Raw genomic sequence first — 68,707 nt, 5'->3', positions numbered from 1 at the left:
CAGATCAGTGGTGTTCAGGCACTGTACTGGTTCTTGCTGGGGCTGGTGTTTCAGGGTTTAGGGCAGTGCAGTGGTGTTCGGGCAGTGTAGGGGGTCGTGCTGGGACTGGTATTTAAGGGTTTAGGGCAGTGCAGTGGTGTTCAAGCAGTGTAGGGGGTCATGCTGGGGGTGGTGTTACAGAGTTTAGGCAGTGCAGTGGTGTTCATGCAGTGTAAGGGTTCATGCTGGGGCTGGTGTTTCAGGGTTTTGGGCAGAGCAGTGGTGTTCAGGCAGTGTAGTGGTTCACGCTGGGACTGGTGTTTAACGGTTTTGGGCTGTGCAGTGGTGTTCGGACAGTGTAGGGGGTCGTGCTGGGGCTGGTGTTTCAGGGAATTGGGCAGAGCAGTGGTGTTCGGGCAGTGTAGGGGGTCGTGCTGGGGCTGGTGTTTCAGGGTTTAGGGCAGTGCAGTGGTGTTCGGGAAGTGTAGGGGGTCGTGCCCAGGCTGGTGTTTCAGGGTTTAGGGCAGTGTAGTAGTGTTCAGGCATTGTAGAGGGTCATGCTGGGGCTGGTGTTTCAAGGTTCAGGGCAGTGCAGTGGGGTTCGGGCACTGAAGGGGGTCTTGCTGGGAGTGGTGTTTCATGATTAGGACAGTGGCGTTCGGGCAGTGTAGGGGGTCTTGCCGGGGTAGTCTTTCAGGGTTTAGGGCAGTGCAGTGGTGATAGGGCAGTGTAGGGGGTCGTACTGGGGGTGGTGTTTCAGGGTTTAGGGCAGTGCAGTGGTGTTCGGGCAGTGTAGGGGGCCTTGCTGGGGTAGTTTTCAGGGTTTAGGGCAGTGCAGTGGTGTTCGGGCAGTGTAGGGTGTCGTGCTGGAGCTGGTATTTCAGGGTTTAGGGCAGTGTAGTGGTGTTCGAGCAGTGTAGGGGGTCGTACTGGGGTGGTGTTTCAGGGTTTAGGGCAGTGCAGTGGTATTTGAGCAGTGTAGGGGGTCGTGCTGGGGTGGAGTTTTAGGGTTTAGGGCAGTGCAGTTGTGTTTGGGCAGTGTAGGGGGTCGTGCTGGGGGTGGTGTTCCAGGGTTTAGGGCAGTGCAGTGGAGTTACAGCAGTGTAGGGGTTCATGCTGGGGGTGGTGTTTCAGGGTTTAGGGCAGTGTTGTGTCGTTCGGGCAATGTAGGGTCGTGATGGGGTGGTGTTTCAGGGTTTAGGGCAGTTCAGTGGTGTTCGGGCAGTGTAGGGGGTCATGCTTGGGCTGGTGTTTCAGGGTTTAGGGCAGTGCAGTGGTGTTCGGACACTGTAGGGGGTCGTGCTGGGGCTGGTGTTTTAGGGTTTAGGGCAGAGCAGTGGTGTTCGGGCAGTGTAGGGTTTTGTGCTGGGGGTGGTGTTTCACGGTTTAGGGCAGTGCAGTGGAGTTACAGCAGTGTAGGGGTTCATGCTGGGGGTGGTGTTTCAGGGTTTAGGACAATGTTGAGGTGTCCGGGCAATGTAGGGATCGTGATGGGGTGGTGTTTCAGGGTTTAGGGCAGTGCAGTGGTGTTCGGGCAGTGTAGGGTTTCGTGCTGGGGGTGGTGTTTCACGGTTTAGGGCAGTGCAGTGGAGTTACAGCAGTGTAGGGGGTCGTGCTGGGGCTGCTGTTTCAGGGTGTTGGGAAGAGCAGTGGTGTTCGGGCAGTTCAGGGGGTCGTGCTGGGGCTGGTGTTTCAGGGATTAGGGCAGTGCAGTGGTGTTCGGGAAGTGTAGGGTTCGTGCCCAGGCTGGTGTTTCAGGGTTTAGGGCAGTGTAGTGGTGTTCGTGCAGTGTAGAGGGTCATGCTGGGGCTGGTGTTTCAAGGTTTAGGGCAGTGCAGTGGGGTTCGGGCACTGTAGGGGGTCTCGCTGGAAGTGGTGTTTCTGATTTTAGGGCAGTGGTCTTCGGGCAGTGTAGGGGTTCATGCTGGGTCTGGTGTTTCAGGGTTTAGGGCAGTGCAGTAGTGTTCGGGCAGTGTAGGGGATCTTGCTGGGGGTGGTGTTTCATGGTTAGGGCAGTGGTGTTCTGGCAGTGTAGGGGGTCCTGCTGGGATAGTCTTTCAGGGTTTAGGGCAGTGCAGTGGTGTTCGGGCAGAGTAGGGGGTCTTGCTGGGGTAGTTTTCAGGGTTTAGGGGAGTGCAGTGGTGTTCGGGCAGTGAAGGGGGTCGTGCTGGAGCTGGAGTTTCAGGGTTTAGGGCAGTGTAGTGGTGTTCGGGCAGTGTAGGGGGTCGTACTGGGGGTGGTTTTTCAGGGTTTAGGGCAGTGCAGTGGTATTTGGGCAGTGTAGGGGGTCGTGCTGGGGTGGAGTTTCAGGGTTTAGGGCAGTGCAGTTGTGTTTGGGCAGTGTAGGGGGTCGTGCTGGGGGTAGTGTTTCATGGTTTAGGGCAGGGCAGTGGAGTTACAGCAGTGTAGGGGTTCATGCTGGGGGTGGTGTTTCAGGGTTTAAGGCAGTGTTGAGGTGTCCGGGCAATGTAGGGGTCGTGATGGAGTGGTGTTTCAGGGTTTAGGGCAGTGCAGTGGTGTTCGGGCAGTGTAGCACTTCGTGCTGGGGCTGGTGTTTCAGGGTTTAGCGCAGTGCCGTGCTGGTCGGGCAGTGTAGGGGGTCATGCTTGGGCTGGTGTTTCAGGGTTTAGGGCAGTGCAGTGGTGTTCGGGCAGTGTAGGGGGTCGTGCTGGGGCTGGTGTTTCAGGGTTTAGGGCAGTGCAGTGGTGTTCGGGCAGTGTAGGGTTTCGTGCTGGGGCTGGTGTTTCAGGGTTTAGGGCAGTGCAGTGGTGTTCGGGCAGTGTATGGGTTCCTGCTGGGGCTGGTGTTTCAGGGTTTAGGGCAGTGCAGTGGTTTTCAGGCAGTGTAGGGGGTCGAGCTGGAGCTGGTGTTTCAGGGTTTTGGTCAGATCAGTGGTGTTCAGGCACTGTACTGGTTCTTGCTGGGGCTGGTGTTTCAGGGTTTAGGGCAGTGTAGTGGTGTTCGGGCAGTGTAGGGGGTCGTACTGGGGGTGGTGTTTCAGGGTTTAGGGCAGTGCAGTGGTATTTGGGCAGTGTAGGGGGTCGTGCTGGGGTGGAGTTTCAGGGTTTAGGGCAGTGCAGTTGTGTTTGGGCAGTGTAGGGTTTCGTGCTGGGGGTGGTGTTTCACGGTTTAGGGCAGTGCAGTGGTGTTCGGGCAGTGTATGGGTTCCTGCTGGGGCTGGTGTTTTAGGGTTTAGGGCAGTGCAGTGGTTTTCAGGCAGTGTAGGGGTCGAGCTGGAGCTGGTGTTTCAGGGTTTTGGGCAGATCAGTGGTGTTCAGGCACTGTACTGGTTCTTGCTGGGGCTGGTGTTTCAGGGTTTAGGGCAGTGTAGTGGTGTTCGGGCAGTGTAGGGGGTCGTACTGGGGTGGTGTTTCAGGGTTTAGGGCAGTGCAGTGGTATTTGGGCAGTGTAGGGGGTCGTGCTGGGGTGGAGTTTCAGGGTTTAGGGCAGTGCAGTTGTGTTTGGGCAGTGTAGGGGGTCGTGCTGGGGGTGGTGTTTCACGGTTTAGGGCAGTGCAGTGGAGTTACAGCAGTGTAGGGGTTCATGCTGGGGGTGGTGTTTCAGGGTTTAGGGCGGTGTTGAGGTGTCCGGGCAATGTAGGGGTCGTGATTGGGTGGTGTTTCAGGGTTTAGGGCAGTGCAGTGGTGTTCGGGCAGTGTGGCGCTTCGTGCTGGGGCTGGTGTTTCAGGGTTTAGCGCAGTGCAGTGCTGGTCTGGCAGTGTAGGGGGTCATGCTTGGGCTGGTGTTTCAGGGTTTAGGGCAGTGCAGTGGTGTTCGGGCAGTGTAGGGGGTCGTGCTGGGGCTGGTGTTTCAGGGTTTAGGGCAGTGCAGTGGTGTTCGGGCAGTGTAGGGTTTCGTGCTGGGGCTGGTGTTTCAGGGTTTAGGGCAGTGCAGTGGTGTTCGGGCAGTGTATGGGTTCCTGCTGGGGCTGGTGTTTCATGGTTTAGGGCAGTGCAGTGGTTTTCAGGCAGTGTAGGGGGTCGAGCTGGAGCTGGTGTTTCAGGGTTTTGGGCAGATCAGTGGTGTTCAGGCACTGTACGGGTTCTTGCTGGGTTAGTATTTCAGGGTTTAGGGCAGTGCAGTGGTGTTAGGGCAGTGTAAGGGGGTCATACTGGGGGTGGTGTTTCAGGGTTTAGGGCAGTGCAGTGGTTTTCGGGCAGTGTAGGGGGCCTTGCTGGGGTAGTTTTCAGGGTTTAGGGCAGTGCAGTGGTGTTTGGGCAGTGTAGCGCTTCGTGCTGGGGCTGGTGTTTCAAGGTTTAGCGCAGTGCAGTGCTGGTCGGGCAGTGTAGGGGGTCATGCTTGGGCTGGTGTTTCAGGGTTTAGGGCAGTGCAGTGGTGTTCGGACAGTGTAGGGGGTCGTGCTGGGGCTGGTGTTTCAGGGTTTAGGGCAGTGCAGTGGTGTTCGGGCAGTGTAGGGGGTCGTGCTGGGGCTGGTGTTTCAGGGATTAGGGCAGTGCAGTGGTGTTCGGGAAGTGTAGGGTTCGTGCCCAGGCTGGTGTTTCAGGGTTTAGGGCAGTGTAGTGGTGTTCGGGCAGTTTTGTGGTTCATGCTGGGGCGGGTGTTTCACGGTTTAGGGCAGTGCAGTGGTATTCAGGCAGTGTAGGGGGTTGTGCTGGGGCTGGTGTTTCAGGGTGTTGGGCAGAGCAGTGGTGTTCGGGCAGTGTAGGGGGTCGTGCTGGGGCTGGTGTTTCAGGGATTAGGGCAGTGCTGTGGTGTTCGGGAAGTGTAGGGTTCGTGCCCAGGCTGGTGTTTCAGGGTTTAGGGCAGTGTAGTGGTGTTCGGGCAGTGTAGAGGGTCATGCTGGGGCTGGTGTTTCAAGGTTTAGGGCAGTGCAGTGGGGTTCGGGCACTGTAGGGGGTCTCGCTGGAAGTGGTGTTTCTGATTTTAGGGCAGTGGTCTTCAGGCAGTGTAGGGGTTCATGCTGGGTCTGGTGTTTCAGGGTTTAGGGCAGTGCAGTAGTGTTCGGGCAGTGTAGGGGGTCCTGCTGGGGTAGTCTTTCAGGGTTTCGGGCAGTGCAGTGGTGTTCCGGCAGTGTAGGGGGTCTTGCTGGGGTAGTTTTCAGGGTTTAGGGCAGTGCAGTGGTGTTCGGGCAGTGTAGGGGGTCGTGCTGGAGCTGGTGTTTCAGGGTTTAGGGCAGTGTAGTGGTGTTCGAGCAGTGTAGGGGGTCGTACTGGGGTGGTGTTTCAGGGTTTAGGGCAGTGCAGTGGTATTTGAGCAGTGTAGGGGGTCGTGCTGGGGTGGAGTTTTAGGGTTTAGGGCAGTGCAGTTGTGTTTGGGCAGTGTAGGGGGTCGTGCTGGGGGTGGTGTTCCAGGGTTTAGGGCAGTGCAGTGGAGTTACAGCAGTGTAGGGGTTCATGCTGGGGGTGGTGTTTCAGGGTTTAGGGCAGTGTTGTGTCGTTCGGGCAATTTAGGGTCATGATGGGGTGGTGTTTCAGGGTTTAGGGCAGTGCAGTGGTGTTCGGGCAGTGTAGGGGGTCATGCTTGGGCTGGTGTTTCAGGGTTTAGGGCAGTGCAGTGGTGTTCGGACACTGTAGGGGGTCGTGCTGGGGCTGGTGTTTTAGGGTTTAGGGCAGTGCAGTGGTGTTCGGGCAGTGTAGGGTTTCGTGCTGGGGGTGGTGTTTCACGGTTTAGGGCAATGCAGTGGAGTTACAGCAGTGTAGGGGTTCATGCTGGGGGTGGTGTTTCAGGGTTTAGGACAGTGTTGAGGTGTCCGGGCAATGTAGGGGTCGTGATGGGGTGGTGTTTCAGGGTTTAGGGCAGTGCAGTGGTGTTCGGGCAGTGTAGGGTTTCGTGCTGGGGTGGTGTTTCACGGTTTAGGGCAGTGCAGTGGAGTTACAGCAGTGTAGGGGGTCGTGCTGGGGCTGCTGTTTCAGGGTGTTGGGAAGAGCAGTGGTGTTCGGGCAGTTCAGGGGGTCGTGCTGGGGCTGGTGTTTCGGGGATTAGGGCAGTGCAGTGGTGTTCGGGAAGTGTAGGGTTCGTGCCCAGGCTGGTGTTCCAGGGTTTAGGGCAGTGTAGTGGTGTTCGTGCAGTGTAGAGGGTCATGCTGGGGCTGGTGTTTCAAGGTTTAGGGCAGTGCAGTGGGGTTCGGGCACTGTAGGGAGTCTCGCTGGAAGTGGTGTTTCTGATTTTAGGGCAGTGGTCTTCGGGCAGTGTAGGGGTTCATGCTGGGTCTGGTGTTTCAGGGTTTAGGGCAGTGCAGTAGTGTTCGGGCAGTGTAGGGGATCTTGCTGGGGGTGGTGTTTCAGGGTTTAGGGCAGTGTAGTAGTGTTCAGGCATTGTAGAGGGTCATGCTGGGGCTGGTGTTTCAAGGTTCAGGGCAGTGCAGTGGGGTTCGGGCACTGTAGGGGTTCTTGCTGGGAGTGGTGTTTCATGGTTAGGGCAGTGGTGTTCGGGCAGTGTAGGGGGTCTTGCCGGGGTAGTCTTTCAGGGTTTAGGGCAGTGCAGTGGTGTTAGGGCAGTGTAGGGGGGTCGTACTGGGGGTGGTGTTTCAGGGTTTAGGGCAGTGCAGTGGTGTTCGGGCAGTGTAGGGGGCCTTGCTGGGGTAGTTTTCAGGGTTTAGGGCAGTGCAGTGGTGTTCGGGCAGTGTAGGGGGTCGTGCTGGAGCTGGTGTATCAGGGTTTAGGGCAGTGTAGTGGTGTTCGAGCAGTGTAGGGGGTCGTACTGGGGTGGTGTTTCAGGGTTTAGGGCAGTGCAGTGGTATTTGAGCAGTGTAGGGGGTCGTGCTGGGGTGGAGTTTTAGGGTTTAGGGCAGTGCAGTTGTGTTTGGGCAGTGTAGGGGGTCGTGCTGGGGGTGGTGTTCCAGGGTTTAGGGCAGTGCAGTGGAGTTACAGCAGTGTAGGGGTTCATGCTGGGGGTGGTGTTTCAGGGTTTAGGGCAGTGTTGTGTCGTTCGGGCAATTTAGGGTCATGATGGGGTGGTGTTTCAGGGTTTAGGGCAGTGCAGTGGTGTTCGGGCAGTGTAGGGGGTCATGCTTGGGCTGGTGTTTCAGGGTTTAGGGCAGTGCAGTGGTGTTCGGACACTGTAGGGGGTCGTGCTGGGGCTGGTGTTTTAGGGTTTAGGGCAGTGCAGTGGTGTTCGGGCAGTGTAGGGTTTCGTGCTGGGGGTGGTGTTTCACGGTTTAGGGCAATGCAGTGGAGTTACAGCAGTGTAGGGGTTCATGCTGGGGGTGGTGTTTCAGGGTTTAGGACAGTGTTGAGGTGTCCGGGCAATGTAGGGGTCGTGATGGGGTGGTGTTTCAGGGTTTAGGGCAGTGCAGTGGTGTTCGGGCAGTGTAGGGTTTCGTGCTGGGGGTGGTGTTTCACGGTTTAGGGCAGTGCAGTGGAGTTACAGCAGTGTAGGGGGTCGTGCTGGGGCTGCTGTTTCAGGGTGTTGGGAAGAGCAGTGGTGTTCGGGCAGTTCAGGGGGTCGTGCTGGGGCTGGTGTTTCGGGGATTAGGGCAGTGCAGTGGTGTTCGGGAAGTGTAGGGTTCGTGCCCAGGCTGGTGTTCCAGGGTTTAGGGCAGTGTAGTGGTGTTCGTGCAGTGTAGAGGGTCATGCTGGGGCTGGTGTTTCAAGGTTTAGGGCAGTGCAGTGGGGTTCGGGCACTGTAGGGAGTCTCGCTGGAAGTGGTGTTTCTGATTTTAGGGCAGTGGTCTTCGGGCAGTGTAGGGGTTCATGCTGGGTCTGGTGTTTCAGGGTTTAGGGCAGTGCAGTAGTGTTCGGGCAGTGTAGGGGATCTTGCTGGGGGTGGTGTTTCAGGGTTTAGGGCAGTGTAGTAGTGTTCAGGCATTGTAGAGGGTCATGCTGGGGCTGGTGTTTCAAGGTTCAGGGCAGTGCAGTGGGGTTCGGGCACTGTAGGGGGTCTTGCTGGGAGTGGTGTTTCATGGTTAGGGCAGTGGTGTTCGGGCAGTGTAGGGGGTCTTGCCGGGGTAGTCTTTCAGGGTTTAGGGCAGTGCCGAGGTGTTAGGGCAGTGTAGGGGGGTCGTACTGGGGGTGGTGTTTCAGGGTTTAGGGCAGTGCAGTCGTGTTCGGGCAGTGTAGGGGGCCTTGCTGGGGTAGTTTTCAGGGTTTAGGGCAGTGCAGTGGTGTTCGGGCAGTGTAGGGGGTCGTGCTGGAGCTGGTGTTTCAGGGTTTAGGGCAGTGTAGTGGTGTTCGAGCAGTGTAGGGGGTCGTACTGGGGTGGTGTTTCAGGGTTTAAGGCAGTGCAGGGGTATTTGAGCAGTGTAGGGGGTCGTGCTGGGGTGGAGTTTTAGGGTTTAGGGCAGTGCAGTTGTGTTTGGGCAGTGTAGGGGGTCGTGCTGGGGGTGGTGTTACAGGGTTTAGGGCAGTGCAGTGGAGTTACAGCAGTGTAGGGGTTCATGCTGGGGGTGGTGTTTCAGGGTTTAGGGCAGTGTTGTGTCGTTCGGGCATTGTAGGGTCGTGATGGGGTGGTGTTTCAGGGTTTAGGGCAGTGCAGTGGTGTTCGGGCAGTGTAGGGGGTCATGCTTGGGCTGGTGTTTCAGGGTTTAGGGCAGTGCAGTGGTGTTCGGACACTGTAGGGGGTCGTGCTGGGGCTGGTGTTTTAGGGTTTAGGGCAGTGCAGTGGTGTTCGGGCAGTGTAGGGTTTCGTGCTGGCGGTGGTGTTTCACGGTTTAGGGCAGTGCAGAGGAGTTACAGCAGTGTAGGGGTTCATGCTGGGGGTGGTGTTTCAGGGTTTAGGACAGTGTTGAGGTGTCCTGGCAATGTAGGGGTCGTGATGGGGTGGTGTTTCAGGGTTTAGGGCAGTGCAGTGGTGTTCGGGCAGTGTAGGATTTCGTGCTGGTGGTGGTGTTTCACGGTTTAGGGCAGTGCAGTGGAGTTGCAGCAGTGTAGGGGGTCGTGCTGGGGCTGCTGTTTCAGGGTGTTGGGAAGAGCAGTGGTGTTCGGGCAGTTCAGGGGGTCGTGCTGGGGCTGGTGTTTCAGGGATCAGGGCAGTGCAGTGGTGTTCGGGAAGTGTAGGGTTCGTGCCCAGGCTGGTGTTTCAGGGTTTAGGGCAGTGTAGTGGTGTTCGTGCAGTATAGAGGGTCATGCTGGGGCTGGTGTTTCAAGGTTTAGGGCAGTGCAGTGGGGTTCGGGCACTGTAGGGGGTCTCGCTGGAAGTGGTGTTTCTGATTTTAGGGCAGTGGTCTTCGGGCAGTGTAGGGGTTCATGCTGGGTCTGGTGTTTCAGGGTTTAGGGCAGTGCAGTAGTGTTCAGGCAGTGTAGTGGTTCACGCTGGGGCTGGTGTTTAACGGTTTAGGGCTGTGCAGTGGTGTTCGGGCAGTGTAGGGGGTCGTGCTGGGGCTGGTGTTTTAGGGAATTGGGCAGAGCAGTGGTGTTCGGGCAGTGTAGGGGGTCGTGCTGGGGCTGGTGTTTCAGGGTTTAGGGCAGTGCAGTGGTGTTCGGGAAGTGTAGGGGGTCGTGCCCAGGCTGGTGTTTCAGGGTTTAGGGCAGTGTAGTAGTGTTCAGGCAGTGTTGAGGGTCATGCTGGGGCTGGTGTTTCAAGGTTCAGGGCAGTGCAGTGGTGTTCGGGCACTGTAGGGGGTCTTGCTGGGAGTGGTGTTTCATGGTTAGGGCAGTTGTGTTCGGGCAGTGTAGGGGGTCTTGCTGGGGTAGTCTTTCAGGGTTTAGGGCAGTGCAGTGGTGTTAGGGCAGTGTAGGGGGTCGTACTGGGGGTGGTGTTTCAGGGTTTAGGGCAGTGCAGTGGTGTTTGGGCAGTGTAGGGGGCCTTGCTGGGGTAGTTTTCAGGGTTTAGGGCAGTGCAGTGGTGTTCGGGCAGTGTAGGGGGTCGTGCTGGAGCTGGTGTTTCAGGGTTTAGGGCAGTGTAGTGGTGTTCGGGCAGTGTAGGGGGTCTTGCTGGGGTAGTCTTTCAGGGTTTAGGGCAGTGCAGTGGTGTTCGGGCAGTGTAGGGGGTCTTGCTGGGGTAGTTTTCAGGATTTAGGGCAGTGCAGTGGTGTTCGGGCAGTGAAGGGGGTCGTGCTGGAGCTGGAGTTTCAGGGTTTAGGGCAGTGTTGTGGTGTTCGGGCAGTGTAGGGGGTCGTACTGGGGGTGGTTTTTCAGGGTTTAGGGCAGTGCAGTGGTATTTGGGCAGTGTAGGGGGTCGTGCTGGGGTGGAGTTTCAGGGTTTAGGGCAGTGCAGTTGTGTTTGGGGAGTGTAGGGGGTCGTGCTGGGGGTGGTGTTTCACGGTTTAGGGCAGTGCAGTGGAGTTACAGCAGTGTAGGGGTTCATGCTGGGGGTGGTGTTTCAGGGTTTAGGGCAGTGTTGAGGTGTCTGGGCAATGTAGGGGTCATGATGGAGTGGTGTTTCAGGGTTTAGGGCAGTGCAGTGGTGTTCGGGCAGTGTAGCACTTCGTGCTGGGGCTGGTGTTTCAGGGTTTAGCGCAGTGCAGTGCTGGTCGGGCAGTGTAGGGGGTCATGCTTGGGCTGGTGTTTCAGGGTTTAGGGCAGTGCAGTGGTGTTCGGGCAGTGTAGAGTTTCGTGCTGGGGCTGGTGTTTCAGGGTTTAGGGCAGTGCAGTGGTGTTCGGGCAATGTATGGGTTCCTGCTGGGGCTGGTGTTTCAGGGTTTAGGGCAGTGCAGTTGTTTTCAGGCAGTGTAGGGGCTCGAGCTGGAGCTGGGGTTCCAGGGTTTTGGGCAGATCAGTGGTGTTCAGGCACTGTACTGGTTCTTGCTGGGGCTGGTGTTTCAGGGTTTAGGGCAGGGCAGTGGTGTTCGGGCAGTGTAGGGGGTCGTGCTGGGACTGGTATTTAAGGGTTTAGGGCAGTGCAGTGGTGTTGAAGCAGTGTAGGGGGTCATGCTGGGGGTGGTGTTACAGAGTTTAGGCAGTGCAGTGGTGTTCATGCAGTGTAAGGGTTCATGCTGGGGCTGGTGTTTAAAGGTTTTGGGCAGAGCAGTGGTGTTCATGCAGTGTAGTGGTTCACGCTGGGGCTGGTGTTTAACGGTTTAGGGCTGTGCAGTTGTGTTCGGGCAGTGTAGGGGGTCGTGCTGGGGCTGGTGTTTCAGGGAATTGGGCAGAGCAGTGGTGTTCGGGCAGTGTAGGGGGTCGTGCTGGGGCTGGTGTTTCAGGGTTTAGGGCAGTGCAGTGGTGTTCGGGAGGTGTAGGGGGTCGTGCCCAGGCTGGTGTTTCAGGGTTTAGGGCAGTGTAGTAGTGTTCAGGCATTGTAGAGGGTCATGCTGGGGCTGGTGTTTCAAGGTTCAGGGCAGTGCAGTGGGGTTCGGGCACTGTAGGGGGTCTTGCTGGGAGTGGTGTTTCATGGTTAGGGCAGTGGTGTTCGGGCAGTGTAGGGGGTCTTGCCGGGGTAGTCTTTCAGGGTTTAGGGCAGTGCAGTGGTGTTAGGGCAGTGTAGGGGGGTCGTACTGGGGGTGGTGTTTCAGGGTTTAGGGCAGTGCAGTGGTGTTTGGGCAGTGTAGGGGGCCTTGCTGGGGTAGTTTTCAGGGTTTAGGGCAGTGCAGTGGTGTTCGGGCAGTGTAGGGGGTCGTGCTGGAGCTGGTGTTTCAGGGTTTAGGGCAGTGTAGTGGTGTTCGAGCAGTGTAGGGGGTCGTACTGGGGTGGTGTTTCAGGGTTTAGGGCAGTGCAGTGGAATTTGAGCAGTGTAGGGGGTCGTGCTGGGGTGGAGTTTTAGGGTTTAGGGCAGTGCAGTTGTGTTTGGGCCGTGTAGGGGGTCGTGCTGGGGGTGGTGTTCCAGGGTTTAGGGCAGTGCAGTGGAGTTACAGCAGTGTAGGGGTTCATGCTGGGGGTGGTGTTTCAGGGTTTAGGGCAGTGTTGTGTCGTTCGGGCAATGTAGGGTCGTGATGGGGTGGTGTTTCAGGGTTTAGGGCAGTGCAGTGGTGTTCGGGCAGTGTAGGGGGTCATGCTTGGGCTGGTGTTTTAGGGTTTAGGGCAGTGCAGTGGTTTTCGGACACTGTAGGGTTTTGTGCTGGGGGTGGTGTTTCAAGGTTTAGGGCAGTGCAGTGGAGTTACAGCAGTGTAGGGGTTCATGCTGGGGGTGGTGTTTCAGGGTTTAGGACAGTGTTGAGGTGTCCGGGCAATGTAGGGGTCGTGATGGGGTGGTGTTTCAGGGTTTAGGGCAGTGCAGTGGTGTTCGGGCAGTGTAGGGTTTCGTGCTGGGGGTGGTGTTTCACGGTTTAGGGCAGTGCAGTGGAGTTACAGCAGTGTAGGGGGTCGTGCTGGGGCTGCTGTTTCAGGGTGTTGGGAAGAGCAGTGGTGTTCGGGCAGTTCAGGGGGTCGTGCTGGGGCTGGTGATTCAGGGATTAGGGCAGTGCAGTGGTGTTCGGGAAGTGTAGGGTTCGTGCCCAGGCTGGTGTTTCAGGGTTTAGGGCAGTGTAGTGGTGTTCGTGCAGTGTAGAGGGTCATGCTGGGGCTGGTGTTTCAAGGTTTAGGGCAGTGCAGTGGGGTTCGGGCACTGTAGGGGGTCTCGCTGGAAGTGATGTTTCTGATTTTAGGGCAGTGGTCTTCGGGCAGTGTAGGGGTTCATGCTGGGTCTGGTGTTTCAGGGTTTAGGGCAGTGCAGTAGTGTTCGGGCAGTGTAGGGGATCTTGCTGGGGGTGGTGTTTCATGGTTAGGGCAGTGGTGTTCTGGCAGTGTAGTGGGTCCTGCTGGGATAGTCTTTCAGGGTTTAGGGCAGTGCAGTGGTGTTCGGGCAGTGTAGGGGGTCTTGCTGGGGTAGTTTTCAGGGTTTAGGGCAGTGCAGTGGTGTTCGGGCAGGGAAGGGGGTCGTGCTGGAGCTGGAGTTTCAGGGTTTAGGGCAGTGTAGTGGTGTTCGGGCAGTGTAGGGGGTCGTACTAGGGGTGGTTTTTCAGGGTTTAGGGCAGTGCAGTGGTATTTGGGCAGTGTAGGGGTCGTGCTGGGGTGGAGTTTCAGGGTTTAGGGCAGTGCAGTTATGTTTGGGCAGTGTAGGGGGTCGTGCTGGGGGTGGTGTTTCACGGTTTAGGGCAGTGCAGTGGAGTTACAGCAGTGTAGGGGTTCATGCTGGGGGTGGTGTTTCAGGGTTTAAGGCAGTGTTGAGGTGTCCGGGCAATGTAGGGGTCGTGATGGAGTGGTGTTTCAGGGTTTAGGGCAGTGCAGTGGTGTTCGGGCAGTGTAGCACTTCGTGCTGGGGCTGGTGTTTCAGGGTTTAGCGCAGTGCCGTGCTGGTCGGGCAGTGTAGGGGGTCATGCTTGGGCTGGTGTTTCAGGGTTTAGGGCAGTGCAGTGGTGTTCGGGCAGTGTAGGGGTCGTGCTGGGGCTGGTGTTTCAGGGTTTAGGGCAGTGCAGTGGTGTTCGGGCAGTGTAGGGTTTCGTGCTGGGGCTGGTGTTTCAGGGTTTAGGGCAGTGCAGTGGTGTTCGGGCAGTGTATGGGTTCCTGCTGGGGATGGTGTTTCAGGGTTTAGGGCAGTGCAGTGGTTTTCAGGCAGTGTAGGGGGTCGAGCTGGAGCCTTGTGTTTCAGGGTTTTGGGCAGATCAGTGGTGTTCAGGCACTGTACTGGTTCTTGCTGGGGCTGGTGTTTCAGGGTTTAGGGCAGTGCAGTGGTGTTCGGGCAGTGTAGGGGGTCGTGCTGGGACTGGTATTTAAGGGTTTAGGGCAGTGCAGTGGTGTTCAAGCAGTGTAGGGGGTCATGCTGGGGGTGGTGTTACAGAGTTTAGGCAGTGCAATGGTGTTCATGCAGTGTAAGGGTTCATGCTGGGGCTGGTGTTTCAGGGTTTTGGGCAGAGCAGTGGTGTTCAGGCAGTGTAGTGGTTCACCCTGGGGCTGGTGTTTAACGGTTTAGGGCTGTGCAGTGGTGTTCGGGCAGTGCAGGGGGTCGTGCTGGGGCTGGTGTTTCAGGAAATTGGGCAGAGCAGTGGTGTTCGGGCAGTGTAGGGGGTCGTGCTGGGGCTGGTGTTTCAGGGTTTAGGGCAGTGCAGTGGTGTTCTGGAAGTGTAGGGGGTCGTGCCCAGGCTGGTGTTTCAGGGTTTAGGGCAGTATAGTAGTGTTCAGGCATTGTAGAGGGTCATGCTGGGGCTGGTGTTTCAAGGTTCAGGGCAGTGCAGTGGGGTTCGGGCACTGTAGGGGGTCTTGCTGGGAGTGGTGTTTCATGGTTAGGGCAGTGGTGTTCGGGCAGTGTAGGGGGTCATGCTGGGGGTGGTGTTTCACGGTTTTGGGCAGTGCAGTGGAGTTACAGCAGTGTAGGGGTTCATGCTGGGGGTGGTGTTTCAGGGTTTAGGACAGTGTTGAGGTATCCGGGCAATGTAGCGCTTCGTGCTGGGGCTGGTGTTTCAAGGTTTAGCGCAGTGCAGTGCTGGTCGGGCAGTGTAGGGGGTCATGCTTGGGCTGGTGTTTCAGGGTTTAGGGCAGTGCAGTGGTGTTCGGGCAGTGTAGGGGGTCGTGCTGGGGGTGGTGTTTCACGGTTTTGGGCAGTGCAGTGGAGTTACAGCAGTGTAGGGGTTCATGCTGGGGGTGGTGTTTCAGGGTTTATGACAGTGTTGAGGTGTCCGGGCAATGTAGCGCTTCGTGCTGGGGCTGGTGTTTCAAGGTTTAGCGCAGTGCAGTGCTGGTCGGGCAGTGTAGTGCTTCGTGCTGGGGCTGGAGTTTCAGGGTTTAGCGCAGTGCAGTGCTGGTCGGGCAGTGTAGGGGGTCATGCTTTTGCTGGTATTTCAGGGTTTAGGACAGTGCAGTAGTGTTCAGGCAGTGTAGGGGGTCGTGCTGGGGCTGGTGTTTCAGGGTTTAGGGCAGTGCAGTGGTGTTCGGGCAGTGTAGGGTTTCGTGCTGGGGCTGGTGTTTCAGGGTTTAGGGCAGTGCAGTGGTGTTCGGGCAGTGTATGGATTCCTGCTGGGGCTGGTGTTTCAGGGTTTAGGGCAGTGCAGTGGTTTTCAGGCAGTGTAGGGGGTCGAGCTGGAGCTGGTGTTTCAGGGTTTTGGGCAGATCAGTGGTGTTCAGGCACTGTACAGGTTCTTGCTGGGGCTGGTGTTTCAGGGTTTAGGGCAGTGCAGTGGTGTTCGGGCAGTGTAGGGGGTCGTGCTGGGACTGGTGTTTAAGGGTTTAGGGCAGTGCAGTGGTGTTCAGGCAGTGTAGGGGGTCGTGCTGGGGGTGGTGTTACAGAGTTTAGGCAGTGCAGTGGTGTTCGTGCAGTGTAAGGGTTCATGCTGGGGCTGGTGTTTCAGGGTTTTGGGCAGAGCAGTGGTGTTCAGGCAGTGTAGTGGTTCATGCTGGGGCTGGTGTTTAACGGTTTAGGGCTGTGCAGTGGTGTTCGGGCAGTGTAGGGGGTCGTGCTGGGGCTGGTGTTTCAGGGAATTGGGCAGAGTAGTGGTGTTCGGGCAGTGTAGGGGGTCGTGCTGGGGCTGGTGTTTCAGGGTTTAGGGCAGTGCAGTGGTGTTCGGGAAGTGTAGGGGGTCGTGCCCAGGCTGGTGTTTCAGGGTTTAGGGCAGTGTAGTAGTGTTCAGGCAGTGTAGAGGGTCATGCTGGGGCTGGTGTTTCAAGGTTCAGGGCAGTGCAGTGGGGTTCGGGCATTGTAGGGGGTCTTGCTGGGAGTGGTGTTTCTGATTTTAGGGCAGTGGTCTTCGGGCAGTGAAGGGGGTCATGCTGTGTCTGGTGTTTCAGGGTTTAGGGCAATGCAGTGGTGTTCGGGCAGTGTAGGGGGTCTCGCTGGGGGTGGTGTTTCATGGTTAGGACAGTGGTGTTCGGGCAGTGTAGGGGGTCTTGCTGGGGTAGTCTTTCAAGGTTTAGGGCAGTGCAGTGGTGTTCGGGCAGTGTAGGGGGCCTTGCTGGGGTAGTTTTCAGGGTTTAGGGCAGTGCAGTGGTGTTCGGGCAGTGAAGAGGGTCGTGCTGGAGCTGGAGTTTCAGGGTTTAGGGCAGTGTAGTGGTGTTCGGGCAGTGTAGGGGGTCGTACTAGGGGTGGTTTTTCAGGGTTTAGGGCAGTGCAGTGGTATTTGGGCAGTGTAGGGGTCGTGCTGGGGTGGAGTTTCAGGGTTTAGGGCAGTGCAGTGGAGTTACAGCAGTGTAGGGGGTCGTGCTGGGGCTGCTGTTTCAGGGTGTTGGGAAGAGCAGTGGTGTTCGGGCAGTTCAGGGGGTCGTGCTGGGGCTGGTGATTCAGGGATTAGGGCAGTGCAGTGGTGTTCGGGAAGTGTAGGGTTCGTGCCCAGGCTGGTGTTTCAGGGTTTAGGGCAGTGTAGTGGTGTTCGTGCAGTGTAGAGGGTCATGCTGGGGCTGGTGTTTCAAGGTTTAGGGCAGTGCAGTGGGGTTCGGGCACTGTAGGGGATCTCGCTGGAAGTGATGTTTCTGATTTTAGGGCAGTGGTCTTCGGGCAGTGTAGGGGTTCATGCTGGGTCTGGTGTTTCAGGGTTTAGGGCAGTGCAGTAGTGTTCGGGCAGTGTAGGGGATCTTGCTGGGGGTGGTGTTTCATGGTTAGGGCAGTGGTGTTCTGGCAGTGTAGTGGGTCCTGCTGGGATAGTCTTTCAGGGTTTAGGGCAGTGCAGTGGTGTTCGGGCAGTGTAGGGGGTCTTGCTGGGGTAGTTTTCAGGGTTTAGGGCAGTGCAGTGGTGTTCGGGCAGTGAAGGGGGTCGTGCTGGAGCTGGAGTTTCAGGGTTTAGGGCAGTGTAGTGGTGTTCGGGCAGTGTAGGGGGTCGTACTAGGGGTGGTTTTTCAGGGTTTAGGGCAGTGCAGTGGTATTTGGGCAGTGTAGGGGTCGTGCTGGGGTGGAGTTTCAGGGTTTAGGGCAGTGCAGTTGTGTTTGGGCAGTGTAGGGGGTCGTGCTGGGGGTGGTGTTTCACGGTTTAGGGCAGTGCAGTGGAGTTACAGCAGTGTAGGGGTTCATGCTGGGGGTGGTGTTTCAGGGTTTAAGGCAGTGTTGAGGTGTCCGGGCAATGTAGGGGTCGTGATGGAGTGGTGTTTCAGGGTTTAGGGCAGTGCAGTGGTGTTCGGGCAGTGTAGCACCTCGTGCTGGGGCTGGTGTTTCAGGGTTTAGCGCAGTGCCGTGCTGGTCGGGCAGTGTAGGGGGTCATGCTTGGACTGGTGTTTCAGGGTTCAGGGCAGTGCAGTGGTGTTCGGGCAGTGTAGGGGTCGTGCTGGGGCTGGTGTTTCAGGGTTTAGGGCAGTGCGGTGGTGTTCGGGCAGTGTAGGGTTTCGTGCTGGGGCTGGTGATTCAGGGTTTAGGGCAGTGCAGTGGTGTTCGGGCAGTGTATGGGTTCCTGCTGGGGATGGTGTTTCAGGGTTTAGGGCAGTGCAGTGGTTTTCAGGCAGTGTAGGGGGTCAAGCTGGAGCTGGTGTTTCAGGGTTTTGGGCAGATCAGTGGTGTTCAGGCACTGTACTGGTTCTTGCTGGGGCTGGTGTTTCAGGGTTTAGGGCAGTGCAGTGGTGTTCGGGCAGTGTAGGGGGTCGTGCTGGGACTGGTATTTAAGGGTTTAGGGCAGTGCAGTGGTGTTCAAGCAGTGTAGTGGGGTCATGCTGGGGGTGGTGTTACAGAGTTTAGGCAGTGCAATGGTGTTCATGCAGTGTAAGGGTTCATGCTGGGGCTGGTGTTTCAGGGTTTTGGGCAGAGCAGTGGTGTTCAGGCAGTGTAGTGGTTCACGCTGGGGCTGGTGTTTAACGGTTTAGGGCTGTGCAGTGGTGTTCGGGCAGTGCAGGGGGTCGTGGTGGGGCTGGTGTTTCAGGAAATTGGGCAGAGCAGTGGTGTTTGGGCAGTGTAGGGGGTCGTGCTGGGGCTGGTGTTTCAGGGTTTAGGGCAGTGCAGTGGTGTTCTGGAAGTGTAGGGGGTCGTGCCCAGGCTGGTGTTTCAGGGTTTAGGGCAGTATAGTAGTGTTCAGGCATTGTAGAGGGTCATGCTGGGGCTGGTGTTTCAAGGTTCAGGGCAGTGCAGTGGGGTTCGGGCACTGTAGGGGGTCTTGCTGGGAGTGGTGTTTCATGGTTAGGGCAGTGGTGTTCGGGCAGTGTAGGGGGTCTTGCCGGGGTAGTCTTTCAGGGTTTAGGGCAGTGCAGTGGTGTTAGGGCAGTGTAGGGGGGTCGAACTGGGGGTGGTGTTTCAGGGTTTAGGGCAGTGCAGTGGTGTTCGGGCAGTGTAGGGGGCCTTGCTGGGGTAGTTTTCAGGGTTTAGGGCAGTGCAGTAGTGTTCAAGCAGTGTAGGGGATCTTGCTGGGGGTGGTGTTTCATGGTTAGGGCAGTGGTGTTCTGGCAGTGTAGTGGGTCCTGCTGGGATAGTCTTTCAGGGTTTAGGGCAGTGCAGTGGTGTTCGGGCAGTGTAGGGGGTCTTGCTGGGGTAGTTTTCAGGGTTTAGGGCAGTGCAGTGGTGTTCGGGCAGTGAAGGGCGTCGTGCTGGAGCTGGAGTTTCAGGGTTTAGGGCAGTGTAGTGGTGTTCGGGCAGTGTAGGGGGTCGTACTAGGGGTGGTTTTTCAGGGTTTTGGGCAGTGCAGTGGTATTTGGGCAGTGTAGGGGTCGTGCTGGGGTGGAGTTTCAGGGTTTAGGGCAGTGCAGTTGTGTTTGGGCAGTGTAGGGGGTCGTGCTGGGGGTGGTGTTTCACGGTTTAGGGCAGTGCAGTGGAGTTACAGCAGTGTAGGGGTTCATGCTGGGGGTGGTGTTTCAGGGTTTAAGGCAGTGTTGAGTTGTCCGGGCAATGTAGGGGTCGTGATGGAGTGGTGTTTCAGGGTTTAGGGCAGTGCAGTGGTGTTCGGGCAGTGTGGAACTTCGTGCTGGGGCTGGTGTTTCAGGGTTTAGCGCAGTGCCGTGCTGGTCGGGCAGAGTATGGGGGTCATGCTAAAGCTGGTGTTTCAGGGTTTAGGGCAGTGCTGTGGTGTTCGGGCAGTGTAGGGGTCGTGCTGGGGCTGGTGTTTCAGGGTTTAGGGCAGTGCAGTGGTGTTCGGGCAGTGTAGGGTTTCGTGCTGGGGCTGGTGTTTCAGGGTTTAGGGCAGTGCAGTGCAGTGGTGTTCGGGCAGTGTATGGGTTCCTGCTGGGGCTGGTGTTTCAGGGTTTAGGGCAGTGCAGTGGTTTTCAGGCAGTGTAGGGGGTCGAGCTGGAGCTGGTGTTTCAGGGTTTTGGGCAGATCAGTGGTGTTCAGGCACTGTACTGGTTCTTGCTGGGGCTGGTGTTTCAGGGTTTAGGGCAGTGCAGTGGTGTTCGGGCAGTGTAGGGGGTCGTGCTGGGACTGGTATTTAAGGGTTTAGGGCAGTGCAGTGGTGTTCAAGCAGTGTAGGGGGTCATGCTGGGGGTGGTGTTACAGAGTTTAGGCAGTGCAGTGGTGTCCATGCAGTGTAAGGGTTCATGCTGGGGCTGGTGTTTCAGGGTTTTGGGCAGAGCAGTGGTGTTCAGGCAGTGTAGTGGTTCACACTGGGGCTGGTGTTTAACGGTTTAGGGCTGTGCAGTGGTGTTCGGGCAGTGTAGGGGGTCGTGTTGGGGCTGGTGTTTCAGGAAATTGGGCAGAGCAGTGGTGTTCGGGCAGTGTAGGGGGTCGTGCTGGGGATGGTGTTTCAGGGATTAGGGCAGTGCAGTGGTATTTGAGCAGTGTAGGGGGACGTGCTGGGGTGGAGTTTTAGGGTTTAGGGCAGTGCAGTTGTGTTTGGGCAGTGTAGGGGGTCGTGCTGGGGGTGGTGTTCCAGGGTTTAGGGCAGTGCAGTGGAGTTACAGCAGTGTAGGGGTTCATGCTGGGGGTGGTTTTTCAGGGTTTAGGGCAGTGTTGTGTCGTTCGGGCAATGTAGGGTCGTGATGGGGTGGTGTTTCAGGGTTTAGGGCAGTGCATTGGTGTTCGGGCAGTGTAGGGGGTCATGCTTGGGCTGGTGTTTCAAGGTTTAGGGCAGTGCAGGGGTGTTCGAACACTGTAGGGGGTCGTGCTGGGGCTGGTGTTTTAGGGTTTAGGGCAGTGCAGTGGTGTTTGGGCAGTGTAGGGTTTCGTGCTGGGGGTGGTGTTTCACGGTTTAGGGCAGTGCAGTGGAGTTACAGCAGTGTAGGGGTTTATGCTGGGGGTGGTGTTTCAGGGTTTAGGACAGTGTTGAGGTGTCCGGGCAATGTAGGGGTCGTGATGGGGTGGTGTTTCAGGGTTTAGGGCAGTGCAGTGGTGTTCGGGCAGTGTAGGGTTTCGTGCTGGGGGTGGTGTTTCACGGTTTTGGGCAGTGCAGTGGAGTTACAGCAGTGTAGGGGTTCATGCTGGGGGTGGTGTTTTAGGGTTTAGGACAGTGTTGAGGTGTCCGGGCAATGTAGCGCTTCGTGCTGGGGCTGGTGTTTCAAGGTTTAGCGCAGTGCAGTGCTGGTCGGGCAGTGTAGGGGGTCATGCTTGGGCTGGTGTTTCAGGGTTTAGGGCAGTGCAGTGGTGTTCAGACACTGTAGGGGGTCGTGTTGGGGCTGGTGTTTTAGGGTTTAGGGCAGTGCAGTGGTGTTCGGGCAGTGTAGGGTTTCGTGCTGGGGTGGTGTTTCAGGGTTTAGGGCAGTGCAGTGGTGTTCGGGCAGTGTATGGGTTCCTGCTGGGGCTGGTGTTTCAGGGTTTAGGGCAGTGCAGTGGTTTTCAGGCAGTGTAGGGGGTCGAGCTGGAGCTGGTGTTTCAGGGTTTTGGGCAGATCAGTGGTGTTCAGGCACTGTACTGGTTCTTGCTGGGGCTGGTGTTTCAGGGTTTAGGGCAGTGCAGTGGTGTTCGGGCAGTGTAGGGGGTCGTGCTGGGGGTGGTGTTTCACGGTTTTGGGCAGTGCAGTGGAGTTACAGCAGTGTAGGGGTTCATGCTGGGGGTGGTGTTTCAGGGTATAGGACAGTGTTGAGGTGTCCGGGCAATGTAGCGCTTCGTGCTGGGACTGGTGTTTCAAGGTTTAGCGCAGTGCAGTGCTGGTCGGGCAGTGTAGGGGGTCATGCTTGGGCTGGTGTTTCAGGGTTTAGGGCAGTGCAGTGGTGTTCGGGCAGTGTAGGGGGTCGTGCTGGGGGTGGTGTTTCACGGTTTTGGGCAGTGCAGTGGAGTTACAGCAGTGTAGGGGTTCATGCTGGGGGTGGTGTTTCAGGGTTTAGGACAGTGTTGAGGTGTCCGGGCAATGTAGCGCTTCGTGCTGGGGCTGGTGTTTCAAGGTTTAGCGCAGTGCAGTGCTGGTCGGGCAGTGTAGTGCTTCGTGCTGGGGCTGGTGTTTCAGGGTTTAGCGCAGTGCAGTGCTGGTCGGGCAGTGTAGGGGGTCATGCTTTTGCTGGTGTTTCAGGGTTTAGGGCAGTGCAGTAGTGTTCAGGCAGTGTAGGGGGTCGTGCTGGGGCTGGTGTTTCAGGGTTTAGGGCAGTGCAGTGGTGTTCGGGCAGTGTAGGGTTTCGTGCTGGGGCTGGTGTTTTAGGGTTTAGGGCAGTGCAGTGGTGTTCGGGCAGTGTATGGATTCCTGCTGGGGCTGGTGTTTCAGGGTTTAGGGCAGTGCAGTGGTTTTCAGGCAGTGTAGGGGGTCGAGCTGGAGCTGGTGTTTCAGGGTTTTGGGCAGATCAGTGGTGTTCAGGCACTGTACAGGTTCTTGCTGGGGCTGGTGTTTCAGGGTTTAGGGCAGTGCAGTGGTGTTCGGGCAGTGTAGGGGGTCGTGCTGGGACTGGTGTTTAAGGGTTTAGGGCAGTGCAGTGGTGTTCAGGCAGTGTAGGGGGTCGTGCTGGGGGTGGTGTTACAGAGTTTAGGCAGTGCAGTGGTGTTCGTGCAGTGTAAGGGTTCATGCTGGGGCTGGTGTTTCAGGGTTTTGGGCAGAGCAGTGGTGTTCAGGCAGTGTAGTGGTTCATGCTGGGGCTGGTGTTTAACGGTTTAGGGCTGTGCAGTGGTGTTCGGGCAGTGTAGGGGGTCGTGCTGGGGCTGGTGTTTCAGGGAATTGGGCAGAGTAGTGGTGTTCGGGCAGTGTAGGGGGTCGTGCTGGGGCTGGTGTTTCAGGGTTTAGGGCAGTGCAGTGGTGTTCGGGAAGTGTAGGGGGTCGTGCCCAGGCTGGTGTTTTAGGGTTTAGGGCAGTGTAGTAGTGTTCAGGCAGTGTAGAGGGTCATGCTGGGGCTGGTGTTTCAAGGTTCAGGGCAGTGCAGTGGGGTTCGGGCATTGTAGGGGGTCTTGCTGGGAGTGGTGTTTCTGATTTTAGGGCAGTGGTCTTCGGGCAGTGAAGGGGGTCATGCTGTGTCTGGTGTTTCAGGGTTTAGGGCAATGCAGTGGTGTTCGGGCAGTGTAGGGGGTCTTGCTGGGGGTGGTGTTTCATGGTTAGGACAGTTGTGTTCGGGCAGTGTAGGGGGTCTTGCTGGGGTAGTCTTTCAAGGTTTAGGGCAGTGCAGTGGTGTTCGGGCAGTGTAGGGGGCCTTGCTGGGGTAGTTTTCAGAGTTTAGGGCAGTGCAGTGGTGTTCGGGCAGGGTAGGGGGTCGTGCTGGAGCTGGTGTTTCAGGGTTTAGGGCAGTGTAGTGGTGTTCGGGCAGTGTAGGGGGTCGTCCTGGGGGTGGTGTTTCAGGGTTTAGGGCAGTGTAGTGGTATTCGGGCAGTGTAGGGGGTCGTGCTGGGGTGGAGTTTTAGGGTTTAGAGCAGTGCAGTTGTGTTTGGGCAGTGTAGGGGGTCGTGCTGGGGGTGGTGTTCCATGGTTTAGGGCAGTGCAGTGGAGTTACAGCAGTGTAGGGGTTCATGCTGGGGGTGGAGTTTCAGGGTTTAGGGCAGTGTTGTGTCGTTCGGGCAATGTAGGGGCGTAATGGGGTGGTGTTTCAGGGTTTAGGGCAGTGCAGTGGTGTTCGGGCAGTGTAGGGTTTTGTGCTGGGGCTGGTGTTTCAGGGTTTAGGGCAGTGCAGTGGTGGTCGGGCAGTGTATGGGTTCCTGCTGGGGCTGGTGTTTCAGGGTTTAAGGCAGTGCAGTGGTTTTCAGGCAGTGTAGGGGTGGTGCTGGAGCTGGTGTTTCAGGGTTTTGGGCAGAGCAGTGGTGTTCAGGCACTGTACGGGTTCTTGCTGGGGCTGGTGTTTCAGGGTTTAGGGCAGTGTAGTGGTGTTCTGGCAGTGTAGGGGGTCATGCTGGGACTGGTGTTTCAGGGTTTAGGGCAGTGCAGTGGTGTTCAGGCAGTGTAGGGGGTCATGCTGGGGGTGGTGTTACAGAGTTTAGGGCAGTGTAGTGGTGTTCGGGCAGTGTAGGGGGTCTTGCTGGGGTAGTCTTTCAGGGTTTAGGGAAGTGCAGTGGTGCTCGGGTAGTGTAGGGGGTCTTGCTGGGGGTGGTGTTTCAGGATTTAGGGCACTGCAGTGGTGCTCGGGCAGTGTACGGTGTCTTGCTGGGGTAGTCTTTCAGGGTTTAGGGCAGTGAAGTGTTGTTCGGGCAGTGTAGCGGGTCGTACTTGGGCTGGTGTTTCAGGGATTAGGGCAGAGCAGTGGTGTTCTGGCAGTGAAGGGGTTCATACTGGGGCTGGTGTTTTAGGGTTTAGGGTAGTGCAGTGGTGTTTGGGCAGTGTAGGGGTTCATGCTGGGGCTGGTGTTTCAGGGTTTTGGGCAGAGCAGTGGTGTTCAGGCAGTGTTGTGGTTCATGCTGGGGCTGGTGTTTCATGGTTTAGGGCAGTGCAGTGGTGTTCAGGCAGTGTAGGGGGTCGTGCTGGGGCTGGTGTTTCAGGGTGTTGTGCAGAGCAGTGGTGTTCGGGCAGTGTAGGGGGTTGTGCTGGGGCTGGTGTTTCAGTGTTTAGGGCAGTGCAGTGGTGTTCGGGATTTGTAGGGTTCATGCCCAGGCTGGTGTTTCAGGGTTTAGGGCAGTGTAGTGTTGTTCGGGCAGTGTAGAGGGTCGTGCTGGGGCTGGTGTTTCAAGGTTCAGGGCAGTGCAGTGGGGTTCGGGCACTGTAGGGGGTCTCGCTGGAAGTGGTGTTTCAGGGTTCAGGGCAGTAGTGTTCGGGCAGTGTAGGGGGTCTTGCTGGGGGTGGTGTTTCATGGTTAGGGCAGTGGTGTTCTGGCAGTGTAGGGGGTCCTGCTGGGGTAGTCTTTCAGGGTTTAGGGCAGTGCAGTGGTGTTCGGGCAGTGTAGGGTGTCTTGCTGGGGTAGTTTTCAGGGTTTGGGGCAGTGCAGGGGTGTTCGGGCAGTGAAGGGGGTCGTGCTGGAGCTGGTGTTTCAGGGTTTAGGGCAGTGTAGTGGTGTTCGGGCAGTGTAGGGGGTCGTACTGGGGGGGTGTTTCAGGGTTTAGGGCAGTGCAGTGGTATTTGGGCAGTGTAGGGGGTCGTGCTGGGGTGGAGTTTCAGGGTTTAGGGCAGTGCAGTGGAGTTACAGCAGTGTAGGGGTTCATGCTGGGAGTGGTGTTTAAGGGTTTAGGGCAGTGCAGTGGTGTTCGGGCAGTGTAGCTCTTCGTGCTGGGGCTGGTGTTTCAGGGTTTAGCGCAGTGCAGTGCTGGTCGGGCAGTGTAGGTGGTCATGCTTGGGCTGGTGTTTCAGGGTTTAGGGCAGTGCAGTGGTTTTCGGGCAGTGTAGGGGGTCGTGCTGGGGATGGTGTTTCAGGGTTTAGGGCAGTGCAGTGGTGTTTGGGCAGCGTAGGGTTTCGTGCTGGGGCTGGTGTTTCAGGGTTTAGGGCAGTGCAGTGGTGTTCGGCAGTGTATGGGTTCCTGCTGGGGCTGGTGTTTCAGGGTTTAGGGCAGTGCAGTGGTTTTCAGGCAGTGTAGGGGGTCGGGCTGGGGCTGGTGTTTCAGGGTTTTGGGCAGATCAGTGGTGTTCAGGCACTTTACAGGTTCTTGCTGGGGCTGGTGTTTCAGGGTTTAGGGCAGTGCAGTGTTGTTCAGGCAGTGTAGGGGGTCGTGCTGGGGGTGGTGTTACAGAGTTTAGGCAGTGCAGTGGTGTTCGTGCAGTGTAGGGGGTCATGCTGTGTCTGGTGTTTCAGGGTTTAGGGCAGTGCAGTAGTGTTCAGGCACTGTAGGGGGTCTTGCTGGGGGTGGTATTTCATGGTTAGGGCAGTGCAGTGGTGTTCGGGCAGTGTAGGGGGTCTTACTGGGGGTGGTGTTTCAGGGTTTAGGGCAGTGCAGTGGTGTTCGGGCAGTGTAGGGGGCCTTGCTGGGGTTGTTTTCAGGGTTTAGGGCAGTGCAGTGGTGTTCGGGCAGTGTAGGGGGTCGTGCTGGAGCTGGTGTTTCAGGGTTTAGGGCAGTGTAGTGGTGTTCAGGCAGTGTAGGGGGTCGTACTGGGGGTGGTGTTTCAGGGTTTAGGGCAGTGCAGTGGTATTTGGGCAGTGTAGGGGGTCGTGCTGGGGTGGAGTTTTAGGGTTTAGGGCAGTTCAGTTGTGTTTGGGCAGTGTAGGGGGTCGTGCTGGGGGTGGTGTTCCAGAGTTTAGGGCAGCGCAGTGGTCTTACAGCAGTGTAGGGGTTCATGCTGGGGGTGGTGTTTCAGGGTTTAGGGCAGAGTTGTGTCATTCTGGCAATATAGGGGCGTGATGGGGTGGTGTTTCAGGGTTTAGGGCAGTGCAGTGGTGTTCGGGCAGTGTAGCGCTTTGTGCTGGGGCTGGTGTTTCAGGGTTTAGCGCAGTGCAGTGCTGGTCGGGCAGTGTAGGGGGTCATGCTTGGGCTGGTGTTTCAGGGTTTAGGGCAGTGCAGTGGTGTTCGGGCAGTGTAGGGTTTCGTGCTGGGGCTGGTGTTTCAGGGTTTAGGGCAGTGCAGTGGTGGTCGGGCAGTGTATGGGTTCCTGCTGGGGCTGGTGTTTTAGGGTTTAGGGCAGTGCAGTGGTTTTCAGGCAGTGTAGGGGGTGTTGCTGTGGCTGGTGTTTCAGGGTTTTGGGCAGAGCAGTGGTGTTCAGGCACTGTACGGGTTCTTGCTGGGGCTGGTGTTTCAGGGTTTAGGGCAGTGCAGTGGTGTTCGGGCAGTGTAGGGGTCGTGCTGGGACTGGTGTTTCAGGGTTTAGGGCAGTGCAGTGGTGTTCAGGCAGTGTAGGGGTCGTGCTGGGGGTGGTGTTACAGAGTTTAGGGCAGTGTAGTGGTGTTCGGGCCGTGTAGGGGGTCAGGCTGGGGCTGGTGTTTCAGGGTGTTAGGCAGAGCAGTGGTGTTCGGGCAGTGTAGGGGGTCGTGCTGGGGCTGGTGTTTCAGGGTTTAGGGCAGTGCAGTGGTGTTCGGGAAGTGTAGGGTTCGTGCCCAGGCTGGTGTTTCAGGGTTTAGGGCAGTGTAGTGGTGTTCGGGCAGTGTAGAGGGTCGTGCTGGGGCTGGTGTTTCAAGGTTCAGGGCAGTGCAGTGGGGTTCGGGCACTGTAGGGGTTCATGCTGGGTCTGGTGTTTCAGGGTTTAGGGCAGTGCAGTAGTGTTCGGGCAGTGTAGGGGGTCTTGCTGGGGGTGGTGTTTCATGGTTAGGGCAGTGGTGTTCTGGCAGTGTAGGTGGTCCTGCTGGGGTAGTCTTTCAGGGTTTAGGGCAGTGCAGTGGTGTTCGGGCAGTGTAGAGGGTCTTGCTGGGGTAGTTTTCAGGGTTTAGGGTAGTGCAGTGGTGTTCGGGCAGTGAAGGGGGTCGTGCTGGAGCTGGTGTTTCAGGGTTTAGGGCAGTGTAGTTGTTAGAAATGGGGGTCTCTAGTTGGCACAGGTATGCACTTGCAACAAGCAGGGACTCTCAATTCTAAATCAAAAAAAGAGAGGGGGGGACCAGGAGCTAAATAATGGTCCAGTGCCTATGCTCCAAAAGTTAAATCTTGTAATCAAAAAAGAGGCACTGTTCCAAGGGGAATTAGGTCAAGAAGCGACCGTCATCCGCAAATGGAAGTGAGAGAGAAGAAGAAGAGAGAGAGAAGAAGAAAAGGATTAGGTCAGGTTTTAGGTACTGTGGGTGAAAGGGGAGACACGTTATTGTCTCTTGTTGCCCTCACACACCCCGAAGGATGTCATGCTTCATCATCGGGCGTTTGCTCCTCGTCGGGCCGGCGGTGCAATGCCCTACGGGTCCCCCGAAGGGTCTCTTTGGCGGAGATCTTCTAGAGAACTGCCGATGGATGCATGCGGGTATGTGGGAGGGAAGTACCAAAGTGAGCAGTGCAAAGAGTGTGTGCTATGTGAATTTAAAAATGCCTAAGGATACCGAACAAGTGATCATTTAATAAAGAGATATCCTTGGTATAGTAAAAAACCGGTAGGTTAGTAGTTATCTGTCGGGACGTTATGTGTCTGGATAACTTAGATGATGGTCGACATGTTTCACGCCTTGGGTGGTCACAGGGATCCTTGGCGTTTCATCAGGACCAGTGGTGGTGGTGGTGAAATGTGAATAGTGCACAGACTAAGAAATACTGGTAGGGTGATATTAGCCCTCTTGCTATTTAGAGGGAAGGGGGGAAAATTACGGTTTAAATTACCTCCATAGGTAGTGTATGTAAAAACCAGTTTGTTATGCCCCCTTTGGAACTGACCTATGAAAGAAAAAAGACAAAGGAAAAAACGATGTTTTTCAGGTGCAAGCCATAGGCATGGCAAAAAGCGGGGCATTCTCGTCCCCTCACAGCGCACCGGGTACCGCAGAAACATACACTACGGAACAACATGGCAAAGGCGGAGCATACTTGTCCCCGCACAGTGCTCCAGGTAACAAAGAAACAGGCATTCACGGACATGACTGAGGTGGAGGAAAATAAATAAACATATGGTGTACAAGGTATGCGTGCATTTTACACAGCGTCAGCTGCCACTGGGTGTGCGGAAGAGAGTCGGGCCCCCGCAACATGAGCCGGGTGGGCACGGAGGCAGAGGCCACACCAACACACTCCAAGGCCATCCAACACAGGCTCAGACACGGGGTTGAAAAATCACACTCGTAATTGCGTACCGCTTAAAAACATATATTTTCCTGGTTCTAAGTTTAAAGTTAAGAGGTTAACCGAGCCCCCAACCGATGCGTCGGGAATGCGAGCTTACCTAAAGTAGGAGTAAGTTTTTCTCCATGAGTCTACGGCGTAGGATGCCCACACCATCTAGGGCTGTAGGTAAGGGGAACGAATTCCAGTTCAGCAGGACCCACAGGGGAGGGGGGAGGGGGTACAAGGAGTGGAAAAAGCATGAGAAACTACATTGCTTGAATCATACTCGTAATGACCAGACTTACTTCGTGCATGGATGTCTGTGGAACTCCTGTAGAATACTCACGGGTTACTCAGGTGACGGCACTGGAAACCTGCCCAGTCCAGACGCCAGCTCGAAGGTGGGTTGTGAGTTACAGTTATGCTGTATTTAAATGCGGTGGGCTAACGAGGGTGGGGAGGTGCCCGTTTCCGGTTCTGCGCAGGGAGTAGTGTCTACCTGCGGTTTCAACGCTCATGCGTGATGTGTGACACTAGCCTTTGTAGTCCCGCGCATGTGTGAAGACAAAAACAGTGTCTGAGTGTGATAAGAGCTGTGACGTATGCCGTAGTTCAAGTGGAGGCTGAGTAGTGGCTAAGAATAGAGCGTAGATTCAGTGCTCATCAGTTAAAGGTACATACACTCACGTGGTGATCGGGAGTGTGTGCGATTAACATGTCACGGGGCCCACGGCATTGGTGGTTGCGAGACGTGTGTCTAAAGCCTGGGATGGTCAAGATAAAGATAAGGGTATTGGCAGATAGTGATCAGGAGTCACGCGTCCGTCTCACAGGTGTTGTAATCCGAGAGGACGGTCTCCACTGGTATATGCGTGCGAAGACAGATATATTGTTCATAGGAAGATGGAGAAAGCTGGTTATTGGGCACATAGGTTGCCCTGGAGGTCAGTCTTGAAGTTCTGACCACGGGATGTCATCGTTCAGGCCCAGTGTGTCAGTGTGTAGGCGATGGACCCAGCGTTGTTCTTGTCTGAGGAGGGACTTACAGCTCCAGTTGGAGTTTGTTTCCAGAATAGTCCATTGGATGGCTTCACATGGGTGGCCCTTCTCCAAGAAATGGTTCGTCAATTTTGTGGCCGCACGTGCTCGTCTGATCGTACTCTTGTGTTCAATGATCCTTTTCTTGATAGCTCTAGTCGTCATCCCTACATAGTAGAGGGTACAGGGGCATGAGATTAGATATACGCAATTCGTGGTATTGCAATTCGTATGTTTTCTTTGTTCCCATCTAATGTTGCCTAGTTGTAGTACTTTGGTGTGCTGAGTGGAGGCACATGCGCCACATGAGCCACATGGATAATGACCTCTGACGGCTGGAAGGTTCCAGAGGGTATTCTCTCTCGTCATCTGTACAGGTCGGGGTCTGGTGTTGACCAGTTGATCCCTAAGGTTATCTGTCCTTTTGAAAGCAAAGCGGGGCGCTGGAATGTTCAGGTTGTCGCTATTAATGATGTGCCAATTGCGGTTGATGACCTTCTTCAGTTGGTTGGAGAGTGGGGTAAAGGTGGTTACGCATGTAATCAGGTTGTTAGTTTTAGGCTCCCTTGTCTCTAGGAGGCCTTCACGGGTGTTATTTCTGGCCCGCCTTTTGGCCTGCTTGATCACCTGTTGAGGGTAATGCCTTTGCTTCAGGTTTTCTGCTAGGTTCTTGGCTTGTAGTTCGAAGTCCTGTGTTTTGCTACAGTTGCGTCGTATTCTCAAGAATTGCCCGTAGGGCAGGTTTTCCCTCAGGGCTTTCGGATGATGGCTTTTGAAGCTCAGGAGGCTATTGCAATCCGTATCTTTCTTATAGGTGTTGGTGTGTAGTACTCCATTCTCAAGGCTGATCGAGAGGTCCAGGAAAGCAATCCTTTCCTTGCTCGTAGTCATGGTGAACTTGAGATGCGGATCTTGGTTGTTAATCCAATTGTAGAAATCTTCCGTCAAGGCTGGTGGACCATTCCAAAAGACCAGAATGTCATCAATATAGCGTTTCCAGGTCACCAGATGTTGTTGGAAAGGGTTAGTGTCCGCAAAGATGTGAGTTGATTCGAAGTGCGACATGTATAGGCCTGCCAGGCTCGGCGCGAAGGTGCTCCCCATGCTGGTGCCCTGAACCTGGTGGTAGATGGTGGTCTTATACATGAAAAAATTATTGGTAAGTGCCAATGTGATAAGTGCTGCGATGAAGGTTGCCGGGGTCTCAGTAGGGAGGTCGGATTCCTGCAGGAGGTTACTCACCACCTCGATGGTAGCACCTTGTGGTATATTGGTGTACAGTGCTTCCACATCGAAGGTGAGTAGTAGGTTGATGTTTTTGGTGTTCTCCTCATTGATGTTCTGGATGAGATTGAGGACATCCCGGGTGTCCTTGAGGTATGCCGGTGTGGTTTGGACCAAAGGGCGCAGGAAGAAGTCACAGAACTGACTGAGAGGTTCCAGTAAGGACCCAATCCCTGAGACAATCGGGCGACCTGGAGGTGGTGAGTAACTCACATCTTTGCGGACACTAACCCTTTCCAACAACATCTGGTGACCTGGAAACGCTATATTGATGACATTCTGGTCTTTTGGAATGGTCCACCAGCCTTGACGGAAGATTTCTACAATTGGATTAACAACCAAGATCCGCATCTCAAGTTCACCATGACTACGAGCAAGGAAAGGATTGCTTTCCTGGACCTCTCGATCAGCCTTGAGAATGGAGTACTACACACCAACACCTATAAGAAAGATACGGATTGCAATAGCCTCCTGAGCTTCAAAAGCCATCATCCGAAAGCCCTGAGGGAAAACCTGCCCTACGGGCAATTCTTGAGAATACGACGCAACTGTAGCAAAACACAGGACTTCGAACTACAAGCCAAGAACCTAGCAGAAAACCTGAAGCAAAGGCATTACCCTCAACAGGTGATCAAGCAGGCCAAAAGGCGGGCCAGAAATAACACCCGTGAAGGCCTCCTAGAGACAAGGGAGCCTAAAACTAACAACCTGATTACATGCGTAACCACCTTTACCCCACTCTCCAACCAACTGAAGAAGGTCATCAACCGCAATTGGCACATCATTAATAGCGACAACCTGAACATTCCAGCGCCCCGCTTTGCTTTCAAAAGGACAGATAACCTTAGGGATCAACTGGTCAACACCAGACCCCGACCTGTACAGATGACGAGAGAGAATACCCTCTGGAACCTTCCAGCCGTCAGAGGTCATTATCCATGTGGCTCATGTGGCGCATGTGCCTCCACTCAGCACACCAAAGTACTACAACTAGGCAACATTAGATGGGAACAAAGAAAACATACGAATTGCAATACCACGAATTGCGTATATCTAATCTCATGCCCCTGTACCCTCTACTATGTAGGGATGACGACTAGAGCTATCAAGAAAAGGATCATTGAACACAAGAGTACGATCAGACGAGCACGTGCGGCCACAAAATTGACGAACCATTTCTTGGAGAAGGGCCACCCATGTGAAGCCATCCAATGGACTATTCTGGAAACAAACTCCAACTGGAGCTGTAAGTCCCTCCTCAGACAAGAACAACGCTGGGTCCATCGCCTACACACTGACACACTGGGCCTGAACGATGACATCCCGTGGTCAGAACTTCAAGACTGACCTCCAGGGCAACCTATGTGCCCAATAACCAGCTTTCTCCATCTTCCTATGAACAATATATCTGTCTTCGCACGCATATACCAGTGGAGACCGTCCTCTCGGATTACAACACCTGTGAGACGGACGCGTGACTCCTGATCACTATCTGCCAATACCCTTATCTTTATCTTGACCATCCCAGGCTTTAGACACACGTCTCGCAACCACCAATGCCGTGGGCCCCGTGACATGTTAATCGCACACACTCCCGATCACCACGTGAGTGTATGTACCTTTAACTGATGAGCACTGAATCTACGCTCTATTCTTAGCCACTACTCAGCCTCCACTTGAACTACGGCATACGTCACAGCTCTTATCACACTCAGACACTGTTTTTGTCTTCACACATGCGCGGGACTACAAAGGCTAGTGTCACACATCACGCATGAGCGTTGAAACCGCAGGTAGACACTACTCCCTGCGCAGAACCGGAAACGGGCACCTCCCCACCCTCGTTAGCCCACCGCATTTAAATACAGCATAACTGTAACTCACAACCCACCTTCGAGCTGGCGTCTGGACTGGGCAGGTTTCCAGTGCCGTCACCTGAGTAACCCGTGAGTATTCTACAGGAGTTCCACAGACATCCATGCACGAAGTAAGTCTGGTCATTACGAGTATGATTCAAGCAATGTAGTTTCTCATGCTTTTTCCACTCCTTGTACCCCCTCCCCCCTCCCCTGTGGGTCCTGCTGAACTGGAATTCGTTCCCCTTACCTACAGCCCTAGATGGTGTGGGCATCCTACGCCGTAGACTCATGGAGAAAAACTTACTCCTACTTTAGGTAAGCTCGCATTCCCGACGCATCGGTTGGGGGCTCGGTTAACCTCTTAACTTTAAACTTAGAACCAGGAAAATATATGTTTTTAAGCGGTACGCAATTACGAGTGTGATTTTTCAACCCCGTGTCTGAGCCTGTGTTGGATGGCCTTGGAGTGTGTTGGTGTGGCCTCTGCCTCCGTGCCCACCCGGCTCATGTTGCGGGGGCCCGACTCTCTTCCGCACACCCAGTGGCAGCTGACGCTGTGTAAAATGCACGCATACCTTGTACACCATATGTTTATTTATTTTCCTCCACCTCAGTCATGTCCGTGAATGCCTGTTTCTTTGTTACCTGGAGCACTGTGCGGGGACAAGTATGCTCCGCCTTTGCCATGTTGTTCCGTAGTGTATGTTTCTGCGGTACCCGGTGCGCTGTGAGGGGACGAGAATGCCCCGCTTTTTGCCATGCCTATGGCTTGCACCTGAAAAACATCGTTTTTTCCTTTGTCTTTTTTCTTTCATAGGTCAGTTCCAAAGGGGGCATAACAAACTGGTTTTTACATACACTACCTATGGAGGTAATTTAAACCGTAATTTTCCCCCCTTCCCTCTAAATAGCAAGAGGGCTAATATCACCCTACCAGTATTTCTTAGTCTGTGCACTATTCACATTTCACCACCACCACCACTGGTCCTGATGAAACGCCAAGGATCCCTGTGACCACCCAAGGCGTGAAACATGTCGACCATCATCTAAGTTATCCAGACACATAACGTCCCGACAGATAACTACTAACCTACCGGTTTTTTACTATACCAAGGATATCTCTTTATTAAATGATCACTTGTTCGGTATCCTTAGGCATTTTTAAATTCACATAGCACACACTCTTTGCACTGCTCACTTTGGTACTTCCCTCCCACATACCCGCATGCATCCATCGGCAGTTCTCTAGAAGATCTCCGCCAAAGAGACCCTTCGGGGGACCCGTAGGGCATTGCACCGCCGGCCCGACGAGGAGCAAACGCCCGATGATGAAGCATGACATCCTTCGGGGTGTGTGAGGGCAACAAGAGACAATAACGTGTCTCCCCTTTCACCCACAGTACCTAAAACCTGACCTAATCCTTTTCTTCTTCTCTCTCTCTTCTTCTTCTCTCTCACTCTCAATTCTAAGTCAGGATAAGGGGATCACCCTTTCAAATAACCCCTGCTCACCCTTTAGGTAGTGTGGCGCAAGCAGTCAAGACTATTCTCAGGGCGTCATAGGTTAAGCATTTGTGAACACATACAGTAATACAATGACACACCACAAATGGACACCAGTCAAGACTATATCAAAAATAGTTCTCTTTATATAAGGCTTAGCACAAGACCAGAATAACGATTAGAAATGACCACAGTACTATTTCAAAGTTCAATGTTCTTGCAAAAAGGCTTAAAATGTAAAAATAGGCTTCTTTTACTCAATTCTGCTTCTTTTCAGGCTTTGTACGGTTCGTACCTGGGTGTACGACTCGTCCGCGTTAAAAACAAAGAAAGTACGAGTCAAACAATCGGTGCGGACTCCGGGGTCCGGGACGGGCACACTGTGGTGCGAACAGAACCAAGTACCTTAAGTTTGTGGGGTCCGCGACGGACAGTGCGGGACAAGTTGATGGGTCCGGGTCGTAGTTCGGCAGCGTACTCGGTCTGGTCCGGTCGCGGCGTCGGGACGCGGCGTTGGTACGGGACCGTCAGGGGTACGGGCGGATAAGCCGGATCAGCTTGCAGAGTCTGTGGCGTCGGCGTTCGGGCCGTACCTTCGGATCAGCGGCGACACTTCTCGGCGCCGTACAGCGTACGGGGATGATCAGCGTACTGCGGCTTCTCGGCTCTGAGTACGGCACGGTGCAGTACGTTGGCAGCGTACGGACCGTACCTGCGGGACAGCGAAGCTTGAGTCCGGCGTACAGGGTTCGGCAGCCAGGGATGTACGTCTCGAATCGGCGGGGAAGGTTAGGTGCAAAGCAGCCGGGAGGGATACGGTGCGTACTAGCGCTTTTTGGTTCAGCGTAGACACACGGTGCCGGGCGGCAAAGACACGGCTTCACGGCGGATGTAGTACGAGGCGTACTGGGGCCAAATCCAGCGGGAAACAAGCAAGAATTGTCCAGGCAACTCAGTTTTTGAAGGAAGATGAGTCCAATGGTCCTGGGACTCAGTTCAGGGGGCAAGCTCTCTTCCAAGCCCTTGGAGATAGATGAAAACAAAGTACAACGTCTCTTTCAGTCTTTTCCTCTCCTTCCTCAGCAAGGCACCAACTGCAGGCCAATCCCCCAGGTCAGGGAAAGTTACTCCTCCTTCAGCTTCTTCCAGGTCCTTCTAGTCAGGCAGAGTTCCTTCGTGGTTCAATTAGGATCTGATTTCTTAGGAGCAGGGCTCCTACATTTATACTCAGTTTCTTTTGTCTTTACAGGCCAGGGGGGCCTTTGCATAATCCCAGTCCAGTTTTCAGTGAGGAGCACTTTGTTGTTGAGACTCTGGCTTCTTCTTTCAGCAGGCAGGGCAGAGACATCAGACGCTCCCCAGGGGGTGGAGCCAGCATTGTGGAGGCAGAGCACTGTCCTATTCAGAGTCAAGTTGCACTCCTCCCACCCATCCTGGTGTAATCTTTCTATTCACCACCTGGCAGCCCCAGCCTGTCTCCTGGAACTTCCCAGCCCTGTCACTCAAGCTACACACAAAGAAGATAGCCCTCCCCTCCAGAGGCGGACTGAAATGGTTAAGCAAGCAAATGCTAACTTTCTAAAAGTAGCATTTGTAAACACAGGATATTAAAATAAACTTTACTAAAAGATGTATTTTATTATTCTGAGTTCAGGCATACTAAACACGAATTTCTACCATGCTTCCTGAGCCTGCCAGGATTATAGAGTGTTATAATCTAGCAGCCCATTCTGGCCTATGGAGAGCAGGTAGCCTTACAATAGTGAAAAACGAAAATGGCTGTAATTCACTATTAGGACATGCCACACACCTCAGGGCATGTCCTACCTTATCCTGACAATGCACCCTGCCCTAGGGCCTACCATAGGGGTGACTAATATGAAGGTAAGGGAAGGTTTAGGGACTGGCAAGTGGGGACACTTGCCCAGTCAGCATGACAGTACCAGACTGCATGCAGGTTCTGCAATGGCAGACCTTAGACACATTTTACCCCTCTGCCTCTGTGGGTGGCACAACCAGTGCTGCAAGCCCACTAGAAGCATTTGGATATACAAGCCCTTGGCACCCCTGGTGCACTCTACTAGGGACTGATAGTAAACCAAATAAGCCAAACATGGAAGTCAATTCACATACTACATTTTACCATTGGGAGCACTTGCACTGTGGCAGTGGTACAGTGCCCTGAGCAGCTAACACCAGCACAAAAATACATTGAGGCACAAACAAAAAATGGAAGGGTGACCCACGCCAACGGTGCCAGGTCTAACACGTGTCCCCTCCAGCTGAAATGTGGGGAGAACTACCCTACCCCAGGGAGTTCTCATCACTAAGGCGGAAAAATCTGGAAAGACCATCAGCGTTGGCGTGGTCTGTACCGGGGCGATGTTCCACCGTGAAATCCATCCCCTGTAGGGAAATGGACCACCTCAACAACTTAGGATTCTCACCCCTCATCTGCATTAACCATCTGAGGGGCCGGTGGTTTGTTTGAACCCGGAAGTGAGACCCAAACAAGTAGGGTCTTAGCTTCTTCAATGCCCAGACCACCGCAAATGCTTCTCGCTCAATCGCCCTCCTCAGTGATCTGTGAGAGAACAGCCCTACACCATGCTCTGATGCATCTGTCTGCACAAGGAACTCTTTGGAGAAATCAGGAGCCAAGAGCACGGGCGCCTTGCACATGGCAGTTTTCAGGGTGTCAAAGGCCTTCTGACAGGTGTCAGTCCATATCACTTTTCTGGGCTGCTTTTTCGAAGTCAGCTCTGTCAAGGGGGCAATGATGCTGCCATACCCCTTGACAAACCTCTGTAGTACCCGGTGAGTCCTAAAAAGGCCCTCACCTCCGTCTGGGTCCTTGGGGGCTCCCAAGCCAGGATGGTTTCTATCTTGGGTTGTAGGGGCGCCACCTGGCCGCTCCCCACTTGGTATCCCAAGTACACCACGGAACCCTGCCCGATCTGACACTTGCTTGCCTTGATCGTGAGGCCTGCCTTGCGCAGTGCCATCGACACTTCCCAGAGGTGTCGCAGGTGTTCTTCCCATGTGCCACTGAACACTGCGATGTCATCCAGGTATGCTGCGCTGAACTCGGACAGCCCAGCCAACACCAGGTTGACCAACCTCTGGAAGGTGGCAGGGGCATTCTTCATCCCAAATGGCATAACCCGGAACTGGAAATGCCCATCTGGTGTGGAGAATGCGGACCTCTCTTTGGCCCCATCAGTCAAGGCGATCTGCCAGTACCCAGACGTTAGATCAAACGTGCTGATGTACCGTGCAGCCCCTCACCGATCGATGAGCTCATCAGCTCTGGGGATGGGGTGCGCGTCAGTCTTCGTGACCGAATTGAGTCCTCTGTAGTCCACACAGAACCGGAGTTCGGGTGTGGCACCCGGCGAGGCAGCCTTTGGGACCAAGACCACTGGGCTGGCCCAAGGACTGCTGGAGGACTCAACCACCCCAAGAGCAAGCATCTTTGAGACCTCCTCTTTGATGCAAGCTCTGACCCTGTCAGTTACCCTGTAAGCCTTGTGCTTCACAGGTAAGCTGTCTCCTGTATCCACATCATGGACGCACCAATCTGTGATACCAGGAACCAGGGAGAACAGGTCAGGAAACTGCCCCAGCAGGTGGCGGCAGTCATCCTGTTGCTCAGGGGTCAGGGTGGGTGAGAGGTTAACCCCATCCACTGACCCGTCTCGCTCTGATGCTACCAGGAGGTCAGGAAGAGGCTCAGACTCCTCCTCCGTCCCATCATCTGTGGCCAAGAGCATGCCCACTTCGGACATCTCCAAGTGGGGCTTCAATCGATTGACATGGAGGACCCTCAAGGGGTTCCTTGGAGACTGCAAGTCCACCAAGTAGGTGACAGAACTCTTGCGCTCCACAATTTCAAAGGGTCCTGTCCACTTGTCCTGGAGTGCACAAGGCTCCACAGGGGCCAGGACCCATACCTTTAGGCCAGGTTGAAGCTCAACCAGAGTGGCATTCTGGTCGTACCATCGCTTCATCTCCTCCTGGCTGGCTTCCAGGTTTGCCTCAGCAAGTTGCCTGAAACGCCTAGTCTGGTTCCGGAAAGCCAGCATGTAACTGTATACATTCTGGGGAGGTTTCCTGGGAGATTGCTCCCAGCCTTCCTTGACCAGACTAAGAGGTCCTCGCACTGGGTGGCCATACAAAAGCTCAGAGGGACTGAACCCCAGAGACTTTTGTGGCACCTCACGGTACGCAAAGAGAAGCCATGGTAAGAGGACGTCCCACTTACGCCTCATGGGTTCCTCAAGACCCATAATCATGCCTTTCAGGGTTCAGTTGAAGCGCTCAACCAACCCGTTTCCTTGGGGATGGTAATGGGTGGTGAACTTATATGTCACACCACACTCTTGCCAAAGGGATTTCATATATTTCGATATGAAATTGGTCCCCCTGTCAGACACCACCTCTAGAGGGAATCCTACTCGTGAGAAAATTCCCATCAGTGCTCGTCCCACCACGGGGGCCGTCACTGTCCTCAGAGGGATGGCTTCAGGGTACCGGGTGGCATGGTCCACCAAGACCAGGATAAACCTGTTGCCCATGGCTGTCTTGGGGTCCAGTGGCCCCACAATGTCAATCCCCACTCGCTGGAATGGGGTACTGACCACAGGGAAAGGTTGGAGTGGAGCTCGCAGCTTCCTTCCACTCTTACCACTTGCCTGGCAAGTCTGGCATGTCCTGCAGTGAGTGTCAGAACTCCTGCACATTTGAGGCCAATAAAAGTGGGTGACAAGCCTCTCAAAGGTCTTGTCGTGCCCCAAATGCCCTGCTAACGGAACGTCGTGAGCCAGCCCCAGTAGGAAGGCTCTGGACTTCTGGGGTACCACCAGCGCACGGGCTGACCCAGGTTCAGCAACCTTAGGCTCTGAGTACAGGAGGTCGTTCTCCCAGTAGATCAAGTGAGTACCGGACTGATCACCATTGGCCTGGGCTGCAGCCTGCTGCCGCATACCCACTAGAGAGGGGCACTCCTTCTGCTCCCTGCAGAATTCCTCCCTGGTGGGGCCTCCTTCTTGCTGCCAATGGGTCAGCTCAGGCAGGTCCCCCAGTTTGGCTATCTGTTCCCCGGTAGGCTCCAGGGCATCCCCCTCAAGGTCTGCTTCCTCCTGGGCCGTGGGAACTTCAGGAGCCGGATTCCCGTGCCTCCTGTGCCCTCTCCCTAAGGCCGGTTCCTGGGCCTCTCCCTCAGGCTCCAGGGTCCCTTCAACACCCCTACTGGCTGCCATCGACCGGGTGGTCACGCACGCCCAATCAGGTAAACCCACCATCCTCAGGTGAGTTGTCTTCTCCACCTTTTCCCAAGGGGAGCTCTCCAAATCGTTACCTAGGAGACAATCAACAGGCATGGCCTCTCTCACAGCCACTTGCAGAGTACCAGAGACCCCCCTCCCCCACTCAAAGGGATCCTGAGCCATTGGACACTGACTCTGTGTTGTCGGCATTGACAACACGGCAGAATGCATGTGGGACAACCTGCTCTTGAGACACCAGGTGTTGCTTGACAGCAGTCACACTGGCTCCTGTATCTCTAAGAGCCCTCACCCTTCGGCCATTTATGGTCACCCACTGCCCATACTTTTGAGTATTGGGGGGCAGTTGGGCCTCAGCGACCATCTCACTGTCTCCTAATGAGACTAGGGTCATCTGTACGGGATCCCCTGCCCCTTGGACATCTACCTCCCTCCCAAAGGCTACATTATTCACCTGCTTGAGGGGTGGAGCACCAGAGGGTGCTGGTTTACCATACATGGGGCACTTGGGATCCATGGAATAGTGCCCCAGGTTGTTACACTTGTAACATCTGGGGGGCCCTCTTTGAACAGGGTTACCTGTCGGGGCCCCGGTCTGCTTCGGGGGTGGGGGTGGCTGAGAACCTTTCCCTTGGCTCCATTGGGAATTACTTTGGGGCCCCCTGTAGAACTCCCTCTGTTTACCCTTGTCCCCCCCACTCTTCTGCTGGGGAACCTGAACACCTTTGGCGGGGCCTCCCATGGGATCCTTGTGGACCCTGGTGCTGATCCAGCGGTCCGCCTCCTCAGCAAGCTTCCTAGGGTTAGTCAGCTTGCTATCGATCAGGTGCTGGCGTAGCTCAGGAAAACAATTATCAGACAAGTGCTTCTATGCAATTAAATCAAACAGCCCTTGGTAATCATTCACTTTGCTACCCTTCACCCAACCATCTAGCGCTCTGGAAAAAAAAGTCACATATTCTACATAAGTGGTACCAGGTTTCTTGGTGCAATCCCTAAATCTCTGCCTGTACAACTCAGGAGTTAACCCATACCTTGTCATCAGAGCTTCCTTCATGTGTGGATAGGATGTGTGGACATCAGAGGGGAGATCTAGCAATGTGTCCCGCCCCTCACTCAGGAACCTTCCCCACAACCACGCTCCCCAATCTTTCTCAGGGACCCGGTGGGAGGACATGGCTACTTCATAGGCCCTGAACCACTGCCCAATATCATCCTGCTTATAATACTCTTTCACCATATCTTTAGGAATATGCACCCTTGACTCTGTTGAATTGCTGCCACCAGAGGGAGAGCGGTCTAAACTCTTGGCCTTGAGATCCAACTCCCTCATTTTTACCTCATGCTCCATGGCCAGCCTTTGTCTTTCCATTTCCATTTGAAGTTTTGCCATCTCCACTTCATGTGCTCGTGCAGCACTCCTGTCGGCCATCTCCTCTGGCGACAGGCCTCTGCTAGGCTCAGAAACACCTTCTGGGGGTATCACCTCCCGTGCATTCTCTGGGAACTTGGATTCGTACCAGGCCCTCAGCGCCTTTATGTACTGATCCTTGCTTGTTAATCCACTTTGTTTAATTCTGTACTTGGAGAGATATCCTTTCAAGACTTCATTTGTGCACTTCCTCAGTGCCTCCTGTTCCCAATCTATGTCATCAACTCCAGAGAATATAGAGGACGCTCCACCTCCACTGACTGAGCTAGGCATGGTTTCTTAAAGTGGAGATTCTTCAGCAAAACAAAAATCAATACTGTGTGGCTGCGTTATTGGTCTGAACTCACTACATGGCGTTCACTTAATCACTGTACATGAATCACAAATGCAAATTCAAATCCTCACCGCTGACCACCAATGTTAGAAATGGGGGTCTCTAGTTGGCACAGGTATGCACTTGCGACAAGCAGGGACTCTCAATTCTAAGTCAGGATAAGGGGATCACCCTTTCAAATAACCCCTGCTCACCCTTTAGGTAGTGTGGCGCAAGCAGTCAAGACTATTCTCAGGGCGTCATAGGTTAAGCATTTGTGAACACATACACATACACATACAGTAATACAATGACACACCACAAATGGACACCAGTCAAGACTATATCAAAAATAGTTCTCTTTATATAAGGCTTAGCACAAGACCAGAATAACGATTAGAAATGACCACAGTACTATTTCAAAGTTCAATGTTCTTGCAAAAAGGCTTAAAATGTAAAAATAGGCTTCTTTTACTCAATTCTGCTTCTTTTCAGGCTTTGTACGGTTCGTACCTGGGTGTACGACTCGTCCGCGTTAAAAACAAAGAAAGTACGAGTCAAACAATCGGTGCGGACTCCGGGGTCCGGGACGGGCACACTGTGGTGCGAACAGAACCAAGTACCTTAAGTTTGTGGGGTCCGCGACGGACAGTGCGGGACAAATTGATGGGTCCGGGTCGTAGTTCGGCAGCGTACTCGGTCTGGTCCGGTCGCGGCGTCGGGACACGGCGTTGGTACGGGACCGTCAGGGGTACGGGCGGATGAGCCGGATCAGCTTGCAGAGTCCGTGGCATCGGCGTTCGGGCCGTACCTTCGTATCAGCGGCGACACTTCTCGGCGCCGTACAGCGTACGGGGATGATCAGCGTACTGCGGCTTCTTGGCTCTGAGTACGGCACGGTGCAGTACGTTGGCAGCGTACGGACCGTACCTGCGGGACAGCGGAGCTTGAGTCCGGCGTACAGGGTTCGGCAGCCAGGGATGTACGTCTCGAATCGGCGGGGAAGGTTAGGTGCAATGCAGCCGGGAGGGATACGGTGCGTTCTAACGCTTTTTGGTTCAGCGTAGACACACGGTGCCGGGCGGCAAAGACACGGCTTCGCGGCGGATGTAGTACGAGGCGTACTGGGGCCAAATCCAGCGGGAAACAAGCAAGAATTGTCCAGGCAACTCAGTTTTTGAAGGCAGATGTGTCCAATGGTCATGGGACTCAGTTCAAGGGGCAAGCTCTCTTCCAAGCCCTTGGAGATAGAAGTCTCTTTCAGTCTTTTCCTCTCCTTCCTCAGTAAGGCACCAACTGCAGGCCAATCCCCCAGGTCAGGGAAAGTTACTCCTCCTTCAGCTTCTTCCAGGTCCTTCTAGTCAGGCAGAGTTCCTTTGTGGTTCAATCAGGATCTGATTTCTTAGGAGCAGGGCTCCTACATTTATACTCAGTTTCTTTTGTCTTTACAGGCCAGGGGGGCCTTTGCATAATCCCAGTCCAGTTCTTTTCAGTGAGGAGCACTTTGTTGTTGAGACTCTGGCTTCTTCTTTCAGCAGGCAGGGCAGAGACATCAGACGCTCCCCAGGGGGTGGAGCCAGCATTGTGGAGGCAGAGCACTGTCCTATTCAGAGTCAAGGTGCACTCCTCCCACCCATCCTGGTGTAATCTTTAAATTCACCACCTGGCAGCCCCAGCCTGTCTCCTGGAACTTCCCAGCCCTGTCACTCAAGCTACACACAAAGAAGATAGCCCTCCCCTCCAGAGGCGGACTGAAATGGTTAAGCAAGCAAATGCTAGATTTCTAAAAGTAGCATTTGCAAACACAGGATATTAAAATAAACTTTACTAAAAGATGTATTTTATTATTCTGAGTTCAGGCATACTAAACACGAATTTCTACCATGCTTCCTGCGCCTGCCAGGATTATAGAGTGTTATAATCTAGCAGCCCATTCTGGCCTATGGAGAGCAGGTAGCCTTACAATAGGGAAAAACGAAAATGGCTGTAATTCACTATTAGGACATGCCACACACCTCAGGGCATGTCCTACCTTATCCTTACAATGCACCCTGCCCTAGGGCCTACCATAGGGGTGACTAATATGAAGGTAAGGGAAGGTTTAGGGACTGGCAAGTGGGGACGCTTGCCCAGTCAGCATGACAGTACCAGACTGCATGCAGGTTCTGCAATGGCAGACCTTAGACACATTTTACCCCGCTGCCTCTGTGGGTGGCACAACCAGTGCTGCAAGCCCACTAGCAACATTTGGATATACAAGCCCTTGGCACCCCTGGTGCACTCTACTAGGGACTGATAGTAAACCAAATAAGCCAAACATGGAAGTCAATACACATACTACATTTTACCATAGGGAGCACTTGCACTGTGGCACTGGATGGCAGTGGCACAGTGCCCTGAGCAGCTAACACCAGCACAAAAATACATTGAGGCACAAACAAAAAATGGAAGGGTGACCCACGCCAACGGTGCCAGGTCTAACAGTAGTGGTGTTCGGGCAGTGTAGGGGGTCGTACTGGGGGTGATGTTTCAGGGTTTAGGGCAGGGCAGTGGTATTTGGGCAGTGTAGGGGGTCGTGCTGGGGTGGTGTTTCAGGGTTTAGAGCAGTGCAGTTGTGTTCGGGCAGTGTAGGGGGTCGTGATGGGGTGGTGTATCAGAGTTTAGGGCAGTGCACTGATGTTCGGGCAGTGTAGGGGGTCATGCTGGGAGTGGTGTTTCAGGGTTTAGGGCACAGCACTGGTGTTCGGGCAGTGTAGGGGGTCGTGCTGGGGGTGGTGTTTCAGGGTTTAGTGCAGTGCAGTGGTGTTCGGGCAGTGTAGGGGGTCTTGCTGGGGCTGGTGTTTCAGGGTTTAGGGCGGTGCAGTGGTGTTTGGGCAGTGTAGGGGGTCTTGCTGGGGCTGGTGGTTTAGGGCAGTGCAGTGGTGTTCGGGCAGTGTAGGGGTTGTGCTGGGGCTGGTGTTTCAGGGTTTAGGGTAGTGCAGTGGTGTTCGGGCAGTGTAGCGGGTCGAACTTGGGCTGGTGTTTCAAGGTTTAGGGCAGAGCAGTGGTGTTCGGGCAGTGAAGGGGTTTGTGCTGGGGCTAGTGTTTTAGGGTTTAGGGCACTGCAGTGGTGTTCTGACAGTGTAGGGGTTCATGCTGGGGCTTGTGTTTCAGGGTTTTGAGCAGAGCAGTGGTGTTCGGGCAGTGTAGGGGGTTGTGCTGGGGCTGGTGTTTCAGGGTGTTGGGCAGAGCAGTGGTGTTCGGGCAGTATAGGGGGTCGTGCTGGGGCTGGTGTTTCAGGGTTTAGGGCAGTGCAGTGGTGTTCAGGAAGTGTAGGGGGTCTTGATGGGGGTGGTGTTTCAGGTTTTAGGGCAGTGGTGTTCGGGCAGTGTAGGGGGTCTTACTGGGACTGGTGTTTTAGGGTTTAGGGCAGTGCAGTGGTGTTCGGGAACTGTAGGGGGTCTTGATGGGGTGGTGTTTCAGGGTTTAGGGCAGTGGTGTTCAGGCAGTGTAGGGGGTCTTACTGGGGTGGTGTTTCAGGGTTTAGGGCAGTGCAGTGGTGTTCGGGCAGTGTAGGGGGTCGTGCCCGGGCTGGTGTTTTAGGGTTTAGGACAGTGCAGTGGTGTTCAGGCAGTGTAGGGTTTCGTGCTGGTGCTGGTTATTCAGGGTTTAGGGCAGTGCAGTCGTGTTCGGGTAGTGAATGGGTTCCTGCTGGGGCTGGTGTTTCAGGGTTTAGGGCAGTGCAGTGGTTTTCAGGCAGCATAGGGGGTTGTGCTGGGACTGGTGTTTCAGGCTTTAGGGCAGTGCAGTGGTGTTCAGGCAGTGTAGGGGGTCGTGCTGGGGATGGTGTTACAGGGTTTAGGGCAGTGTAGTGGTGTTCGGGCAGTGTAGGGGTTCTTGCTGGGGTAGTCTTTCAGGGTTTAGGGCAGTGCAGTGGTGCTCGGGCAGTGTAGGAGGTCTTGCTGGGGGTGGTGTTTCAGGGTTTAGGGCAGTGGTGTTCGAGCAGTGTAGAGGGTCTTGCTGCGGGTGGTGTTTCAGGGTTTAGGGCAGTGTAGGGATGTTCGAGCAGTATAGGGGGTCATGCTGGGGGTGGTGTTTCAGGGTTTAGGGCAGTGCAGTTGTGTTCGAGCAGTGTAGGGGGTCGTGATGGGGGTGGTGTATCAGAGTTAAGGGCAGTGCACTGATGTTCGGGCAGTGTAGGGGGTCATGCTGGGGGTGATGTTTCAGGGTTTTGGGCAGAGCAGTGGTGTACAGGCAGTGTAGGGGGTCATGCTGGGTCTGGTGTTTCAGGGTTTAGGGCAGTGCAGTGGTGTTCAGGCAGTGTAGGGTGTCGTTCTGGGGGTGGTGTTACAGGGTTTAGGGCAGTGCAGTGGTGTTCGGGCAGTGTAGGGGGTCGTGCTGAGACTGGTGTTTCAGGGTTTAGGGCAGTGCAGTGGTGTTCAGGCAGTGTAGGTTGTCGTGCTGGGTGTGGTGTTACAGGGTTTAGGGCAGTGCAGTGGTGTTCGGGCAGTGTAGGGGTCTTGCTGCGGGTGGTGTTTCTGGGTTTAGGGCAGTGCAGTGTTGTTCTGGCAGTGTAGGGGGTCTTGCTTGGGTAGTCTTTCCGGGATTAGGGCAGTGCAGTGGTGTTCGGGCAGTGTAGGAGGTCGTGCTGGGGGTGGTGTTTCAGGGTTTAGGGCAGTGTAGTGGTGTTCTGGCAGTGTAGGGGGTCTTGCTGGGGTAGTCTTTCCGGGTTTAGGACAGTGCAGTGGTGTTCAGGCAGTGTAGGGTTTCGTGCTGGTGCTGGTTTTCAGGGTTTAGGGCAGTGCAGTGGTGTTCGGGTAGTGAATGGGTTCCTGCTGGGGCTGGTGTTTCAGGGTTTAGGGCAGTGCAGTGGTTTTCAGGCAGTGTAGGGGGTTGTGCTGGGGCTGGTGTTTCAGGGTTTTGGGTAGAACAGTGGTGTTCGGGCACTGAAAGGGTTCTTGCTGGGGCTGGTATTTCAGGGTTTAGGGCAGTGCAGTGGTCTTCAGCAGTAAAGGGGGTTGTGCTGGGACTGGTGTTTCAGGCTTTAGGGCAGTGCAGTGGTGTTCAGGCAGTGTAGAGGGTCATGCTGGGGGTGGTGTTACAGTGTTTAAGGCAGTGTAGTGGTGTTCGGGCAGTGTAGGGGGTCTTGCTGGGGTAGTTTTTCAGGGTTTAGGGCAGTCAAGTGGTGCTCGGGCAGTGTAGGGGGTCTTGCTGGGGGTGGTGTTTCAGGGTTTAGGGCAGTGGTGTTCGGGCAGTGTAGAGGGCCTTGCTGCAGGTGGTGTTTCAGGGTTTAGGGCAGAGCAGTGGTGTTCTGGCAGTGTAGGGGGTCTTGCTGGGGTAGTCTTTCAGGGTTTAGGGCAGTGCAGTGGTGTTCGGGCAGTGTAGGGGGTCGTGCTGGGGGTGGAGTTTCAGGGTCTAGGGCAGTGTAGGGATGTTCGAGCAGTATAGGGGGTCGTGCTGGGGGTGGTGTTTCAGGGTTTAGGGCAGTGCAGTTGTGTTCGGGCAGTGTAGGGGGTCGTGATTGGGTGGTGTATCAGAGTTTAGGGCAGTGCACTGATGTTCGGGCAGTGTAGGGGGTTGTGCTGGGAGTGGTGTTTCAGGGTTTAGGGCACTGCATTGGTGTTCGTGGAGTGTAGGGGGTCGTGCTGGGGGTGGTGTTTCAGGGTTTAGTGCAGTGCAGTGGTGTTCGGGCAGTGTAGAGGGTCGTGCTGGGGCTGGTGTTTCAGGGTTTAGGGCAGTGCAGTGGTGTTTGGGCAGTGTAGGGGGTCTTTCTGGGGCTGGTGGTTTAGGGCAGTGCAGTGGTGTTCGGGCAGTGTAGGGGTTGTGCTGGGGCTGGTGTTTCAGGGTTTAGGGTAGTGCAGTGGTGTTCAGGCAGTGTAGCGGGTCGTACTTGGGCTGGTGTTTCAAGGTTTAGGGCAGAGCAGTGGTGTTCGGGCAGTGAAGGGGTTTGTGCTGGGGCTGGTGTTTTAGGGTTTAGAGCACTGCAGTGGTGTTCTGGCAGTGTAGGGGTTCATGCTGGGGCTGGTGTTTCAGGGTTTTGGGCAGAGCAGTGGTGTTCGGGCAGTATAGGGGGTCGCGCTGGGGCTGGTGTTTCAGGGTTTAGGGCAGTGCAGTGGTGTTCGGGTATTGTAGGGGGTCTTGATGGGGGTGGTGTTTCAGGGTTTAGGGCAGTGGTGTTTGGGCAGTGTAGGGGGTCTTACTGGGGGTGGTGTTTCAGGGTTTAGGGTAGTGCAGTGATGTTCGGGCAGTGTAGGGGGTGTTGCAGGGGCTGGTGTTTCACGGTTTAGGGCAGGCAGTGCAGTGGGGTTCGGGCAGTGTAGGGGGTCATGCTGGGGCTGGTTTTCAGGGTTTAGGGCAGTGCAGTGGTGTTCGGGAAGTGTAGGGGGTCTTGATGGTGGTGGTGTTTCAGGTTTTAGGGCAGTGGTGTTCGGGCAGTGTTGGGGGTCTTACTGGGGCTTGTGTTTCAGGGTTTAGGGCAGTGCAATGGTGTTCGGGAAGTGTAGGGGGTCTTGATGGGAGTGGTGTTTCAGGGTTTAGGGCAGTGGTGTTCGGGCAGTGTAGGGTTCTTACTGGGGGTGGTGTTTCAGGGTTTAGGGCAGTGCAGTGGTGTTCGGGCAGTGTAGGGGGTCATGACCGGGCTGGTGTTTTAGGGTTTAGGGCAGTGCAGTGGTGTTCAGGCAGTGTAGGGGTTCCTGCTGGGGCTGGTGTTTCAGGGTTTAGGGCAGTGCAGTGGTTTTCAGGCAGTGTAGGGGGTCGTGTTGGGGCTGGTGTTTCAGGGTTTTGGGCATAACATTGGTGTTCGGGCACTGTACGGGTTCTTGTTGGGGCTGGTGTTTCAGGGTTTAGGGCAGTGCAGTGGTGTTCTGGCAGTGTAGGGGGTTGTGCTGGGACTGGTGTTTCAGGCTTTAGGGCAGTGCAGTGGTGTTCGGGCAGTGTAGGGGGTCGTGCTGGGGGTGGTGTTACAGGGTTTAGGGCAGTGTAGTGGTGTTCGGGCAGTGTAGGGGTTCTTACTGGGGTAGTCTTTCAGGGTTTAAGGCAGTGCAGTGGTGCTCGGGCAGTGTAGGGGGTCTTGCTGGGGGTGGTGTTTCAGGGTTTAGGGCAGTGGTGTTCGGGCAGTGTAGAGGGTCTTGCTGCGGTGGTGTTTCAGGGTTTAGGGCAGTGCAGTGGTGTTCTGGCAGTGTAGGGGGTCTTGCTGGGGAAGCCTTTCAGGGTTTAAGGCAGTGCAGTGGTGTTCGGGCAGTGTAGGGGGTCGTGCTGTGGTGGAGTTTCAGGGTTTAGGGCAGTGTAGTGATGTTCGAGCAGTATAGGGGGTCATGCTGGGGGTGGTGTTTCAGGGTTTAGGGCAGTGCAGTGGTGTTTAGGCAGTGTAGGGGTCATGCTGGGGTTGTGTTTCAGGGTGTAGGGCAGCGCAGTTGTGTTTGGGCAGTGTAGTGGGTCATGATGGGGTGGTGTATCAGAGTTTAGGGCAGTGCACTGATGTTTGGGCAGTATAGGGGGTCGTGCTGGGGGTGGTGTATCAGGGTTTAGGGCACTGCACTGGTGTTTGGGCAGTGTAGGGGGTCGTGCTGGGGGTGGTGTTTCAGGGTTTAGTGCAGTGCAGTGGTGTTTGGGCAGTGTAGAGGGTCTTGCTGGTGTTTCAGGGTTTAGGGCAGTGCAGTGGTGTTTGGGCAGTGTAGGGGTCTTGCTGGGGATGGTGGTTTAGGGCAGTGCAGTGGTGTTCGGGCAGTGTAGGGGGTCGTGCTGGGGCTGGTGTTTCAGGGTTTAGGGCAGTGCAGTGGTGTTTTGGCAGTGTAGCGGGTCGTACTTGGGCTGGTGTTTCAGGATTTAGGGCAGAGCAGTGGTGTTCGGGCAGTGAAGGGGTTCGTGCTGGGGCTGGTGTTTTAGGGTTTAGGGCAGTGCAGTGGTGTTCGGGCAGTGTAGGGGTTCATGCTGGGGCTGGTGTTTCAGGGTTTTGGGCAGAGCAGTGGTGTTCAGGCAGTGTAGGAGTTCATGCTGGGGCTGGTGTTTAACGGTTTAGGGCAGCACAGTGGTGTTCGGGCAGTGTAGGGTGTCGTGCTGGGGCTGGTGTTTCAGGGTGTTGGGCAGAGCTGTGGTGTTCGGGCAGTGTAGGGGGTCGTGCTGGGGCTGGTGTTTCAGGGTTTAGGGCAGTGCAGTGGTGTTCGGGAAGTGTAGGGGGTCGTGCCCAGGCTGGTGTTTCAGGGTTTAGGGCAGTGTAGTAGTGTTCGGGCAGTGTAGAGGGTCGTGCTGGGGCTGGTGTTTCAAGGTTCAGGGCAGTGCAGTGGGGTTCGGGCACTGTAGGGGGTCTCGCTGGGAGTGGTGTTTCTGATTTTAGGGCAGTGGTCTTCGGGCAGTGTAGGGGGTCATGCTGGGTCTGGTGTTTCAGGGTTTAGGGGCAGTGCAGTAGTGTTCGGGCAGTGTAGGGGGTCTTGCTGGGGGTGGTGTTTCATGGTTAGGGCAGTGGTGTTCGGACAGTGTAGGGGGTCTTGCTGGGGTAATCTTTCAGGGTTTAGGGCAGTGCAGTGGTGTTAGGGCAGTGTAGGGGGGTCTTACTGGGTGTTAGTCTCTGGTTGGTGCAGGTATGCACTTGCGACAAGCAGGGACCCTTTCCTCTAAGTCAGGGCGAAGGATTACTCTGTGAAAATAACTCCTGCTCACCCTCTAGGTAACGTGGCGCGAGCAGTCAGGCTGGATTCTAGGGGTGGGCGGAATTTGCGAAAGCGAATTTCGTAAATTATCACGAAAATGTTTAAAATCTCAGCAAACACGCGGAAATATCGTGAAGATGCGAACGTTTTTTTCCCGCCCGTTCGCTGTCTTTTCTGCGTGTTCGCGGCTCGCCAACTTACCCATGCGGTTGCTTGCGGGCGCGGCCATCTTGTTTTCACTCTTCTCGCGGTGCATGATCGCGAGAAGAAAGACGTGATCGCGCGACGCATGATGTTCCTGCGGGTGCGAACTGTCGCGAGACAGCGCAAATGGCTACCAACAATCCAACATCTTGTGGAGAACGTGACCGGATCGGGAAAACTTGTCGGCGAACGCGGGGATTCAGGTAAGGCGATCGCGCACGCGCGAGAATGTATTATTTTACAGCGCGAGCAAGAACCAAATTATCGCTAAACTGCGGAATGCGGAAATTTTGACATTTTCGCGCTCTCCGCGGAACGCAAAAATGTCAAATTATCGCAATTTCCGCGAGCGGAACGTAAATTTAGCCCAGGCCTACTGGATTCCAGAGGGCATTAGGTTAAGCATTCCAGATGTCCCACACAACAACCACCAACCCACCACACAGAGACACAAGGCTGTATTTTTGTAAAAATAAACTCTTTATATAAAAAGGTTTCTTCAAGCAGGCTTTAAAAATACAGTTCTTCACTTCAACGTAGGTTCCAGTTACTTGTAATACTTTTCAGCAGTCCACAGTTCTTTAAATGGCAATGTTTGGCTCAAAATATACTTATTTGAGGTCTGTGCGCTTCGTAGTGCCTTGCGTATGCTCCGTACGAGTTTTTAGACGAGTCGTGCCGCTTCTCACGCGTCTCGCGTGAGCACGCGTACTAGGACTTAAGCCGTACGGACCGTACCCTCGTAGGTACACGTCGTACAAGTCCGGTACGTCTCTTGCCAATCCTCACGCTTTCCACGTGAGCAATGTCTATATATTTCCAACGATACGGACCGTACCTTCGCTGGGACGCTTCGATCAGCTGGTGCGACCCGTACAAAAGCTCACGCTTCACGCTGGAATAGCGTAGCGCGACACCAGTGTTGGTACGGACTGTACAAAGGCAAGTACGGTTCGTACGGGGGCGCTTTCAATGTACAGTACCTTGAATCTTGGTAGGAAGTTTGTGGCGGCCTCAGCAGTCCCGCAAAGGGCATCCCGCGTCGTGTTGCAGTCCCGGCTCTTCAGTGGACGGCGATGCTTCGTGGGGCGCTCGGGGACGTCTCAGCACACCACGGAGGTCAGGAGGAGGAGGGGCAGCCCCGGGGGTGATTCTCAGCGCGTGGCGCTGTCGGCTGACACCAGGATCGGCGAACAGTGCACCTTGGGTCCTTACTGTGGTCTCGGCAGCTCAGGGTCGCAGAGGCTCGGCGCTTGGATGCAGGTCGTCTCCCTTCACGTTGCGAGCTACGGCTCGAGGGGGCAGTTGCTTGCTTTGGTCAGACCAGGCGGGCTGGTTTTCACGGTGCTCACAGCAGCCCGGGCAGCCAGAAGTCGCGGTGCTCAGTGAGATGGGGGCACACAGTTTCTCTGGGGTCAGCGTTGCAGGGTCACCCACAGCAGCTTCCTCTTCTTCCAGGGAAAAGGGAGCGCCCACTGTTCCTGGGGCGCAGTTCAGGGGGCAAATTCACAAGCAAGCCCTTGGAGATTGTTTGTAAAGCACAAGTTGAATAAAAGTCTTTTCTCCAGTCTTTTCCTCTCCTTCCAGCAGCAAGGCACCCACCACAGGCCAGTCTCTCAGGCTTAGAGACAGTACTCCTCCATGCAGCTTTTCCAGGTCCTTCTCTTCAGCAGAGTTTCTTCTTGGCGCAAACAGGATCTGATTTCTTAGGAGCAAGGCTCCTTCTTTTATACAGTAATTATTTTGTTCTTTGTCGCCAGGGGGCCTGGGCCTGGCTCAGTCCGGTTTTGGAGCACTTTGTTGTGGTGACTCTGCTCTTTTCTTTCAGCAGCAGGGCAGAGACATCAGCCACTCCACAGGGGGGCGGAGCCGGCATTGTGGTGGCAGGGCACAGGTCTATTCAGAGTCAAGGTGTACTCCTCCCACCCATCCTGGTGTAATCTCTCTACCCACCACCTGGCAGCCAGCCTGTCTCCTGGAATTCCCCAGCCCTGCTCCCCACTGAAACTAGGCAGCACACACACACACACCAGAGGCGGACTGAAATGGCCAGGTCAGTAAATACTAACTTTCTAAAAGTAGTATTTACAAACACAGGATATTAAAATAAACTTTACTAAAAGAAGTATTTTATTATTCAGGCATACTAAACTTGACTTTCTACCATGCTCTATGAGTCCACTGGGATTACAGCGTGTAGTAATTCCAGCAACCCATTCTGGCCTATGGAGAGCAGGTAGCCTTCAATAGTGAAAAACGAAAATGGCTGTAATTCACTATTAAGACATGCCACACACATCAGGGCATGTCCTAACTTATGCCTACAATGCACCCTGCCCTTGGGCCTACCAGAGGGGTGACTAATATGTAGTTACGGGAAGGTTTAGGGACTGGCAAGTGGGTGCACTTGCGCAGTCAGCGCGACAGTACCAGACTGCACACAGGTTCTGCAGTGACAGACCTTAGACACATTTTACTAGGCCGCTTCTGTGGGTGGCACAACCAGTGCTGCCAGCCCACCAGCAGCATTTGTATTTACAAGCCCTGGCACTCATGGTGCACTTTACTAGGGGCTGATAGTAAACCAAATAATCCAAACATGGACACCAATCAATGTATACATTTTACAAAAGGGAGCACTTGCACTGTGGCACTGATTGGCAGTGGCACAGTGCTCTGAGCAGCCAACACCAACAAAACACATGAGGCACATCAGCAAAAAGTGGAAGGGAAACTGAAGCCAAGGTGCCAGGTCTAACATGTGTCCCCTCCAGCTGAAATGTGGGGGGAACTACCCTACCCCAGGGATTTCCTCTTCACTAAGGCGGAAAAACCTGGACAGACCGTCAGCATTGGCGTGATCTGTGCCAGGGCGATGCTCCACCGTAAAGTCCATACCCTGTAGGGAGATGGACCACCTCAACAGTTTTGGGTTCTCACCCCTCATTTGCATCAACCATCTGAGGGGCCTGTGGTCGGTCTGAACCCGGAAGTGAGACCCAAACAAGTAGGGTCTTAGCTTCTTCAGTGCCCAGACCACAGCAAATGCTTCTCGCTCGATTGCACTCCGCCTTTGTTCCCGTGGAAGTAACCTCCTACTAATGAAGGCTACAGGTTGGTCCCAGCCCTCCTCAGTCATCTGTGAGAGAACAGCCCCTACACCATGCTCTGATGCGTCTGTCTGCACTAGGAATTCTTTGGAGAAGTCGGGAGCCAAGAGCATGGGCGCCGTGCACATGGCAGTCTTCAGGGTGTCAAAAGCCTTCTGACAGGTGTCAGTCCATATCACTTTTCTGGGCTGCTTCTTCGAAGTCAGCTCTGTCAAGGGGGCAACAATGCTGCCATACCGCTTGACAAACCTCCTGGAGTACCCTGTGAGTCCTAAAAAGGCCCTCAGCTCCGTCTGGGTCTTTGGGGGCTCCCAAGCCAGGATGGTTTCGATCTTGGGTTGTAGGGACGCCACCTGGCCGCTCCCCACTTGGTGTCCCAAGTACACCACGGACCCCTGCCCGATCTGACACTTGCTTGCCTTGATCGTGAGGCCTGCCTTGCGCAGTGCCATCAACACTTCCCAGAGATGTTGCAGGTGTTCTTTCCATGTGCCACTGAACACTGCGATGTCATCCAGGTAGGCGGCGCTGAACTCGGTCAGCCCAGCCAACACCTGGTTGACCAACCTCTGGAAGGTGGCAGGGGCATTCTTCATCCCAAATGGCATAACCCGGAACTGGTAGTACCCATCTGGTGTGGAGAATGCGGACCTCTCTTTGGCCCCTTCAGTCAAGGCGATCTGCCAGTACCCAGACGTTAAATCAAACGTGCTGAGGTACCGTGCAGCCCCTAACCGATTGATGAGCTCATCAGCTCTGGGGATAGGGTGCGCGTCAGTCTTGGTGACCGAATTGAGTCCTCTGTAGTCGATACAGAACCAGAGTTCGGGTGTGGCACCAGGCGCTGCAGCCTTTGGGACCAAGACCACTGGGCTGGCCCAAGGACTGCTGGAGGACTCAACCACCCCAAGAGCAAGCATCTTTGAGACTTCCTCTTTGATGCAGGCTCTGACACTGTCAGTTACTCTGTAAGCCTTGTGCTTCACAGGCAAGCTGTCTCCTGTGTCCACATCATGGACGCACCAATCTGTGACACCAGGAACCAGGGAGAACAGGTCAGGAAACTGCCCCAGCAGCTGGCGGCTTTCATACTGTTGCTCAGGGGTCAGGGTGGGTGAGAGGTTAACTCCATCCACTGACCCGTCTCGCTCTGAGGCTACCAGGAGGTCAGGAAGAGGCTCAGACTCCTCCTCCGTCCCATCATCTGTGGCCAAAGGAATGCCCACTTCGGACCTCCCCAAGTGGGGCTTCAGTCGATTGACTTGGGGGACCCTCAAGGGGTTCCTAGGAGACTGCAAGTCCACCAAGTAGGTGACAGAACTCTTGCGCTCCACAATCTCAAAGGGTCCAGTCCACTTGTCTTGGAGTGCACAAGGCTCCACAGGGGCCAGGACCCATACCTTTTGACAAGGTTGAAGCTCAACCAGATTGGCGTTCTGGTCGTACCACCGCTTCATTTCCTCCTGGCTGGCTTCCAGGTTTGCCTCAGCAAGTTGCCTGAATCGCTTAGTCTGGTTCCGAAAGGCCAGCATGTAACTATATACATTCTGGGGAGGTTTCCTGGGAGATTGCTCCCAGCCTTCCTTGACCAGACTAAGAGGTCCTCGTACTGGGTGGCCATACAGAAGCTCAAAGGGACTGAACCCCAGAGACTTCTGTGGCACCTCACGGTACGCAAGGAGAAGGCATGGTAAGAGGACGTCCCACTTACGCCTCATGGGTTCCTCAAGACCCATAATCATGCCCTTTAGGGTACGGTTGAATCTCTCAACCAACCCGTTTCCTTGGGGATGGTAAGGGGTGGTGAACTTGTATGTCACACCACACTCTTGCCAAAGGGATTTCATATATTTCGATATGAAATTGGTCCCCCTGTCAGACACCACCTCTAGAGGGAATCCTACTCGTGAGAAAATTCCAATCAATGCCAGTCCCACCACGGGGGCCGTCACTGTCCTCAGAAGGATGGCTTCAGGGTACTGGGTGGCATGGTCCACCAAGACCAGGATAAACCTGTTGCCCATGGCTGTCTTGGGGCCCAGTGGCCCCACAATGTCAATCCCCACTCGCTGGAATGGGGTACTTACCACAGGGAAAGGTTGGAGTGGAGCCTTTAGCTTCCTTCCACTCTTACCACTTGCCTGGCAAGTCTGGCAGGTCCTGCAGTGAGTGTCTGAACTCCTGCGCATTTGAGGCCAATAAAAGTGGGTGACAAGCCTTTCAAAGGTCTTGTCCTGCCCCAAATGCCCTGCTAATGGAACATCGTGAGCCAGCCCCAGTAGGAAGGCTCTGAACTTCTGGGGTACCACCAGCGCACGGGCTGACCCAGGTTCAGCAACCTTAGGCTCTGAGTACAGGAGGTCGTTCTCCAAGTAGATTAAGTGAGTACCGGACTGATCACCATTGGCCTGGGCTGCAGCCTGCTGCCGCATACCCACTAGAGAGGGGCACTCTTTCTGCTCCCTGCAGAATTCCTCCCTGGTGGGGCCTCCTTCTTGCTGCCAATGGGTCAGCTCAGGCAGGTCCCCCAGTTTGGCTATCTGTTCCTCGGTAGGCTCCAGGGCATTCCCCTCAAGGTCTGCTTCCTCCTGGGCCGTGGGAACTTTAGGGGCCGGTTTCCCGCGCCTCCTGCGCCCTCTCCCTAAGGCCAGTTCCTGGGCCTCTCCCTCAGGCTCCAGGGTCCCTTCAACACCCCTACTGGCTGCCATCGACCGGGTGGTCACGCACGCCCAATCAGGTAAACCCACCATCCGCAGGTGAGCTGTCTTCTCCACCTTTTCCCAAGGGGAGCTTTCCAAATCATTCCCTAGGAGACAGTCTACAGGCATGGCAGTACTCACAGCGACTTGCAGAGTACCAGAGACCCCACCCCCACTCAAAGGGAACTTGAGCCATTGGACAATGACTCTCTGTGTTGTCAGCATTGACAACCCGATGATAGGCATGGGGTACAACCATGCTCTTGAGATACCAGGTGCTGCCGCACTGCAGTCACACTGGCGCCGGTGTCTCGAAGAGCCTCTACCTTCTTCCCATTGACGGTGACCACTTGCCCATATTTCTTAGTGTTAGAGGGCAAGTCGGCATTAGGGACCATCTCACTGTCTCCTAGTGAGAATGAGGTCAGCTGGACTGGGTCCCACCCACCTGGGACTTCTACCTCCTCCCCAAAGGCTACTGTAGCCACTTGCTTCGGTAGAGCACCAGTGGGTGCTGGTTTCACATACTGGCGACACTTGGGATCACTGGCAAAGTGACCTAGTTCACCACATTTATAACATTGAGGGGGCCCCTTGGGAACAGGTTTACCTGTAGGGCCCCTGTCGGCTTCGGGGGTGGGGGAGGCTGAGAACCTTTCTGCTGGTTCCCTTGGGTATTACGTTGGGGGCCTTTTGTCAACCCTTTCTGTTTTCCCCTGTCCCCCCCACTCTTCTGCTGGGGACCCTGCCCAACCTTTGGCGGAGTCTCCCACTTGACCCTTGTGGACCCTGGAGCTGAACCAACGGTCCACCTCTTCAGCAAGCTTCCTAGGGTTAGTCGGCTTGCTATCTATCAGGTGTTGGCGTAGCTCAGGAAAACAATTAACCCCTTCGATGCTGCGCAGATTCCGCCGCTGTGCTGACGGAATCTTGCGCGGGTGTGCTCATGACGGAATGGTTCCGTCATGAGCACAGCTCAACCGTGGGTCATGACGGAACCATTCCGTCATGAGCACCGAAGGGGTTAAGCGACAAGTGCTCCCATGCAATCAAATCAAAGAGACCTTGGTAATCATCCACTTTGCTACCCTTCACCCAGCCATCCAGTGCTCTGCAGAAAAAGGTTGCATACTCCACATACGTACTCCCCGCAATCTTGGTACATCCCCTGAACCTCTGTCTATATAATTCAAGAGTTAGCCCATATCTGTTCATTAAAGCTTCCTTCATGTGGGGGTAAGAATTGTAGACAGCAGAGGGCAAATCTGAAAGTGTGTCCCGCCCCTCACTGAGGAACCATCCCCACAATCCCGCTCCCCAATCTCTCTCAGGGACCCGGTGGGAAGACATGGCTACCTCATAGGCCTTGAACCATTGCCCTATGTCGTCATTCTTAAAGTATTCCTTAACTACATCTTTTGGCATGTACACCCTTGACTCTACCTGCACCGGCGTTGCGCTGCCACCAGAGGGAGGGTTTTCCAAACTTTTCTCCTTTATCTCCAACTCCCTCATTCTCGCGTCGTGCTCCATCTGAATCTTTCTTTCTTCAAGAGCCATTCTCTTTCCTTCCAGAGCCAGCTTCTTGCTTTCTAGCTCCAAATGGCTTTTTACTTTCAGCTCTGCCAATGTTATCTCATGATGCCTGGTGCCCTGTCTGTCTGCCAGCTCCTCTGGTGACAGGCCTCTGCCAAAACTGTGAACACACTCTGCTGGCTCCGGTAGTACGATGTCCTCAGCCGCACCCCTTGATTTCATCTAGGCTCTCACCGCCTTGTACAGATCTGGTTTGTTCTTGCATCCTGCATGTGGAACCTTTAGGTTTTTGCAGAAGTACTTGAGTTGGTCTCTTGTATAGCTATCCAGTTTTGACTCATCCCATACCAATTCTCCTCTTTCAGAGGTTTCAGATATTGATTTCTCAATGCTGTTTGTGCCCGGCAAGACTCCAAACACAAGGGATCTTCTTTCTTGGCAAGCGAAGTTAAAATTTTAAAGTTCTGTGGCTCAAGCTACTGGACTGTCCTCACTGTGTACTGGCTAGTAATCACTGCGCAGACACCAAGAATGCAAATCCGTAAATCCTCACCGATGCCACCAATGTTAGAATCCGTGGTCTCTGGTTGGCGCAGGTATGCACTTGCGACAAGCAGGGACCCTTTCCTCTAAGTCAGGGCGAAGGATTACTCTGGGAAAATAACCCCTGCTCATCCTCTAGATAACGTGGCGCGAGCAGTCAGGCTAGATTCCAGAGGGCATTAGGTTAAGCATTCCATATGTCCCACACAACAACCACCAACCCACCACACAGAGACACAAGGCTGTATTTTTGTAAAAATAAACTCTTCATATAAAAAGGTTTCTTCAAGCAGGCTTTAAAAATACAGTTCTTCACTTCAACGTAGGTTCCAGTTACTTGTAATACTTTTCAGCAGTCCACAGTTCTTTAAATGGCAATCTTTGGCTCAAACTATACTTATTTGAGGTCTGTGCGCTTCGTAGTGCCTTGCGTACGCTCCGTACGAGTGTTTAGACGCGTTGTGCCGTTTCTCACGCTTCTCTCGTGAGCACGCGTACTAGGACTTAAGCCGTACGGACCGTACCATCATAGGTACGCGTCGTATAAGTTCGGTACGCCTCTTGCCAATCCTCACGCTTCCCGCGTGAGCAACGTCTATATATTTCCAACGGTACGGACCGTACCTTCGCTGGGACGCTTCGATCAGCTGGTGCGACCCGTACAAAAGCTCACGCTTCACGCGGGAATAGCGTAGCGCAACGCCAGTGTTGGTACGGACCGTACAAAGGCAAGTAAGGTTCGTACGGGGGCGCTTTCAATGCACAGTACCTTGATCTTGGTAGGAAGTTCGTGGCGGCCTCAGCAGTCCCGCAAAGGGCGTCCCGCGTCGCGTTGCAGTCCCGGCTCTTCAGTGGACGGCGATGCTTCGTGGGGCGCTCGGGGATGTCTCAGCACACCACAGAGGTCAGGAGGAGGAGGGGCAGCCCCGGGGGTGATTCTCAGCGCATCGCGCTGTCGGCTGACACCAGGATCGGCGAACAGTGCACCATGGGTCCTTACAGTGGTCTCGGCGGCTCAGGGTCGCAGAGGCTCGGCACTTGGACGCAGGTCGTCTCCCTTCACGTTGCGAGCTACGGCTCGAGGGGGCATTTGCTTGCTTTGGTCAGACCAGGCGGGCTGGTTTTCACGGTGCTCACAGCAGCCCGGGCAGCCAGAAGTCGAGGTGTTCAGTGAGATGGGGCACACAGGTTCTCTGGGGTCAGCGTTGCAGGGTCACCCACAGCAGCTTCCTCTTCTTCCAGGGGAAAGGTAGCGCCCACTGTTCCTGGGGCGCAGTTCAGGGGGCAAGTTCACAAGCAAGCTATTGGAAATTGTTTGTAAAGCACAAGTTGAATAAAAGTCTTTTCTTTAGTCTTTTCCTCTCCTTCCAGCAGCAAGGCACCCACCACAGGCCAGTCTCTCAGGCTTAGAGACAGTTCTCCTCCATGCAGCTTTTCCAGGTCCTTCTCTTCAGGCAGAGTTTCTTCTTGGCGCAAACAGGATCTGATTTCTTAGGAGCAAGGCCCCTTCTTGTATACAGTAATTCTTTTGTTCTTTGTCGCCAGGGGGCCTGGGCCTGGCTCAGTCCGGTTTTGGAGCACTTTGTTGTGGTGACTCTGCGCTTTCCTTTCAGCAGCAGGGCAGAGACATCAGCCGCTGCACAGGGGGTGGAGCCAGCATTGTGGTGGCAGAGCACAGGTCTATTCAGAGTCAAGGTGTACTCCTCCCAACCATCCTGGTGTAATCTCTCTACACACCACCTGGCAGCCAGCCTGTCTCCTGGAATTCCCCAGCCCTGCTCCCCACTGAAACTAGGCAGCACACACACACACACACCAGAGGCGGACTGAAATGGCCAGGTCAGTAAATACTAACTTTCTAAAAGTAGTATTTACAAACACAGGATATTAAAATAAACTTTACTAAAAGAAGTATTTTATTATTCTGAGTTCAGGCATACTAAACTTGACTTTCTACCATGCTCTATAAATCCACTGGGATTACAGCGTGTAGTAATTCCAGCAGCCCATTCTGGCCTATGGAGAGCAGGTAGCCTTCAATAGTGAAAAACGAAAATGGCTGTAATTCACTATTAAGATATGCCACACACATCAGGGCATGTCCTACCTTTTGCCTACAATGCACCCTGCCCTTGGGCCTACCAGAGGGGTGACTAATATGTAATTAAGGGAAGGTTTAGGGACTGGCAAGTGGGTGCACTTGCCAGTCAGCGCGGCAGTACCAGACTGCACGCAGGTTCTGCAGTGGCAGACCTTAGACACATTTTACTAGGCCGCTTCTGTGGGTGGCACAACCAGTGCTGCAAGCCAACCAGCAGCATTTGTATTTACAAGCCCTGGCACTCCTGGTGCACTTTACTAGGGGCTGATAGTAAACCAAATAAGCAAAACATGGACACTGTGAGAAGTTGGCCTGGTATATGCTGTTCACTAGTTCTAGTGACCACCTTGTACCATGCCAAGCAACCCTTATGGTGTGGTTGTAAGTCAACCTTTTTGGACTAGCTGCCCTAGTGGTAGCGTAGGCTAAGCAGTCTTTGAGGCTAAACTCGTGAAGCGTGTTAAGCCAGCTGTTTTACCAAATGCAACCCCCTTTTATACCAATGAAAGGACACCACACAGATATATATTCAAAATATATATGTATTTATTTCTCAAAGTAACCCCTAGTCTCTTTATGAGCACAGGAGCACAAATCGTCAAACAAGATTATCACAGAATACACAGAAGTTGCACTTTATATGGATAGGCCCTGGTGGCCACTCAAACCATATACTAAAATAGTGGTATAAGTACCACGAACAGAAAAGGGAAAAGGCCTAAGGCCTCTAGAATCGCTGGGCCTACAAGGAGCTAACGTCAGTTAGTGACCAGGAGGTCCACGGGTGGCGTGTGCAGAGCAAATAGTCACACGCGTGCTCCCATAGGTTTCAATGGGTGCGTAAAAAGTACAAAGTTACTGCAAAAGGAATCTTCCGGATGACCTAGGAACTTAAGATTTGGAACACAGGCACTAGAGATGTAATACTACACTTGGGCACAGGTGTGCCAGCTTTACCTCACCCACAGGAAGCGGGTGCATAGGCCTCGAAGTGCGTCGGGTTTCTTCTATCTGTTCCGTGGGGCCTGTAGACAAAAGTGCTGCAGGCGGTCGGTCGGGAAGAGATGCAGTGGATCCAAGAGTGGATCGGAGATGTTGAAGACCTGTAAGCAGAGGGGACAGTGTTCACAGTCACTAGCCAGTGACCAGCGTGGCACCAGGTGGGTACCAGGCGATGTCGGGTGCAAACAGGTGATGAGGGGTAGCTTGTCTCCGCAGCCACGTGGTCCCTGAAGGTCGACGACGTCCAGGAGTCGGCTCACGAGCTGTCCCACGCAGGCTCTCGCTGTCGGCGGTGTCGGCGACTTGATCGAAGCAAACAAGCCTTGGCAAAAGCAATTGCAGGAGGATTCGGAAATCAGCTGTTGGTTCTGACCAGCAAGGTCAGATGGATTGCTCCTTTGGAGGGGAGCAAGGGCCAGTCTGGAGCAACCAGACCAGCGGTGTTTGTCGTAGATTTCGTCGCCAAGATGGCCACTAGCCAGCGGGCCAGCAACCGGTTAGGCGCGTCGAGTGGCAAAATGCAGAAGGGCCCCACGCAGATCGTGGAGATGCTGGAGGGCTCACCTTTGGTGCAGATGCTGCTCGAGGGTTGGGCTTCTCAGGACCCAAAGCACAACTTGGAGGGAGCCTCGGTTGTTGCACTGGTCAGCTTGTCGTAGTCGTTCCAAGATGGCTGGCTCCACGTGTCTCGGTGCCTCCACGGGTCTCCTCTTTGCAGGGACTGTGGATCGGGCGGTGAGAGGTCTGGAGGTCCAGGTCTTGTCAGTCTCTGGGCTCGGGCTCCGGCGGGAGGCGGCGGCAAAGCAGACGGTGATTCGCTGGATGGTGCTTGCGTTAGCAAGGTGGTCACTCCCTGACCACAGGGGAGATTTTCTTCAGTCTTCTGTGCAGCAGAATGTCGAAGTTCCCGTCTTCTTCTTAGTTTCAAGTTGATTCCAGGATGTCTGAAGTCTTAGGACACAGCTCCTACCTTTAAGCGGATTCTAGGGGCCGGACTACCTGCTAGGTCCCTCCCTAAGGGTGGGACCAGGAAGGGGGGTGGTTACACCCCCAATCCTTTGTCCAGCTCGCCCCAGGCCCGGGACTGGTGTGCCCCAGGACCGGTTTGAACTGGCATATGCACCGAGGCTCCTTGTGAGCCACAGGCATGTCTGGTTTCTTTCAAGCCCTACCTGACCAATACACAAAATCCTGTCTGGGGTGGTGCATGCACCTCCCCTGGCAGGAAACCCTTTGTCCACACCTCCCAAGCTGGAAGGACTCCCAGCAGCAGGAGGGCAGACTTGTGTCTGTGGTGGCAGCATCCATTTTGTGGAGCTGAGGCTATGTCTGATTTTACCCGGGTTTCAGGTACTGTACATGTCGTGTCCCTCTAGAAGGGTGGAATGCTAACCCCGTCGCCAGAATTGGCGAGGGGTTAGTATTCCAATTCGTATGACACCTTACTCGACATGTTTTGATAAAGCCAAACCAAAGATAGCATTTAACCGCGAGGTTCATAATGCACTTAAGAGTATATGGTATGACGATATCTGGAAACAGTAGAAGGAAGTTGTTCCGACCACTGCAGACAGGCTCAGCTCATGCCAGAGCACCATCTCACATGGAACCAAGCACTCTGCCTTCAGGATTGTTAAGGCCTGCCATAGGAGTGACTTATAGGTTACCAGGTGTCCCATTTAAGGTTAGGTATAGGTATACTACACCTAAGTAAGAGGTGATTACACCAACTTACCCCAGCTGAGTGATCAGCCAGTTGTGTCAGATTGTTAGGCCAAGCCTGGGGTGGCATAATACATGCTGCAGCCCCTGGCAGGCCTTGGGTACACCAATGCCCTGGGTACCTAGTGTACACTGGTACAGGGGCTGACAGGGTGATCCACTTCCAATTGGTTATGCACCTAGGGTGCATAGTTTTAATTTAGTAGAGAGAACAGCAGGCTGGGGGTCTGATTGGCAGGCCCACAGCCTCAATATGTCAAAAACCAGTGAAGCAAAAAGCAAAAATTTGGGGTGACCATAGGATAGCAGACCCTACTCTCCTACACAACCCCCCCCCAAACGCTGGGACATTAAACTAGCCTTGACCAGTCTCGTCTTCATGTCCTAAGTGGAAGTACCTGGAGAGACCATCTGCATTCCCATGGTCAGTACCTGGCCGGTGCTCCACTGTAAAGTCCATCCCCTGTAGGGAAATGGACCACCTAAGCAGTTTGGGGTTTTCACCCTTCATCTGATTTAGCCACAAGAGGGGCTTATGGTCGGTCTGAATCTTGAAGTGAGTGCCAAACAAGTATGGCCTCAGCTTCTTCAGGGCCCACACCACAGCAAAGGCCTCCCTCTCAATAGCTGACCAATTCTTCTCTCTGGGGGTCAACCTTCTGCTAATAAAAGCAATGGGTTGGTCTTGACCATCTACATTAAGTTGTGACAGCACAGCTCCCACACCCAACTCAGAAGCATCTGTTTGGACAATAAACTCTTTGGAGTAGTCAGGACTTTTCAGGATAGGTGCAGAGCACATGGCCTCCTTCAGGTCATCAAATGCCTTTTGACAGCTTACTGTCCACTGAACCTTTTTGGGCATCTTCTTGGATGTCAGATCATTAAGAGGAGTCACAATGGACCCATAGTTCTTAACAAACTTCCTGTAATACCCAGTCAAGCCCAAGAAAGCTCGAACTTGAGTCTGGGTGGTTGGAGGGGACCAGTCCTTGATGGATTGTATCTTACTCTCCAGTGGTTGAACTTGGCCTCCACCTACAAGGTGGCCCAAATATACAACCTTACTCTGCCCTATCTGGCACTTAGTAGCCTTGATAGTGAGGCCTGCCCTTTGCAGAGCCTCAAGAGCCTTCTTCAGGTGGATCAGGTGATCCTCCCAGGTGGAACTAAAGACAGCAATGTCATCAAGATATGCTGCGCAAAAGTCATCCAACCCAGTAAGGACTTGGTTCACCAGCCTTTGGAAGGTGGCAGGTGCATTCTTCAGACCAAAGGGCATCACCACAAACTGATAATGCCCACCTGGGGTTGAGAATGCTGTTTTGGCCTTAGACTCCTCAGCTAACCTGATTTGCCAATAGCCAGCTGTCAAGTCAAATGTGCTCAAAAACTTTGCAGAAGCTAGTTTGTCTATGAGCTCATCTGCCCTTGGAATAGGGTGTGCATCTGTCCTGGTGACAGCATTGAGTCCTCTGTAGTCCACACAGAACCTCATCTCTCTCTTGCCATCTTTGGTGTGAGGTTTGGGGACCAGAACCACTGGGCTAGCCCAGGGGCTCTCTGAGGGTTCAATAACACCTAATTCCAGCATTTTATGTACCTCAGCCTTTATACAGTCCCTGACGTGGTCAGGTTGTCTGTAAAGTTTGTTCTTTACAGGCAGACTGTCACCAGTGTCCACAACATGGGTACACCAGTCAGTTTGACTAGGTATCAAGGAAAACATATGTGAAAATGATTGTAGAACCTGTCTACATTCAGTCTGCTGATGGGCAGTGAGGTTGCCTCCAAGGGTCACTCCTTCAACTGAGCCATCTTCAGGGTTCTGAGACAACAGGTCTGGGAGAGGGTCACTCTCTTCCTCCTGTCCCTCATCTGTAGCCATGAGCAAGCCCATGTCTGCCCTGTCAACATATGCTTTAAGCCTGTTAACATGGAGTACCCTGTGGGGACTCCTGGGAGTTCCTAGGTCGACCAAGTAGGTGACCTCTCCCTTCTTTTCCAGGATTGTATGGGGTCCAGACCATTTGTCTTGGAGTGCTGCTGGGGCCACTGGCTCCAACACCCATACCTTCTGTCCTGGCTGATACTCAACCAAGACAGCCTTTTGGTCATGCCAAGCTTTCTGTAAGGCCTGGCTTGCCTCAAGGTTTTTAGATGCCTTCTCCATATACTCAGCCATCCTGGAGCGGAGACCAAGTACATAGTCCACTATGTCTAGCTTAGGCTTTTTGAGAGGTAACTCCCATCCTTCCTTCACCAAACACAGTGGGCCTCTCACAGGGTGCCCAAACAACAATTCAAAGGGGCTGTAGCCAACTCCTTTTTGTGGGACCTCTCTGTAAGCAAACAGAAGGCAGGGTAGAAGGATATCCCATCTTCGCCTGAGCTTTTCAGGTAATCCTTTGATCATACCCTTTAGGGTCTTGTTGAATCTCTCAACAAGCCCATTGCATTGTGGGTGATAAGGGGTGGTGAACTTGTAGTTGACACCACATTCCTTCCACATAGCTGTCAAGTATCCTGACATAAAGTTGGTACCTCTGTCAGATACTACCTCCTTAGGAAACCCCACTCTGGAGAATACTCCCAGCAGGGCCCTGGCCACAACAGGAGCTGTAGTGGTCCTAAGGGGAATTGCCTCTGGATACCTGGTGGCATGATCCACTACCACCAGTATAAATCTGTGCCCAGATGCAGTGGGAGGATCCATGGGACCCACTATGTCTATTCCCACTCTTTCAAAGGGAACCCCCACCACAGGTAGTGGTATCAGGGGGGCCTTTGTTGTGCCACCTGATTTGCCACTGGCTTGGCAGGTAACACAGGAGCGACAAAACTCCTTTGTATCTTCATTCATATGAGGCCAGTGAAAGTGAGGGACAAGTCTGTCCCAGGTCTTGTTCTGGCCTAGGTGTCCTGCTAAAGGAATATCATGGGCCAAGGTAAGAAGGAAGCCCCTAAATTGCAGAGGTATGACCAACCTCCTGGTTGCACCAGGCTTGGGGTCTCTAGCCTCTGAATAAAGGAGCCCTTCATCCCAATACACTTTATGGGTACCTTGAGCATTCCCAGCAGCCTCAGCAGCAGCCAGCTGTCTGAGGGGTTCAAGAGAGGGACAGGATAACTGAGCCTGCCTCAAGTCAGCCCTTGAAGGTCCCCCTGTCCCCAGAAACTCAACCTGATCAGGTTCAAGCTCTTCAGGGACAGTTCCTTCAGGGTCCTCTAGATCAGCTTCCTGGGAAGGCTGATCATCACTCTGAGGCAGGGGGGAAGGCACAGCCTTGACCCTCCTGTTCTTCTTCTTGGTAGGTGCTTGGTCCATTGTTCCAGGATCCAAGACCTGTGGTTCAGTGAGGCACTTTTTGGCCTGTGACCTGGTCACAGCAAGGACATGTGATGATATACCTAACATCTCTGCATGAGTCCTGTACTCCACTTCTGACCATAGAGAACTCTCTAGGTCATTGCCCAACAAACATTCTACTGGGAGGTCTGCACTAACCACAACCCTTTTGAGGCCAGTTACCCCTCCCCATGAGAAGTTAACAACTGCCACACTATGTGAAGTAGTGGCATTGCTGGCATTGGTCACCAGGTAGTTCTCACCTGGTATGTACTGTCCAGGATCCACAAAGCCTGGTGTCACCATAGTGACACTGGCACATGTGTCCCTGTAGGCTTGAGCCACTTTGTCATTAATTAAAGGAGTCTGTCTGTACTTGCCCAGGTTACTGGGGCTCACAGTCAGGGACAAATCAATGTCCCCATCACAGATCAAGACTGCCTGTGTAAGGGTTCTGTCTAAGTCAGAATCTCCTTCAGTTCCCATAGTGATTCCCACTACACCCTTTGTCTGGGGACCAACACTGCTAACAGTAGTACTGGGAGCAGGTGCCTTAGGGGCAACAGTGTTGGGGGCTCCACCCTTTTTGCAATCACTAGTCCAGTGAGTTGTATTTTTACAATGATTGCACCAGGGTTTCTTCTGACCTTCTTTCTTCTTCTTGGACTGTTGGGACCCACCCTCCTTAGCAGTAGTTTGGGGCCCTGTTGAAGACTTCTGGTCTTTAGGTTTCTGATCTCCACCCTTTTGGTCTGTTTTCTTCTGATCACCCCCTTGGCCCTGGTTCTGGTTCTTTTGCTTAACCCTGGTTCTGACCCATTTGTCTGCCTTCTTTCCCAATTCTTGGGGAGAGGTCAGATCAGAGTCAACCAAGTGTTGATGCAGTTGCTGGTTTTGACAGTTATTTAAAATCTGTTCTCTCATCATCAAATTATACAATCCTGTAAAATCAGATACCTTACTTCCCAGCAACCAACCCTCCAAAGCCTTAGTGGCACATTCAATGTATTCAGACCAGTCCTGAGTCTGTGTCTTTTGGGTGTCTCTGAACATTAACCTGTACTGCTCAGTGGTTAAGCCTAACCCATCAACTAGAACACTCTTCAGGACTCTGTAGTTTCTGACATCCTCTTCTCTAACAGTGAGGAGTCTGTCTCTGCCTCTTCCTTCAAAGGAGAGCCAGAGGATTGCTGCCCACTGATCTTCGGGAACCTGCTGTACTTTGCAGGCTCTCTCAAGAGCAGTTATCCACTTGTGGATGTCATCCCCACTTTTGTAGGGGGGCACAACCTTAGACAGGTTTCTATTATCGAAAACCCTATCTTTGTCCTTAGGGACAATGCTGCCACCAGTGGGTATAGACCCACTCTCTCTAGGTTGCCTAGCCTTGTTCAGTTTTTCTTCCATCAGGGCTACTTCTAGCTCCTGCTTCCTGATCCTCAGCTGGGCTTCCTGCATTCTGGCCTCATGTTCCCTCCTCTGAGGGGTGGTCATCCTTTTCCTGGAGTGACCTTGAGAGCCTCTAGAGCCATGGGAAGCATTGGAGTCACCTGAGCGATTCCTTTGCCTTCCAAGCCCTGTGTTAAGTCCACTGGGGAGATCCAGTGGGTTGAACCCACTGTCAGTCCCCAATAGCCTTGGTTTAGCTGGGCCAAGTATAATACTTGGCACTGGGCTAGTTCTCCCTTCATCCTCACTACTGTCAGTATCCTTTTCACTCTCATCCTCTGTGGTAGGCATCCCATCTAAGGGGTGACTATTGGAACTGGGTACCTCTGTAGTATCTTCAGAAGGGGGGCCTCCTGTTCCTGTCCCTAAGGGGGCTAACTGGGAAGCTTTCTTGAGTGCTCTCTGATTCTCATCATTCTGTAAGAGCTCTCTGAGCTCAGCAGAGTTTGGGTTCTTGGGCTGTTTAAGGCCTCTAAGAGTTGCCAAATGCCTGAGCTCATTCTGATTAAGGGTAGCATAGATGGATGGTGCCCTCGGGGGGTCACTCTCAACAGAGATGGGTACAGTGGACCCCTCTGCCCCAGCCATTGCTCTTAAGTGTGGGTGGATGTGTTGCAATCTACCTACACTTGGGTTTACCTACTAAACCTATCTAGTAGTTGTAGTCAGGGTGTGCTACTCCCTTTGCTCTACAACAACTAAGTTCAGTAGAACTTAAGTATATCTAATCTTGTTTTATATGTACCTACAGGTACCTATGTGATCTTTCAATTGGTAACCAAGAGATTACAATGGTAAAACACAGCAAGCTCAAATCCAACCGCTGCTCACCAATGTGAGAAGTTGGCCTGGTATATGCTGTTCACTAGTTCTAGTGACCACCTTGTACCATGCCAAGCAACCCTTATGGTGTGGTTGTAAGTCAACCTTTTTGGACTAGCTGCCCTAGTGGTAGCGTAGGCTAAGCAGTCTTTGAGGCTAAACTCGTGAAGCGTGTTAAGCCAGCTGTTTTACCAAATGCAACCCCCTTTTATACCAATGAAAGGACACCACACAGATATATATTCAAAATATATATGTATTTATTTCTCAAAGTAACCCCTAGTCTCTTTATGAGCACAGGAGCACAAATCGTCAAACAAGATTATCACAGAATACACAGAAGTTGCACTTTATATGGATAGGCCCTGGTGGCCACTCAAACCATATACTAAAATAGTGGTATAAGTACCACGAACAGAAAAGGGAAAAGGCCTAAGGCCTCTAGAATCGCTGGGCCTACAAGGAGCTAACGTCAGTTAGTGACCAGGAGGTCCACGGGTGGCGTGTGCAGAGCAAATAGTCACACGCGTGCTCCCATAGGTTTCAATGGGTGCGTAAAAAGTACAAAGTTACTGCAAAAGGAATCTTCCGGATGACCTAGGAACTTAAGATTTGGAACACAGGCACTAGAGATGTAATACTACACTTGGGCACAGGTGTGCCAGCTTTACCTCACCCACAGGAAGCGGGTGCATAGGCCTCGAAGTGCGTCGGGTTTCTTCTATCTGTTCCGTGGGGCCTGTAGACAAAAGTGCTGCAGGCGGTCGGTCGGGAAGAGATGCAGTGGATCCAAGAGTGGATCGGAGATGTTGAAGACCTGTAAGCAGAGGGGACAGTGTTCACAGTCACTAGCCAGTGACCAGCGTGGCACCAGGTGGGTACCAGGCGATGTCGGGTGCAAACAGGTGATGAGGGGTAGCTTGTCTCCGCAGCCACGTGGTCCCTGAAGGTCGACGACGTCCAGGAGTCGGCTCACGAGCTGTCCCACGCAGGCTCTCGCTGTCGGCGGTGTCGGCGACTTGATCGAAGCAAACAAGCCTTGGCAAAAGCAATTGCAGGAGGATTCGGAAATCAGCTGTTGGTTCTGACCAGCAAGGTCAGATGGATTGCTCCTTTGGAGGGGAGCAAGGGCCAGTCTGGAGCAACCAGACCAGCGGTGTTTGTCGTAGATTTCGTCGCCAAGATGGCCACTAGCCAGCGGGCCAGCAACCGGTTAGGCGCGTCGAGTGGCAAAATGCAGAAGGGCCCCACGCAGATCGTGGAGATGCTGGAGGGCTCACCTTTGGTGCAGA

This window comes from Triturus cristatus, chromosome 1_1 (assembly GCF_964204655.1).
Source record: "Triturus cristatus chromosome 1_1, aTriCri1.1, whole genome shotgun sequence".
Taxonomy (NCBI): Eukaryota; Metazoa; Chordata; class Amphibia; order Caudata; family Salamandridae; genus Triturus; species Triturus cristatus.
Note: the sequence above shows the minus strand (reverse complement) of the source record.